Source organism: Helianthus annuus, chromosome 3, assembly GCF_002127325.2.
Source record: "Helianthus annuus cultivar XRQ/B chromosome 3, HanXRQr2.0-SUNRISE, whole genome shotgun sequence".
In the NCBI taxonomy this organism is placed as follows: Eukaryota; Viridiplantae; Streptophyta; class Magnoliopsida; order Asterales; family Asteraceae; genus Helianthus; species Helianthus annuus.
The window spans coordinates 108,250,409-108,322,497 of record NC_035435.2 but is presented as its reverse complement, the minus strand read 5'-3'; the positions used below and the strand labels follow the sequence as shown (position 1 = coordinate 108,322,497).

At 37.9% G+C, this 72,089-nt stretch overlaps 1 long non-coding RNA gene across 1 annotated transcript; it reads left to right on the top strand.

Moving 5' to 3' along the window:
• Positions 1 to 34,882: 34,882 nt before the first annotated feature.
• LOC118490348 lies at positions 34,883 to 35,301 on the top strand. The gene is made up of 2 exons (XR_004889347.1): positions 34,883 to 35,123; positions 35,212 to 35,301. It is a non-coding gene; the product is annotated as an uncharacterized LOC118490348 (long non-coding RNA).
• Positions 35,302 to 72,089: the final 36,788 nt, after the last annotated feature.

Sequence of the window (72,089 nt, the reverse complement as noted above, 5' to 3'; positions counted from 1 at the left end):
TGGTATCAGAGCCATAACTATAGGGAATTAGGAATGCCTTGCCTAGTCTATAGTTTAAGAGCTTATTCACTATGTGTTGCTTAAAACAACTTCCTTTCTATCTCTTTTTGCTTCCCTCTACTTTCTTTGGACTTTAAAAATACATGCCTTCCCTAAGGCTAACACAATACACTTGAAGGCTTTGAAGACACTCATGTAACACAATCGAAACGAATCATCAAGATAGGGGTGATTCCCACACTTGGTGATGACTTTCACTAAGCTATACTTTTATTTTTGCACGAAATCTACCCTCAAGTTAGGAGTGATATCCAAACCTTGAAGGGAGTTTTCCATTTCATACTCTAGTGGACCCTTATCTTAGGATAAGTACCAACCACATAATATTAGGGTACGATGTTATCAAGTTAGAGGTGAAACTCGCATCTTGTTTAACTAGTCCCACTCCTCGATTTCATTCTCGCCAAAGTTTCGATTTTCCCAATCGATTAAGGACGTGTAGTAACTGGAAGGACAAATATCGTTAATCGCTTCTCGATGAGAGTATTTGTCTATTAGGCCAAAGCACGTTTCCTTAATTCGAAAAGGACTTCGATTTACTTTGGAATAGTCACATGTTACGTTCCGTGACAATCCATGTTTTATGTTAAATCTCTTTTATGTTATCTCAATTTTTATGTGTTTTTACATTGAGCGTTGTCTTCATTTCAAGCTAGGAAGTCACAACTCACACTATTGTCGCAATCTAAAACAATTAATGTTACTCTTTCGTGAACAAATTAAATTTATTATGCTTTCATCATACATGTTACTCTATGTGAAAATTCATGTCACTTTATTCATGTTATCCTATGTGAAACACAATGTGAAACAATGTGCTACATGTTGCATGCATTAAACAATTTTTCTCAAATAATCATTATGATCAAAGTCTCATTCTCATTTTGAATTCGTAGATGTCTTCATCTCGCCAACTTTCCAGCACGTCCAAAAAGTCAAGGGTCAGCTCTCAAAAGAAGATGATGGCATTTATGGCCAAGCAGTTCGCTCGTCTTATCCCCAAAGTTGTGACTGAGATCCAAGCTTCCAACACCCCCAACTCTTCCATCGACTTCAAAGTTGCCCAACCTAAGCCCATTGCCTTCAACTACAAACATTTCGCCTCTTGCCACCCTAAGCCCTTCACTGGTAAAGAGGGTGTGACAGCTATGTTTGAATGGTTCGATAGCATAGAAGTCACATTCATCAACAGTGAATGTCCTGACGAGCTCAAGACACGAAGTGCTACTGGTGTCTTTCAAGATAGAGCTCTAGAGTGGTGGACGAATGAAAGGAACATTCGTTCAAACGAGATGGCCTATGCATTATCATGGGAAGAGCTGAAGCAGCTCATGATGGAGGAATTTTGCCCTCCTCATGAACAGCAGAAGCTCGAGGAAGAGTTTTGGTCACTCATACAGATTGGTGACGACAACCTTGCGTATACCACCCGTTTCAAGCAGTTGAGTTTTATTGTACCCCACCTTGTTCTCACAATTGACCGCATGATCAAGAAATACATTCATGGTTTACCTCCTGCCATGAGGGACACCATCGAGGCAGCCCGGCTCGACAACATCGAGGCAGCCCGGCTCGACAACATCGAGGCTGTCTATCGACTCGCTGCCAGCTTGAACAACAATCACATTCGCGACAAACAAGCTGCTGCAGCCGCCAACGCAAACCACCCTGCTAAGACAGCCAACCAAATCACCCAACAATCAAGTAGTGGCGAGGATAAGAAACGCAAGTTTCAACACTCTGGCTGCAACGCGATTGTACCTGCTACTAACCCAAACCCTGTTACACCAGAGAACACAAGAAAACCATACACTGTAATTCATCCCAAGTGTACCACTTGCAACTATCATCACCCTTTCGACGCAAACTGTCGTCGTTGCACTATATGCAAGCGTTTTGGTCATCGTGCCACTTATTGTCAGCAAGCTCCCCAAAACCCTGAACCAGCAAACAATGTTAGAGCCTGTTACAAGTATGGGGATACTACGCACCTTCGCCCACAATGTCCTCTATGGAATCAAGAACGACAGTAAGCCCCATGACGACGATAAAGTCATTGATGACACGCTTCTCGTTAACAACCTTATTACCTCTGTCCTCGCGTAAAGCTTTGTATTTGCTAATTTTGAACCTATGCCAAAATTCCTGACGGCAAGCCCATCACAGTTGATTTTATATTTTGTTACTGTTCCTCTCGATCGACTATCACATTTACCCTTCTTTCAGTCCTTCCTCTTAGATTTCGAGGACGAAATCTCCTAAAGTAGGGGAGACTGTAACGCTCCGCGTTTTTGATCTTTCTATTTATAGCTTTATGGGTTGTACTTTCTAATTTCAGTCAGTTGTACTCTCATTTTTACCCTATTCTGTATTTCGAAACTTGGATCATAATGAAAGATGCATTGTTTTGATCATATGCTGGTTTTAATACTATGTTATGTTATTACACTTGGAAACACATTAAACTATGTCAAACACGTGAAAACAGTGGAAAGATATCCTAATCTTGGCTCTCGAAACAAGTATTATCAAGAGATTACCCTAAACCAGACAAAATCGGGAATTCGTACGTTAATTCGGTAAAATACCCAAGATTTTGGGCTAAATCAAGTAATTATAATATATATTATGTGACAACCCGAACTTTCAAGGTTAGTAACGTTTGAATTTCATGATCTCGACTCCTCGTCATTTCTTTTCATCATGCCAAGTATTAGTGTTACTTGTTGATTGGATTTAAATTAGCCCATTAGAATTATGATTTGGATATATGTAAGTTCGATAGCCCACTTGCATGGGCTTGAGCCCAATGCGGATAGTAACAGGAAACCGCCCAAATGTGTTATTTACTAGCAAAACTTGTTTAATTGTTTCATTTAAACTTATCGGCCCACTCTTTTCTTTTCCTTCTCAAATACGGAAGCAAGGGTTGTGATTAGTGGCAGCCCTAAATAAACCCTCACCATTATTAATACGTACCTACTGTTTAAAGTTCTCAACTTCTTGCAAACCCTGGCACACCCTCTCTTGAATTCGGTAACCGGCGGCAGAACCCTTCCCCTTCGAAGTCTGTGTATTCAAGCATCACCCTTACCATTCGGTTAGTGTTATTATCGTCCATGTCGAGTCTAGTAGTTGTGTTGGCTATGTGCAGTATGTTCGTATATCGTATATGTGTGTTACACGAAGGCATGATTATACTTGATAGATAAGATATATTTAGATCAGACGTATAGGACTTTAATGGTCGAACTTGTGAACATGTAAATTGTATATTACAGTGATGTGTTTAACGTATAGGACTCTAAGTATTTCCACATGATAACCGGTTGTTTGAGATCTTGGTTAGTAACCCCTACTTGTTATGTGAACATATATATGAAAAAGAATGATCCAACAATTTATGTTAATGATATGAATGAATTGTTTGTGCTGGTAATTACTCGTCTAAGCGATCACTGTTGTTGAAATTATATCAATGTTGTGTGGCAAGTTGGTAAATTACGATTGTGAATTGTGACTTTAATCTCGAGTAAACCGGACTCAATATTATGTTTACTGATGTTGTAAAGAATAACTAATGAATTCAAGTAATTTAAGTTGAGCTAACCAACTCATTAATTATATGCTGAAATTAAGTGGGGTAGAGTAAATCTGATGTGGATGGTGAGGAATGGACCGAATTTCCCTTGCTGTTCCTCATTGGGCCGCCAATAATGTAGTGGGCTGGGAGTGGTGTGTTGACTTTCTTTGGGCGGCATGCATATCAGCCTAATGGATGATGAATGAAAAAAAAAATATATATATATGATCAGTGAATAAGGATGTTGAATGCATCGATGGTTACAAAAGAAAAGTATAATATTGTTCATGTATGTTAAATTAAGATTGTTTGGTTTTTTTTTTAATACCTTATGTAATGTAAGGTGGATAGGACCTATTATTCTGAAATAATAAGTTAAGTGAAATTTATTGTACATTGTGTGATACTGTGTGTTAACTTGTTCACTTGATCACATGAACACCAGGTTGTTTGGTCACTAGGGTATTGCAAAACTCTACTCGTATACTCATTTACATGACCTTATATTATAGGTCGCGTGTAACTGGTCTAACCATTAATTAACATTAGAAGTACATTATCTTACCGAGCAAACCAAAGGTGAGTTCACTGCACTTTTCTCAAGCATGCGTCCCGGTGGTTTGGGACAACTGGTAAACATTTGGAAGGGAAACATTGGGTAAACAACTTAATCGGTTTTGGTTATTGAACATGGGGTTGATCATCTGATTGCCTGGAGGGCAATGGAGGTATTTAGTTGATAGCGCTATTAGGTACTAATTATCTGGGTTTCACTATGGTTGTTTAGAGGCACACTCCTCGGTTACGTAAGGGCGGTTCCCCTAGGGTAACTAACTGAACAACATAGTGGGTTGCTAAGAGGCACACTCCTCGGTTACGTAAGGGCGTAGTCCCTAGGGTAACTAACTTGAGCAACATCGTAACACAACATTGAATCGCATTAACAAATATCTGGTAACACAACACGTTAACGAAACCTTGAACTCACCAGCGTAGTCTGACACACTTATTGCATGCTTGTAGGTAATTATTGAAGGAACTTGGGAGCTTGCTGTCTGATGCTGCTGGAGTGGTTGTGGTCATAATAAACAGTTATTTGATTTGCTTTTGATACATATACGCACTTATACATTTATGCTTCCGCTCAATACTTTGGTTTTGGTTTAACTTTTCAAATGATACATTTCTTTCAATTGGATATTTCAATACATTATAACTTGTGTTTGATATGGTTGGTGGCTCTTTGTTGGATCGTTGCACCTCCAATAGGGATATGCCCTAGGTGGTTATTTGGGGGTGTGACAGTTTGGTATCAGAGCCACTGGTTATAGAGAACTCGGTTTTAAAAATGTTTTCATAAAACCAGACTATAACCGAATTGATCCAAACGATGACCATGACACTCAGCTCCAGACTGCAAGGTTCGTTCCTCATCTACTAATGCATAGTATATCTAGTGTACACATATGTATAACATTACACGTGAATTCACACTTGGCACAGCAGCATGAGCCCTTATATTACCAACCCTTGTTATGTGATCTGTTAGTGTGACACTATCCATTGATTATTGTAATTCTTAACCCTGTGATACCTTACGTTTGCTGTTTGGATGAGGGGAACCTTTTAGCGCGAGTTAAAAGGCACTGAGATAAGCATGTAAATTGCCTTATTATTATGGGTGCACACATAATAATAATGTGGGGTGCATGTGAGTCCCAGTGAGGTTTAACGAGTGTGAGAGGGGTTCCGCCCTGTTAATTGACGTTATGTTAGAACACAACAGTCCATGGGAGTCATAGCAGTGATTGTCTCCTACTCGAACATGATCTTTTCACTCCTTTCTGAATCCTTACAAATCTCGATGCTATCAAGTATTATCTGAACACACATCTGAACGCCTAGCGAAACGTGTAGAATGTTAGGTGCTTGAACGAACGTCCTTGAGCTGGTCTATACCTTTCTCGCTTCTCTTCGTTTGCTGGGACTCTATGTATTGACGTCTTAGACTCCGAAGTGTGATCACTTCGGCAACACTCTCGCAGCATACCGTGTATTACTCAATCGACTTACTAGATCGATAGACAAAAGGGTGAGCGTAGTATTTTACCGACCTCAGTATTTGGACAACCCTGATTACCGGCAACGAACACCAGCGAATTGGCTTCAAACGGATCATTCACCCTAGTTAGCGACTTATGGGAGTCAACTCTTACAAACCAAACGGGACATACACGATGACAATGGACTGTAGAAAGGAATGGATAACTGCCAGTGCAACGAGCGGCGCCTTAGGACGCGGCACGGAATGTGTTATGATGGACCATGTTGGTGAAAGATCGTAGGGCTCTGTTTCGAGCAACAATAGTAGAGGCAACAGTCACGGCAACATCAAGGCACTCGTAATCATAGTCTATAGTAGGGAAATGAAGGTGCCTACGGCATGGATCGCCCATTGTTAAATCAAGAAGACAACAACCAAGGGAACGACAGAAGTACTAGAAATCCTCGTAACAATAGCAACAACATTGGAAATGATGCTCGTGGAGGGGCATTTAGGATTGGCGTGAGCGACGCCAGGAATACAACAGCATGGTGGCCTGCACGTTCTTGATAACGAATCGACTGACGGCAAGTCAATTGAAACCTTATATGTTCGTTGGGATGCAAACTTGATCTCGTGGGTCAACTGTTCGACATTGACCTACTTCCCAATACTCTTGTAAGTTTTGACATGGTCGTTGACATGGACTTGGTTATCTATGTATCAAGCAGCAAATTCTCTGCAAAAAGAAAATCGTGCGTTCCCTCTCCCAGTGGGGAATCCTTATCAGTTTGAGATCATCATAGTGGTGCCATTGTTGGCATCATCTCAATCGTGAAAGCCCGGAAGTGTCTACGGAAGGGCTACTCTGCTATACTAGCTCTTGTCACCGATTCGCCACTTTAAGAAAGGAAGATCGAGTATCTTCCAGTTATTCGTGAATTTCCTAACGTGTCTTCTGAAGAGTTACCTGGTTTACTTCCACATCGTTAGGTGGAATTTCAGAATAGACCTTATGCTAATCTTGATTTCCTTCTGGGATACAGCAATCCCTTAGGTTCGCTAGATACTATCACAGCTTCATCATAGGATTTTCGAAGGTTTCGCAACTTCAACCTCCTTAGCATAGCGGGGAGTTGTGAATTCCTGAGAAATAAAATCGGAGAACGTCTTTGCAGCTTTTGAAACCCAACCCTACAACACGCGGAGCATCGCTTCTATCCGAGGGTACCGATGATCCAGCGATATACCATGATGGTGTTACGGAGAGGAACTGCACGACCTACAACCTCCGGTGGAAACCGTGGTCATTGGATTTAAGTGGGAGGCATTACTTGGACGGTACCGAATGCACCAATTAGACCGATCACAAGGGCCTCCAGCGCACCCTTGTTTCAATAGAGCTAACCATGTGATGGCATCGCTAGATGGAACTTCCGAACGAACACGGGATTAGGAGAACTATACCCACGCATCCCTGTAGACGAACCTTATCACTTTCACTTGTCATCGCCGCTAGAAGTGAAGCAGTCACAGTTACACGCGTTTGTCGTTTTGCAACACTAACCTTTACCCACCAAACTCTGTTTTGGACAAATGATACACTCGCGCGACCGCAATGTGACGAACCTCCCTGTTGTGCCATGCCGCCATGCACCACTACTGGAAATTACTTCTTGACAACAAATTTGCTGGCCAAATCCTTCGGATGTTTAATGGACCCCTGTTTCGCTCGATTCTTTGTACGAACCTCATTAATTCCCTGTTTCTTTGATTGGCAACTGATATAGCAAAACGCTAACAACCATACCATGATTTCCACCGATCACAAGATTAGCCCCCCAGGCGTTGTAAGGTATCTATAGATCGAGTTCGTCGGAACTCACTTCAAGCCATTGTTTTAGATCAATTTTCGGGACGAAAATTCTTTCAAGTAGGGGATGATGTGACACCCCGCGAAAACGCTTAACAAAACTAGCTTCCTCAGTGACTGTTTGCTAAATTTCGGGACGAAATTTCTTTCAAGTTGGGGATGATGTGACAACCCGAACTTTCAAGGTTAGTAACGTTTGAATTTCATGATCTCGACTCCTCGTCATTTCTTTTCATCATGCCAAGTATTAGTGTTACTTGTTGATTGGATTTAAATTAGCCCATTAGAATTATGATTTGGATATATGTAAGTTCGATAGCCCACTTGCATGGGCTTGAGCCCAATGCGGATAGTAAACAGGAAACCGCCCAAATGTGTTATTTACTAGCAAAACTTGTTTAATTGTTTCATTTAAACTTATCGGCCCACTCTTTTCTTTTCCTTCTCAAATACGGAAGCAAGGGTTGTGATTAGTGGCAGCCCTAAATAAACCCTCACCATTATTAATACGTACCTACTGTTTAAAGTTCTCAACTTCTTGCAAACCCTGGCACACCCTCTCTTGAATTCGGTAACCGGCGGCAGAACCCTTCCCCTTCGAAGTCTGTGTATTCAAGCATCACCCTTACCATTCGGTTAGTGTTATTATCGTCCATGTCGAGTCTAGTAGTTGTGTTGGCTATGTGCAGTATGTTCGTATATCGTATATGTGTGTTACACGAAGGCATGATTATACTTGATAGATAAGATATATTTAGATCAGACGTATAGGACTTTAATGGTCGAACTTGTGAACATGTAAATTGTATATTACAGTGATGTGTTTAACGTATAGGACTCTAAGTATTTCCACATGATAACCGGTTGTTTGAGATCTTGGTTAGTAACCCCTACTTGTTATGTGAACATATATATGAAAAAGAATGATCCAACAATTTATGTTAATGATATGAATGAATTGTTTGTGCTGGTAATTACTCGTCTAAGCGATCACTGTTGTTGAAATTATATCAATGTTGTGTGGCAAGTTGGTAAATTACGATTGTGAATTGTGACTTTAATCTCGAGTAAACCGGACTCAATATTATGTTTACTGATGTTGTAAAGAATAACTAATGAATTCAAGTAATTTAAGTTGAGCTAACCAACTCATTAATTATATGCTGAAATTAAGTGGGGTAGAGTAAATCTGATGTGGATGGTGAGGAATGGACCGAATTTCCCTTGCTGTTCCTCATTGGGCCGCCAATAATGTAGTGGGCTGGGAGTGGTGTGTTGACTTTCTTTGGGCGGCATGCATATCAGCCTAATGGATGATGAATGAAAAAAAAATATATATATATATGATCAGTGAATAAGGATGTTGAATGCATCGATGGTTACAAAAGAAAAGTATAATATTGTTCATGTATGTTAAATTAAGATTGTTTGGTTTTTTTTTTTTAATACCTTATGTAATGTAAGGTGGATAGGACCTATTATTCTGAAATAATAAGTTAAGTGAAATTTATTGTACATTGTGTGATACTGTGTGTTAACTTGTTCACTTGATCACATGAACACCAGGTTGTTTGGTCACTAGGGTATTGCAAAACTCTACTCGTATACTCATTTACATGACCTTATATTATAGGTCGCGTGTAACTGGTCTAACCATTAATTAACATTAGAAGTACATTATCTTACCGAGCAAACCAAAGGTGAGTTCACTGCACTTTTCTCAAGCATGCGTCCCGGTGGTTTGGGACAACTGGTAAACATTTGGAAGGGAAACATTGGGTAAACAACTTAATCGGTTTTGGTTATTGAACATGGGGTTGATCATCTGATTGCCTGGAGGGCAATGGAGGTATTTAGTTGATAGCGCTATTAGGTACTAATTATCTGGGTTTCACTATGGTTGTTTAGAGGCACACTCCTCGGTTACGTAAGGGCGGTTCCCCTAGGGTAACTAACTGAACAACATAGTGGGTTGCTAAGAGGCACACTCCTCGGTTACGTAAGGGCGTAGTCCCTAGGGTAACTAACTTGAGCAACATCGTAACACAACATTGAATCGCATTAACAAATATCTGGTAACACAACACGTTAACGAAACCTTGAACTCACCAGCGTAGTCTGACACACTTGTTGCATGCTTGTAGGTAATTATTGAAGGAACTTGGGAGCTTGCTGTCTGATGCTGCTGGAGTGGTTGTGGTCATAATAAACAGTTATTTGATTTGCTTTTGATACATATACGCACTTATACATTTATGCTTCCGCTCAATACTTTGGTTTTGGTTTAACTTTTCAAATGATACATTTCTTTCAATTGGATATTTCAATACATTATAACTTGTGTTTGATATGGTTGGTGGCTCTTTGTTGAATCGTTGCACCTCCAATAGGGATATGCCCTAGGTGGTTATTTGGGGGTGTGACATATTATTAGTTAAAATAAATAAATATAGTAATTAAATAAAGTAATTAATTAAATAAATTAGTATTGGAAATAAATAAAAAGGAATTTTATTGAATTTTAGTTAGTTTAAACTAACTAGGTTAGCAAATCCTTTGTAACATTGGACTTAACCTGGTTAAGTCTAACCTGGTTAGAAACTTCCAAAGGAAACAACTAACTAACTCAGTTAGTTCAGTTAAGTCAAAAAGGAACAAAAAGGGGGGGGGGTATCCTGGGTGAGAACCGGCCCCCTTGGAATCGAACTCGCGACCTCGTGCATAACAAACGATCTCTCAACCATCCGGCCGGGCATGCCACATCCAATTATATATGGAAAATAATTATATTTAACCACTATTTCGAATTTGACCTGATTCCAATTGCCGCCCAAAACAGAGTTTCAGCAACCGCCTTTGACCTTTTCCTTTTCCATTTCGTGATTGATTCCCGATTCGTTTATCCTTTCCTTTGTTATCATTTTTTGATTGTCAATCAAATATTCAACATGATTGCCATTCCCTTCTTCAAATTAACCGAATTGATTAGGTTTCCAAACACGCGATCGTTTCCAAAGTTCGGGAACCGCCTTCGATTTCTATATATACCGAGACTCCGTTCCCTCACAACCTCACATCTCTCGTTCACAGCTCCTCAGAAAACTACACTGCAACCACCTCATCTCCCACCTCGCAAACGCCCACTTTTCTCTATCCTTCCTGTTTAAACCGCCGGAGACCACCGCCCACCGCCGAAGTTCCGCCGCTTCCTTGCCGGAGCCACCAGCGAAGCCGACGCCGCCGGTAACTTCTTCTCCGGTTACATTTCCTTTATTTCCGGCCATGAACTCGTTTACTCTTATTACTTTTATTTCTTTTTTGTTATTACAATTCTTATTATTATTATTACTAATATTATTATATCACTAATGCTTTTAACATATTATTACTAATATTTAATAAAATCAATTGTTATTAATGTATGAATTATTATAATTATTGAGATATCAGTAATTTTTTAATAATATTCTCAGATTTATTATTTCAGAATTTTAATCAATATTATCAAAATTAATGTTTTTGAAATAAATCAGAACCTTTATTAATATCTTATTAAAATCCGAATTTTTATTCCGAAAACTTTATCAGATTTATTATTATTAACCTATTTTATTATTATCAGAAATAACTATTAATATTTAATAATATTATTGTCAATATTATTTTCAGAATTATTATATTTAAAAATAAATCTTCACATTTCAAATATTAATAATCAGAAATAATATTATGTGATTATTACCATTTTAGAAATATTACTATTGCTAGTAATTCCCACTACTTTTCGTTATCATATTAATCATTAACGAATTCCCAAACACAATAGGGTGATCTCTTGCAAAACTTGGATCCAATTCACTCTCGTAATTCCTTACCAAGAAACGCAACGCAAACTAAGGTGAGTATACTCGATCCCATTTTCGTTTTAAACACTTTGGGTGCAACATGTATTCCATATTCAAATTACACAACACTTGAAACTTGTTATATTCACACTTTATCCACATTTAAACACGAAACATTTTGCTGCTTGTTAATCTCATATGCTATGCAAGTTGATCGTATTAAACAAGTTGATCGTATTAAACAAGTTGATCGTATTGAACAAGTTGATCGTATTGAACAAGTTGATCGTATCTAACAAGTTGATCGTATCTAACAAGTTGGACGTATCTAACAAGTTGATCGTATTAAACAAGTTGATCGTATTGAACAAGTTGAACGTGTTAACCTCCCGCTAGTCTATTGGGAAAGGCAAAGTAGTAACTTGGATCATGTTATTCATGTTGGATATGAGCATTTAAACTTTTTATTCTACTTTATGCTATGTATTAAACTTGTATACTCGCCAACTTTTTGTTGATGTTATTTTAATACATGTTGCAGGTTGATAGACGAAGTGATCAAGAAAACAAGCTAGGATGAACCTAGAAACCCATCTAGAATAACAATGTTTTCAACTATTTTGATACGATGTTTGAATCTTGTATGACATTTTAGCAATTATGAAATTTGATTAAATCTATATTGTCACATTTAGTGTTATGTTGTTTTGAGCAATTTGTTCGTCTCATCCCGATGTTTCCACCATCGGTTGGGGTGTGACAACCACCATAGCCGACCCACCACCACTACCCCAGTCGGCTCACCACCACCACCATAGCCGACCCACCACCACAACCACCCCAGCCGACCCACCACCACCACAACCACCCCATCCGACCCACCACCACCACCACAGCCGACCCACCACTACTACCCCAGTCGGCTCACCACCACCACCATAGCCGACCCACCACCACAACCACCTCAGCCGACCCACCACCACCACAACCACCCCATCCGACCCACCACCACCACCACCACCACAACCGACCCACCACCACCACCACTATAGCCGAACCACCACCACTACCCCAGTCGGCTCACCACCACCACCATAGCCGACCCACCACCACCACCACCCCAGCCGACCCACCACCACCACCACCCCAGCCGACCCACCACCACCACCACCATAGCCGACCCACCACCACCACAACCACCCCAGCCGACCCACCACCACCACCACAACCACCCCATCCGACCCACCACCACCACCACCACAACCGACCCACCACCACCACCACCATAGCCGACCCACCACCACTACCCCAGTCGGCTCACCACCACCATAGCCGACCCACCACCACCACCACCCCAGCCGACCCACCACCACCACCACCACCACCATAGCCGACCCACCACCACCACAACCACCCCAGCCGACCCACCACCACCACCACAACCACCCCATCCGACCCACCACCACCACCACCACCACAACCGACCCACCACCACCACCACCACCATAGCCAACCCACCACCACTACCCCAGTCGGCTCACCACTACCACCATAGCCGACCCACCACCACCACCACCCCAGCCGACCCACCACCCCAGCCGACCACCACCACCACCACCACCATTGCCGACCCACCACCACCACAACCACCCCAGCCGACCCACCACCACCACCACAACCACCCCATCCGACCCACCACCACCACCACAACCGACCCACCACCGCCACCACCATAGCCGACCCACCACCACTACCACAGTCGGCTCACCACTACCACCATAGCCGACCCACCACCACCACCACCCCAGCCGACCCACCACCACCACCACCACCATAGCCGACCCACCACCACCACAACCACCCCAGCCGACCCACCACCACCACCACAACCACCCCATCCGACCCACCACCACCACAACCGACCCACCACCACCACCACCATAGCCGACCCACCACCACTACCCCAGTCGGCTCACCACCACCACCATAGCCGACCTACCACCACAACCACCCCAGCCGACCCACCACCACCACCACAACCGACCCACCACCACCACAACCACCCCAGCCGGCCCACCACCACAACCACCCACCCCAGCCGACCCACCACCACCACCACCACCATAGCCGACCCACCACCACCACCACAACCACCCCAGCCGACCCACCACCACCACCATATGACATATGACATAGTGAAAAATTAATAAAATCTAAGAAAAGATACATTAATCTTATGTATTTCGGCCGTTCCTAACAAACTATTTAATAATACCATTATACCACACAACAAGACATCAATAAACTTTCATTTTCATTTGTAACATTAATTATTTTTTCTAGTAACCATCAAATTTAAAAAGAAAAAAAAACAAATAACCTGATATATCCCAACTTTCAAATCACAAGAAAGCACACCACACGGATCTCAATCCCAAACCCCTCATCCACCGTCCATTCTAATCACAATCAAACGGCCACCATTCTCTCAAACTTCAACAATTCAAATCACAATCTCAGTTTCATTTCATTTCTCTCTCATCCGATCTAATCATATCTCTCTCTTAAACCCTTTTCCAATTCCACCCATTTCACATTCTCACTTCCTTGATTTATTGATTCTGAGTTGCAGATAATGTGTTTGTTGAAATTCCTCAAACAACTTTGTTGGGTTTTCACTTATTTTGTTTACAAATTTGTAAGCAGATTTAAAATCTCGTTTTCATAGACCCCATTAGCAAAAATAGGTCATAGTGATAAGTTTTTTTTTTATATTATATTTGCTGATTTGGTTGAGTAAGCTAAGTTGCAGATAAGGTGTTTGTGTTGTGAATCCTCAAAGACTTTTATTTGGTATTTAAAAATCTCCGGCATGTGTTTGAAGTTCCGGCCACTGTTAAAAATCTCCGGCAACTGTATAAACTGTTTTAAATTTTATCTTGGGACTCACATATTTTAAACGGCTCGTATGGACTTGGAGCCACTGAGCCACACATTTCTGCCATTCACCTTTTTTATTAATTAATAATTAATTTTCATCATGACTAAGTATATATATTTTTATTTTTAATTGTTTCTTTGACAAAAATTTACAAACTGCTAGTAAGAATATATATGTAATTGACTTTATATAATAAATAAATAATTATAGATATAATATATTTGATGATGTATTTAGATAATTTCATCAATGGGTTGGTTGGTGGTTAATGGTGGGGGGAACACAGAGAAAGGCGAGGGTGGGTGGGGGTGGGATGAGGTTGTTTTGTTTTTATATAGTGGGGAAGATGAAGGGTAAATTTGTCATTTCACATTCACTTAACGGAGAAAACTAACCGTCATCCACTCCAGGGACGGGTCGGGCAGACGGGTGAAATGAAAAATAAATAATAATAATAATAATAATAATAATAATAATAATAATAATAATAATAATAATAATACTTAATAAAAAAACATATGCATATTTAAAAAACAATGTTATAACTAGTCCCGACAGACGGGTCAGGCCAGGGGTCGGGTAGGGTCTTTGACCCACTTACGTTATGGATTATAGAGAATTTGACGATTTATAATAACACTTGATAAAAAATGTAGAAGTTTTATAATACTAATTTAAAAAAAATGTTGACGTTTTATACTAACACTTGATAAAAAAATGTAGAAGTTTTATAATACTAATTTAAAAAACTGTTGACGTTTTATAATACTAATTTAAAAAAAGTTGACGTTTTATACTAACACTTGATAAAAAATGTAGAAGTTTTATAATATTAATTGTAAAAAATATTGACGTTTTATAATAATAATTAACTAATAAAAATGTTGCCATTTTTCTAAATATATTAAATAAAAAATGACATTTATATACCTTCCTTTTATAACAATAAATAATAATAAATATAAATGTTTATATTTTTTTTATTTTAACAACAATTTAAAAAAATATATATATAAAGTTTTTTTTAAATAATATTTCATCCCAATGAAAACCCACACATCCCCCCAATTTTATTCCACACAAAAGAGCCAATGATTGGGCAATCATTGGCTGACACCTAATCATTGACAATTAATATGATGTGTGAAAAAGTAACAAAAAAAGTAAACGTATAGGGCAATGAGGGGCTTATCAGGTGGGTCCATTTTCAGGCGTATAGGGCAATGAGGGGTGTATAGGGTTAGGGGATGTGTGGATAAATTGAGGGGATGTGTGGATAACCAGACCCTAAAAATGAGAGAACGATTTTGGTCATGTAGGTGTTTTTATTGTTGAAAATTTTGTTGTTTCTAGCCTTCCAAATATTTCATAATCTCCCACTATGATCGTATGCAGCACCTTCTTGATTGCTGAGAAAACTTGTTAAGTACTTTAATTAACATATTAAAAAAAGGGTCTTAGGATCCAGTAAAAAGGACACGAGAAGACATAAAAATTGACATGTAGACATCATGTTTTAGACTTGTGCATAATGTTTTGGTTTGTTTTGTTAAGAAAAACATTAAACATAACAATTTAAGACACAATGCAATGAATTCTAGACTTAAAAACTAAAACACCATGCCAATAACGTTAAGTAGTGTGTTTTAAGTATTAAGCAGTGTGTTTTTTATTTTTTTTAAATTTCATGTCCATAATAGATTGTATTGTGTTTTAAATTGTTATGTTTGGTGTTTTTCTTGTCAAAACAACCCAAAACATCATGTCTAAGTCCAAAACATGATGCCTATATGTCAATTTCTATGTTTTCTCACACTTCTCACGTAAAAAGTCTTTTTTATAGGAACCTTAAGGAATGGAAATAAACAAAAAATAGTTCAATTTCTCTATGGTAAAAATCTCAACTAAGTTTTGTTATAACCTAATTTTTTCTGAGGACAAACAAATAACCAAATATTTTTTTCTAGCGTAACATTTTTTTTTTTCTTGCACGTGAATATGAAACTGTTATATATAAAATATCAATAATTTGACAAAAAACACATTGAGATGCACATGTACATTTTGTGTAAAGCTCATTTCTTACATGTTATATCCATACGCAAAGCTCATTTTTTCATGTTATATACAAACATAACCTCTTTTTCAACTATATTCACCATACATGTATACAATTCAGTTCTTTTAATAGCCACTACTACAATATAAAGTATTAGACGGTGTTTAATATTTAGTTTAGACGATGTTATTTTAATAACCCTGTCTTAAAATCAATTCCTCACATGACCGTTGTGCCAATCCAATTAAAATATTCAACAAAATTCCATATAACACCGTCTTATGCTTAAACCCCGTCATATACGCACTCTTTAGATGGTGTTCCCTTTGAACACCGTCTTATATACTCATCCAATTCAAAATCTCAGCACTCCAACAACCCACCAAATCTTTCATCTTCTTCATCCAACTTTTTCACCTTCTTCATTCAATTCTCTCATCTTCTTCATCCAACTTTCTCACCTTCTTCATTTAATTTCACCATTAACAAGCTTTTAAAGCTTCAAGGTTAGTTTCTTTTTTCTTTACATATGTTACTTAATGTTTCGTAGTTTTGTAAATAGTTTTTAATTATACGTTTTTTTTGTTAGAAATTGAAGTTCTCTTTTGTTTTTCTAAGGCATTATGTATTGTATATGTGTTTAACATTGTTATAATTTATTTTCAGTGATATAGTGATATATGAAAATTTTCTATTTTAATTTACATATAGATGTTATATATTTACATTTACATATAGGTATATAAATATACATTTAGGTAACTCTTTAAAATTACCCATCCAAAATTTATCTAATAGACATAAATTTTGGATTGTCCCGTTCGGGACTGCTTTTTGAATATTCTATATCATTTAGGATATGTATACATTATAACGGTTGGTATTTCCTCTACTCTCACGGGTTTGCGGTTTTTCGCATACTTGGGGAGTTAAGGGGAAATGCTGCCGATTTTTTTCTTAAATGTCGTCTCGTTAAAATGTGTGCTTCTGAGATAGAATATTCAAAAAGTGGGTTAGGATTCACCGCCTTAGAGCATCGGTTTACATCATACGTATACGCTCATATCATTTTTTGTTTATTTGAATTTTCAGATGGATCGCGATTGGGTGTACTACCGAAATCGTACAGATGAAATATATATAATGGGTATTCAAAGTTTTCTTAAGGCCGCCGAAGCTCATCGCGTGAATATGGGAGATCGATTGATATTTTGTCCCTGTGCATCGTGTACAAATTTTCAAAAATTTGATATTAAAGAAATAAACTTTCATTTGTTTAGATATGGTTTTATGCCCGGATATACTTGTTGGTCAAAGCATGGGGAATCTCTTGCTAATCGAAGCACATCGTCTTTCAAAATAGACAATGATAAAAAGGATAATAACGAACAATATATTGATCATGAAAATTCCACTTTAAATGATGACAAAGACAACCCCAATGACATGTATAATGATTTAGAGACTAATATTGGTGATGATGAGCAAGAAAAATTAAGAAAATTACTTGAAGATGAGGAAAAACCGTTATATGCTGATTGTAAGAAATACTCGAAACTAAGTGTTGTTTTGAGATTGTCTACCTTAAAGTCAACACACGGATGGAGTGATAAGAGTTTCACAGATCTATTAGTGTTATTAAATGACATGCTTCCAGAAGGCAATGAGTTACTACTTTCATTATACGAAGCAAAAAAAATATGTGCCTGACGGAATTGGAAGTTGAAAGAATACATGCATGTCCAAATGATTGTATGTTGTATAGAAAGGAGTTCAAAAATGATCATACGTATTTTAAACCACTGTACTTTAAGACGGTGTTGAAAACACCGTCTTAAAACCCATACCACCCCGTCTAAAGCTCCGTTTTATAATAGTGAGAAAATTTGGATCACTGACGGACCACTGGAGTATCATTGTGCTACTAGCGGAACCACCGGATCATATCCATCTCCACTAGGCAATAATGCCTATACACGAATTCAGGAGGAAACCCAATAAATATTGAAAAACCCCCTTATGTGAATCAAATCCATGACCTAATGGTCATAAGCCTTATATGACTAGGGTAGAAGAGAGAGTGAGTAAGGCAATACTAGATCATCTTTTTTATGGTCTAAATGTACAATCATTGATGAAAACGTAACTTACTTAAGTTTCGTAGTTGAATGTGTTAGGCACTCCCATGTCCACTAGATAAGCTTCGTTATCTATGTGAACGCCTTCATGGTTGAATTTCACACACACTCAAGTTCCATATCAATTTCGCTATCATCTATGTGAACGCCTTCATGGTTGAATTTCGCACACTCAAGTTCCATATCAATTTCGCTATCATATATATAATAATAACAATAATCGAAAACTATAAATATCAAACTAATATATAAGTTACTAGAAACATAAAAAATAATAATAAAATAAAAATAATTTGAATACGTGACATACTGACATGACATGAATATATTGATGTATTGTCGTCACATCTATAAAAAATTTTAAAGAAATAACAAATGTTTTACCAAGTTCAAACGTGGTATTACATTAAAAAGTATTATCTTAAGTAAGTTAATAAGAAATTTCCTTATATACAAATGTTTAAAAATCCAATTTAAAGTTTAAATTGAAAGTATTATAAACTTCGTAACAAGTAACGTTACAAGGATTTTAGTATAAAATGACACTCTTAAATAATTTTGTATGGGTTGGAGAAGGCTCTCTATACCAAAACACAAATTCAGAAGAAAAAAATATATAAACAAAGCGAGTGAAGAGTTATGGACCCAGATCCTGAGCAGATTTGGGTCACCCTACACATCTTGGGCTACGAGTCGTCAAGAGACCACAATGCTAGATTAGGAATGTCTCTGCATAGGGAGACACCCCATGGAAGAACAGATCTCTGGACTCCTTAAAGTCATCACTAACGGTTGCCACCTGGGGTACTACAAGGATATTATGATAGCGACATCTCACCAATAACACCACATCACCCAAGAGGGTGATCACCGGAAAACATTTGTTATTTGTAATTTTCATTTTAGGAAAAAAGGTTATGTGTGTATATATATTATTATCATGAACAATCCTTTTCATATTTAAAAACCGAATACAAATTATGCTATAATCATGAAATCGCGAAAACAGGCCATTTTGAGTTGTCTTTTTCCAACACCATAGTAGTTCGGCCCAAATATTTCATCAAAACCAGCAGAACCTAACCGTAAACATCCCTAGATACAAACAACTAAGAGCAACCAGGAACCAACAAACATTTCAAACAAAATTCTTGTTCATGCAGCAGGACAACCCATCATGGGATGTCTAAAAACACCTAAACCATTTGCCATTTTGCTAATGTCATCTACCATCCAAATGCATACAAACATGTTCGGATCATACATGCACCCAATTCTAATTCTGATTTTCACATAAATAAAAAGAAAAAATAATAGTCTGAATCATTTAAAATCATCAAAAGAAAAAAAAAACAGATTATTGAGAATAAATGCATAATGGTAAAACTACTATAGTCAAGCAAGTGATCAACTACCTTGCTCAAGGAAGTGAACTTTTCTTTAATAGATTACTAAATTTCATTCCTTTTTAAAATCAAACTTCCATAAAACGTTACGATATTCTGATTTTTGATCTTCAAAACAATACCATTGTATCGAGCAATTAAACACACCCCCGAAACCAATCCTTCAAATACAACCATGGCGCGACCATAACACATGGTCTTAAAAGAAAACTATTTCATAAGTTTCCAAGCTAATCCATGTTACGGCGAACAAAGGCTAAATGGAGAAAAAACTAAAACCGAATAAAATCGAATTAACATACAACAAATTCTTAATCACAATCCAATACGATATTTTGTTATAAATGGGTTAAATTGGCGAGCATGGCCAGATTGGGATACGTTTGATCTCTAATGCAATCTATTTAATTAAAAAGGGCACATGTTGAAAGTCATCTAACAATATTAATTCGAGCTGAGGGTCTCATTGGAAGTAGTCTCTCTATTTCTACGCAGTAGAGGTAAGGCATCTCACCCTCCTCTGACCCTATCTTAGCTTTGCTATTGGTGGGATCAGTGGCGGAACTAGACCTTCAACTCAGGGGTATCCCAAAATTTTTTAGGGGTGTCCTCGTACTTGTTCAGGGGTGTCCTGTGTATAAAAATCGGAAAAAAATTTTTTTTACACTACTCGTAAAAACTTGAGCCGTAGCCCAGGCTACGCCCGTTTACACTACAAGTCCGCCCCTGGATGGGATATACTGAGTATGATGATGATGATAACCTATCAAATAGCTTTAAAATGCCAGATTACTTTTTGTGATCATATGCATTGTATGGAGCCAGATTACAAAAACGCTTTAGCAAAACTTGAAGCACTTTACAGTTGTTTATATAAATTTTACATATACTCATATACGAAGAAAATGCCTCTATACCAACGTAACAAACTTAGGAGCATGACTTACTTGAGTATTTGTTTGGAACATGACGAAAACAATGTTTGAAAAAGTGACAAATAAACTTTATTTATCTTTAACACATAATGAATTTGGTATTTATTGAGACCACAAATAAATCTAAAACAGTTCATTATAATAGAGTTAATTACTGTTTTCGTCCCTGTGGTTTGTCAAAAATCACTATTTCAGTCCGTTAGTTTAAAAATTGCGATTTCAGTCCCTGTGGTTTCACTTTCGTAACCATTTCAGTCCACCTCGTAACCATTTCAGTCCCTGTACTTAACAGAATAATGGATTGAAATGGTTACGAAAGTGAAACCACGGGGACTGAAATGGTTACGAAAGTAAAACCACAGGGACTGAAATCGTAATTTTTAAAAATAGTGATTTTTAACAAACCACAGGGACGAAAACAGTAACTAACTCATTATAATATTAAGTTGGAGACTAAGAATAGTTAGATAGCTTAGATAGTCTAAGGGGCTGTTTGTTTAGCTTTTAACGGGCTCTTAATAGTTCAAACCTCTTACTGGTTCAGACTGTTTGATTCCCGAGCAGATGTCTGAATGGTTCAGACATTTGTCTCTGAATGGTTAAGTATTACACTGAGTCTAAACGCTTAAGACCTCTAATCTGAATTGGTCAGACATTTACCTCTGAATTGTTAAGCATTATACTGGCTCTTAATGGTTCAGACATCTTACTGGTTTAGCACTTAATGGTTCAGCCCTCTTACTGGTTTAGCACTTATGTAACACCCTGCGTTTTCATACGTTCTATATTGGGAAACCCTTGCTTGTAATCATATTTTTGGAAACCTTGTGTTCTTGTAATCATCCTTTCATTAAAATCCAAGACTGGAAGCATAATGAAATTCGCGTTTGAACGATATATTATCCTAGACTTCGATTCGTTGTTACGCTCTAAGCTCGTTAAGCTAATTGAAACTATTAAAATAATGAGATTCGGATCCAAATTCTCGCAACACGAATAAACGTTTAAAGATTTTATCCTTATAAATATGGTTATTTATAAATTGTTTAGTTAATTAAATTAATTAATTTCACAAATTAAAAGGTTTATTTTTATAATAATCTAGTTAGACTCGTTAGATTTTAAAGTTAGTAAACTAACCTAGTTAGTTTGTTTCATAAAGTTAGTTTTCTTACTAAACAAAATAACACAACACTAGTTTTAATTAAAGCCTAGGGGTTATTTGAGTAATTAACCGAAACTTTAAACTACAGGGACTATTTAGGTATTTCCTGAAAGTTTCATGTATTGAAACAAAAAGAATTTAATCCAAAAAAAAAAAAATAAATGCAGACCCTAAGGATCGAACCCGGGTCGCTTATCTCACAAACACACGCGCAGACCACTCCACCGCTGCCCTCACATTGTTTACAATCAGCACCATTAATCCTTTAAACACTCGCCCAGACAAGCCCACCAGCGCGCAAAAAGGGATCAGCCCCTTTACCAGCTCGTTTTGGGCGCGATTTTGTGATCTTTTTGAGTTTTAAACTCACTTATAACATTAATTACACAACTACAACCTAACCCAAACCTTTTCCTATAAATACCAAGCTAATCCAAGCTCAAATCACTTTACAAACTCATCCAAATCACTCTCAAATCATCCAAAAACGCAGCTGCAAATTGATGTTCGAGCAGATTCACCCTACTTCGCAAAAATGAGCATATCTCACTCGTTTCTTGTCCGTTTTTGCTCATTCTTTTTCCTATGTGCTTGGTTTGACCTTAGCCTCGATTCCATTGGTTTTTCACAGTAAATAAGTCCCTGGAACTCCGGCAAAAAGGCTCCAAAGTCCACTGATTGTTTTTGTTTTCATGAAATCTTTGTTAAACTTAACCAAACTTGAGTTTTCTCATCTCAAACCTATGTCCTAATGCTCATAATTAAATGAATGGTTAGTTGGGCTTAAAAACAAGGTTGAGACACTTAAAATCAGAGGATTAAACCTCATAAACGTTCTGTTTTAGTTAGGGTTCTACCCACAAGAAGTGTTCAAGCTTGAAGCTTGGTAAAAGTGTGATGGTTAGACTAGCTTGGGCTATCTTTCATGAACATCCACTCATTTCTTGATGTTTTATCATAGAATAGTTGTTCATTTCATTTCTTATGTAAGTTCAAGACCCTCCTTGAATGTTTTTACATCAAGTGTAGTGGTGAACATTGGAGGTACCTAAATGGGAGCTTGTTCTTCCTACCTCATGTATGATTTCTATGACACTTTGAGGTGCCTAAATGAAGACCTTAGTCTTCTACCTCATACTTGATATATATGATGTAATATACACTATGTAATAGTTATGTAACAACCAAACAATCGAACTCTTGGTGATGAACTAATGGAGATTCGTCAAGCTAGTAGATTGTATTATCTTAGGCCTTGACAACTTGTTACGATTCTAATGGAACCTTGTTCCATGAAAACATTTAAACTCTTTTAGAGTTTCATAGTGTCAAGAACAAGTGTCATAGGTGTTAGATGATTATTTTCATATGTTTATTTTCATATTATTTAAACTCCAAATCCCTAGAACCATATGTAAACAACTCGTAAACTCCAAATCGAACACATTCAACTTTCTAGTCTCAACAACTTCGTTGCTTTGGATAATCGGAAAGCATATGCAGATTTGTGAGTATACTCGAACCCATTTTACTTTTAAACACTTTGGGTGCAACATGTATTCTATATTAAACGCACGTGACACTTGAAACTCATTTGAAACATGCTCTATCCTTTTAAACATGAAACATGAAACTTCTGATACTTGAGACTATTTTGTGCTATGTGAACGTTTAATCCTTGTGTGTAGTTCCGCCTTAACAATGGTAGCGCTATAGGGGTAATGCACCTCCCCGTTAGTCTTTGGGGTATTGTTAGGAGGAGACATATTAACCTCCCGTGAAACTTTGGGCTAGGTACTTTAACGCATTGGAAACTTGGGCTATCACTTGGACTGCGTAAACTAGCATGGCTGAAACTATTTTATTATGTTCATGTTGGATATGAGTTTTTATTCTATTATGCTATGTAAACAAACTTGTATACTCGCTCTTTGCTTTTGCATTGAAACTCTATTTTAATACATGTTGCAGGTTGATTATTGAAGTATGGATGATTGATGAAACAAGTTTAGGGTGGCTAGATACACACCTAAATTTATCTATCTTTTGTTGTTATGTTATTTGTTGAAACAGTGTTGTTATTTCCTTTTGAATATTGTGTAACATTTAGTTTTGAAATGAAATTTGAATTTAATTAAATATTGTCACATAGTGTTATGACGTCTCTAGCAATCTTTACACACTTCGTCTCATCCCGATGTTTCCGCCATCGGTTGGGGTGTGACAGATTGGTATCAGAGCCATAACTATAGGGAATTAGGAAAAGTAGGAATGCTTTTACCTAGTCTATAGTTTTAGAGCCTTATTTTTACATTTTTTGAAACTACTTGCATGCTACTTTAATTACTTCTTATTTATCCTCTTTTATCTTTTAAACGTATATGTCATTTATGTGTTAATACTTGATATGCAATTCTTATGTGTTAATACTTGCTTCATTATGCGTTAATATTTGTTTTAATATTCCATTCTTTATGTGCTATTGTTGACATGTTTATACTTGTTTGTTAATATTCAACATACGCTTTCCTCATACATTTTACTCGACTATTCTAAATCCGTAAACACTCGTATTATACAAATGAGACGAATTCACCAAAATAGGCATGAAACCAACAATTTGGTGAACGACTCTCAATCTACCTATTCCTTTTTACACGAAATATTGCCATCAAGCTAGGAGTGAAATCCACATCTTAATGGTAAATTTTAAATTTCAAATTCTAGTGGACCCTCGTCAACGTGTCGAAATTAATTTTGACCCGACGAGTAACAACCACACTTAGGATACGAAATCGTCAAGTTAGGGGTGAAACCCGCACCTTGTCGACTAGTTCCACTCCTTGATTATTTTTTTTTTTTAATAAATCCCACCAAGTCTCGAAATTCGATTGATTTGGGGCATGTAGTAACCGGAAGGGTAAATACCATTAACCGACTTGTCGGCGAGAGTATTCCACCTATTAGGCCAAAACATGCTTCTCAAATTCAAAAGACTTTTCGACCACTTTGGTTAGTCAAAGTTCCGTTTTTGGAACCATCCAAATTTTAATCAAACATGTGTTCTATTTTTTTCATCTTATACAATACAATCTTTCAAATTCAAATTTACTTTCGATATTTTCTTCTCACACACACACAACATATTAAATATTTTTCGTACATTTATACATATGCATGATTTCATATAATTTAATTCATATTTCTTGTAACTATAAATGGAAGCATATCATCAAGATAGGAGTGATTTCCTTACCTTGACCGACTAACTCCATTTCTTTTATCATCGTACAACGACCTCACCAACGAGTTAGGGGTGATTCCCTTACCTAGGTGATCGTACCAATGCTTTCTTTTAATAGATTATTTTATGAAAATACGAACATGTTTATATCCAAACCGTTTATCATTACAAACCTCTAATTATTTCAAAATGCATTACTTATATAAAGGAATTTCTTACCTTACCATCTATTTTCCTATGGCTCACATACACGAAATTCTTAACTTTTTCATAGACGCTTGTTCTTCAACATTCGAAATTTCACGAAATGCTACTCATCAACTTAGTCAGTCTAAAAAAAAAAATCCATGGCCCACGAAATTTCACATTCAACATAATTATTAAAACACGCTCACCTCACAACATTAAACTAGGGATTTTTATTTTCAATCGGGAATCAACCAACTTTCTTGCACACGTCTATAAAACATTAAAAAACTTTATTCAAACATTTACTAGAACTTCTTTCAAAATCAACAAAACATTTTATTAAAAGACGCTTTCAATAATCACTAAGTTCATGCACCAAATTTCTTTTCTAGGGATCAACTTTTTCTCAAGAATCTATAAACTTCAAAATTGTTTATATACAAAGTTATTTAAAACGATACAAACTTATTAAACCCTAGAACTTATCAAATCTCACTCGATACGTCAATTAAATTCAAAACACGTGGGTAAGGAAACTTCGTAGGAACCAATAATTTCGACTATATAAATTCTTCTAAAACCATAGTAGCATTCCCATTCGTCTACAAAGTAAAATTTACATAGTCAATGGATGATTTATACTCCCTTTTACATTTACAGACTAGATTTTACGCTCCATGACTACTCAATCTATTTTAACTTCACGTTTTGCTCAAACAACTATATATGCATATCATTTTACACGTTTTAGTCAATATCTCCCAACAATCTCACGCGCGTCGCTCGTCCCCTTTTTCTTTCATACTCAAAACTTTTAATCTTTTACGCGCATAAACTCGTGCATTTCGATTTATACTGTAAATAAAATCATTATTTCCTACATCCATACTTATACATTCTATGCCCTTACTTATGTTCACACGTACACATTTATGTTATACTTATGATTCAAAATTCATACGCTTTACGTTTATACACACACTCACAATTATACATTTACGTTGTCCTTACATTCATGTCTATACTACATTCGTATTCATATTCATACGAGTTATGTTTTCATTTGCACTTTTACAACTTTGTTACACTTATACTCATACACATGTATTTTATTCATACTTAAACATTCATGTTGTACACTTAATTTTCACATTTACATCCATACTCATGCATCTTGTGTTTATACTCATATTTATACTCGTATTCACACTCGTACTCGTGTTTATACTCTCATTTATACGATTTATGTTATACTCGTACTCGCATTTATACTCTCATTTATACGATTTCTGTTATACTCGTACTTATATTTATACTCTCATCTATACGAATTGTGTTTATACTCACGTCATTCGTTTGTGCACAAATTGCACTCACATTGGTACTCATTTTTCCATACGTGTCATATTTATACTTGTGATCATACTATTAACCATGCGTTTGTCGTTATGCTCGCACACGTCTTCATATTTAAAACTTATACTATGCTCATGCTTTTATTCATACATAAAATTTATACATTCGCACCAGTACGCGAGCGAAACCTGAGGGAATTCGTTTACGTTGGTCTATACTATTTGGAACGCAAACATACTTATATGCTACATTACTATACACACACAATCTTATTTTCAGAATTTATGTATACCTTAATTCATAAGCAACTAGTACAAGCTATGCGGATCATGCGACGATCAATATAATCGCGGGTGCACACGGGATTATAATGATAGGCGTATGAGAACCATAGAGTGTACTACTGCATATGGTAAAACACGGAATGTAACATTGCACCGAATAACGAAACAGATGTAACATGGTCGAAACATGGTGTATACGCTGCTGTTACATCCTATATATAAGTGTTTCCACCATATTACTGAACTTTCGTAGAACGTGCCATGAGTAATTCAGTGCTTTGCAAACCTTTGGACCTAATTCAACTTTAAGCAACTCACAAATGCATTATATCCGATTATCCATGACGAGACTTCATTCTTAAGCACGCTACTTTCGTTTATCCAGCGCTTATGCTATTTCTGATACTCGCATTCGTGTATTCAACATCAATCATTCACTTTTATACTCTCATTATTCTCCATTATTCCTTATCCTCTTATACGAACCTCGTTCATAATCACATCGGTTTAAACATTCGAATCCTAACTTATCTCTTTACCTTTAAAACCATATTTCTATTCTTTATTCTTGTGTAAACATACCTAGTAGGCCGCTATCATTTTTTTAGTACCAAACCTCCTCGCCCTCCTCAATAAACAATTTTTACAAATGCGTGATTTTATACTATCCTTAAAACTTCCTATGCAAACTACCTCACTTTTAATTGATTACAAACCGTTTTATATATAAAGATCCCTCTCGTAAATACAATGCAATTGTAAAACAACTACAAATTTAGTTATTCAAAACTTGTTTAACTCATTTTACCTATACACGCTTCACCCATGCTTATGCCTCAAAACCATTTTAACCAAACAAATTCCTTTACAAACCTATTTCACCGCTCTTCAAAATTTCACCCTTTCAAAATATTTCAAAATTTCCAAATCTCCATTTCCACCTTTTCCCCCAAAACACTTTCAAGTCTTCCTCTTGAATAAATTTCGGGACGAAATTTCCTAAAGGAGGGGAGACTGTAACGCCCTGCGTTTTCATACGTTCTATATTGGGAAACCCTTGCTTGTAATCATATTTTTGGAAACCTTGTGTTCTTGTAATCATCCTTTCATTAAAATCCGAGACTGGAAGCATAATGAAATTCGCGTTTGAACGATATATTATCCTATACTTCGATTCGTTGTTACGCTCTAAGCTCGTTAAGCTAATTGAAACTATTAAAATAATGAGATTCGGATCCAAATTCTCGCAACTCGAAAGCTTTGTAAAACGAATAAACGTTTAAAGATTTTATCCTTATAAATATGGTTATTTATAAATTGTTTAGTTAATTAAATTAATTAATTTCACAAATTAAAAGATTTATTTTTATAATAATCTAGTTAGACTCGTTAGATTTTAAAGTTAGTAAACTAACCTAGTTAGTTTGTTTCATAAAGTTAGTTTTCTTACTAAACAAAATAACACAACACTAGTTTTAATTAAAGCCTAGGGGTTATTTGAGTAATTAACCGAAACTTTAAACTACAGGGACTATTTAGGTATTTCCTGAAAGTTTCATGTACTGAAACAAAAAGAATTTAATCCAAAAAAAAAAAATAAATGCAGACCCTAAGGATCGAACCCGGGTCGCTTATCTCACAAACACACGCGCAGACCACTCCACCGCTGCCCTCACATTGTTTACAATCAGCACCATTAATCCTTTAAACACTCGCCCAGACAAGCCCACCAGCGCGCAAAAAGGGATCAGCCCCTTTACCAGCTAGTTTTGGGCGCGATTTTGTGATCTTTTTGAGTTTTAAACTCACTTATAACATTAATTACACAACTACAACCTAACCCAAACCTTCTCCTATAAATACCAAGCTAATCCAAGCTCAAATCACTTTACAAACTCATCCAAATCACTCTCAAATCATCCAAAAACGCAGCTGCAAATTGATGTTCGAGCAGATTCACCCTACTTCGCAAAAATGAGCATATCTCACTCGTTTCTTGTCCGTTTTTGCTCATTCTTTTTCCTATGTGCTTGGTTTGACCTTAGCCTCGATTCCATGGGTTTTTCACAGTAAATAAGTCCCTGGAACTCCAGCAAAAAGGCTCCAAAGTCCACTGATTGTTTTTGTTTTCATGAAATCTTTGTTAAACTTAACCAAACTTGAGTTTTCTCATCTCAAACCTATGTCCTAATGCTCATAATCAAATGAATGGTTAGTTGGGCTTAAAAACAAGGTTGAGACACTTAAAATCAGAGGATTAAACCTCATAAACGTTCTGTTTTAGTTAGGGTTCTACCCACAAGAAGTGTTCAAGCTTGAAGCTTGGTAAAAGTGTGATGGTTAGACTAGCTTGGGCTATCTTTCATGAACATCCACTCATTTCTTGATGTTTTCTCATAGAATAGTTGTTCATTTCATTTCTTATGTAAGTTCAAGACCCTCCTTGAATGTTTTTACATCAAGTGTAGTGGTGAACATTGGAGGTACCTAAATGGGAGCTTGTTCTTCCTACCTCATGTATGATTTCTATGACACTTTGAGGTGCCTAAATGAAGACCTTAGTCTTCTACCTCATACTTGATATATATGATGTAATATACACTATGTAATAGTTATGTAACAACCAAACAATCGAACTCTTGGTGATGAACTAATGGAGATTCGTCAAGCTAGTAGATTGTATCATCTTAGGCCTTGACAACTTGTTACGATTCTAATGGAACCTTGTTCCATGAAAACATTTAAACTCTTTTAGAGTTTCATAGTGTCAAGAACAAGTGTCATAGGTGTTAGATGATTATTTTCATATGTTTATTTTCATATTATTTAAACTCCAAATCCCTAGAACCATATGTAAACACCTCGTAAACTCCAAATCGAACACATTCAACTTTCTAGTCTCAACAACTTCGTTGCCTTGGATAATCGGAAAGCATATGCAATTTTGTGAGTATACTCGAACCCATTTTACTTTTAAACACTTTGGGTGCAACATGTATTCTATATTAAACGCACGTGACACTTGAAACTCATTTGAAACATGCTCTATCCTTTTAAACATGAAACATGAAACTTGTGATACTTGAGACTATTTTGTGCTATGTGAACGTTTAATCCTTGTGTGTAGTTCCGCCTTAACAATGGTAGCGCTATAGGGGTAATGCACCTCCCCGTTAGTCTTTGGGGTATTGTTAGGAGGAGACATATTAACCTCCCGTGAAACTTTGGGTTAGGTACTTTAACGCATTGGAAACTTGGGCTATCACTTGGACTGCGTAAACTAGCATGGCTGAAACTATTTTATTATGTTCATGTTGGATATGAGTTTTTATTCTATTATGCTATGTAAACAAACTTGTATACTCGCTCTTTGCTTTTGCATTGAAACTCTATTTTAATACATGTTGCAGGTTGATTATTGAAGTATGGATGATTGATGAAACAAGTTTAGGGTGGCTAGATACACACCTAAATTTATCTATCTTTTGTTGTTATGTTATTTGTTGAAACAATGTTGTTATTTCCTTTTGAATATTGTGTAACATTTAGTTTTGAAATGAAATTTGAATTTAATAAAATATTGTCATATAGTGTTATGACGTCTCTAGCAATCTTTACACACTTCGTCTCATCCCGATGTTTCCGCCATCGGTTGGGGTGTGACAACTTAATGGTTCAGACCTCTTACTGGTTCAACACATAACCATTCAGAAGTTGCCAAACAACCCCTATATATATATATATTAATAAATGAGATGATTTGGGCCATTTGTCTTTGAATGGTGAAGCCATTTTGCTTATGTGGCATCTTATGGTGGAGTACAGAGTGATTTTGGGAGGGAAACAATATTACACACACAAGTAATTTTGGGACGCGGGATCCGAAACAAAGTGGGTCGGAGTTTTGGGCTTCGGGTCGGTATAGGTAGATTCAGGTGACGCTTCTTCTCTTGCACCTTGGAAACCCTAATTTTGATATCCATTCTTTTGGCCGTTTCACTCTGTTCCGCAAAGAAGAGATCAATCATTCATCACCACAAACCCTATTCGCATCAACCATCACCACACTTCTTTTCTAAAAAACCCTAAATATTAAATTCATGTTCCTTCTGGTTGAACCACGCATCAAGTATCAGTAAGAAATTTTGCTATTGTTAATCATTTTCTTAAACTGTTGTATGTTATTCTTTCATTGCATTTTGTTACCGTATCTTTCCCCTTTTCACAGCAACCCTAAAATGAGAACCATACGTAATGACCAAACTCAGTTTTACGATTTGTAGGTTTAAGGTTTCTCCTTTGAAGTTTTTTTTGGCGTTGTTTGTCTTTTCAATTTGTCTGGTGAGAGGATAACATTTTACAAGTCTCTTGATTTTGTTTCTGAACTCATAGTTTTTTCTGTTATTTGTTGTTGGAATTCATTTATGTTGAAATTTTGTACAAACATAACCTGTGAAAGAGATGTCACATGGTGGAGGGGATGATGGTTATCAGGTACGGTGATGGTAATGGTGCTCGCCGCTTCAGAAATGCCCATCGCTGACCACCATCTGATTCATCCACAAAATCGCCACTCTCAGATGGCGGGATCGGGTGGTGATTGGGCAGTCTATTAATATGGCTTGACACGATTGCTTTTATAGGTTGACATGGAGGACACATTCAATCCACTATCTAAGATAACGGAGCCGAGTGAAGCATCATTGCAGATTGCAGCCTTGCGATAACCGGTTTAATCATCTATTCCTTTATTGTTATTCTTCATATTAAAGTTATATTGACTAATTTTTTGAATCTGTTTATTAGGATAAAGATGTATACGAGGAACCAATAGTGGACATTGATGATGTTGACAAGAATTACCACCTTGCAGTGGTGGAAGAGATGTTTCTCATCCTATAAACATTGATCAACCAACCTCCTTGCAGTCTGAATAATCTCACTAAACCAGTAGGTGTGGGCTATGAAATTTAACATGAATTGGTTATGACAGGTTGCGAACCCGTTCTCTTTTACACATTCTACTTTTGGTGCAGTGTTTTTTATGCTTAACACGTGCATTTGGTCTTTAGATCTCATGTGTTCAGTTTTTGTTGTTTATGTTTTCAGGTTTGTGGCATTGTTAACTTAATTTTTCACTGTTCTTTAGGTGATGTGTGTGATTTGTGGATTGTTAATATAGGCACACGTTGTCACGAGCTTAAGGTTAGTTGATTGCATTTTTAGATTTTTCTTTCGACCTGTCAAAGATTGCGAATGGCGATGGTTTTAATATTAATGTGCGTCAATCTGTTGAGGTTTCACTTGCTGGTATCAAAAGGTCTTTAATTCACCTGTTATAATACTTTCTAATACTCTTGAGCTTATGTGTTGGAGTTTGGTTTTGAATTTCCTTTTGTAACGATGTATATAGCCTAATTTGTTAGTTGTTTGTGAGTGATTAAATTTGGCGTTAATCTACGTTACTTTTTTCATATGTATTTGTGTGCTTCACGGTTAAGTTTTTACACTCTATGATTTTCGTAAGGTTAAATTTGATTTACATGATTAAATTCTTTTATGTTTTTTATTTGTGTATGCATTTGTTTGGAATTATTAGTTTTTTCATAGCCCTCGGAGAAAATTGTATGCAGGTTCGTATTGGTAAAAGAATAAATATAATAAATAAATATACAAGTCATGTTCGGATATAAGGTAAATACACAGTACAAAAGCTCCAATATTGTATATATATCTTTAAAAAAAGTGTAACTTTATATGTGTATGTATGGAATCGGATTGCAGAGGGGATGGATGATGGTCATGATGTGGTATTTAGGATTAGGGTGATGGATATATATCAACATTATTTATACAGTATCAAATTAAACTAGATTTAGATCTCACGTAAATACATGTATTGAATATGGTTATATGTGATTCTTTTAACAATTTCTAGAAAATCTAATCTTTTTTATGTACCAGGTTTAATAAGTTTGCCTTTAAAGTATTTAGATGACAAATAAATATGTAGATGGGTAAATAGAGATATTTAGATTTCAAGTAAACATTGTCATTTTGCTTTTGGTTATTGTTGACCGGTCAGTCTGTGACTATGTTTTTCATCCGCAGTAGTTGAAGTTGGATTATCCACATCAAACCACATCGTGTGGCGGTTCTTGCAAATGCAAGGTGGGTGACTTTTGGACTTGATGTTTGTCTTAGGAAGGAGGTTAGTTTTCAAGTTGGACTGGGTATTGATATCATGTTTATGTGTGCGTATTGAATAGGGCTAATAAAAAAAGCATTAGTGTCTAATAGCACTCACATTGGATCCTTCGTCTCCTTCTCCATACTTTAAATTATGTAGAAGCCATTGCTAGCCAGGTACTTCTTTGTGAATTAAGTCAATCCTCCTATTAAACTAACTTAATTCTGTTGGAACTACAACTAAATAGAATACTGGCACTAATTTATGGTGATGGTGGTTTGTGGTGGTTATTTGTAACACCTTAGGGTTACGGCTAGGATTCCGAAAAAGGGTCCGTTTCTCCGGCAATCGGCGTGAGCAACCACAACAAGGGATATAGAGAACTTGCGAATTGGTATGTTTCATTTTTTCTCCATTTATTTTTTTCTACTTCCACATAAAATTGGAACCGGTTAATGGTTGCTCTTCACTTTTTTGACACACATGTATCTCACATTGATAAAGTATGCACTTTTGGTACAGATAATTTCCTAATTTATGATTATCTGCTATATTTTCATTTTATATTTTTATCCATGATCATCTGATAACCTATACTATCCTATACTATCCAAGTTGTTCAAACAAAATTAGACCATCTTTCTTTCAAGTCTTCCTTGACCTGTCGGCTCTAATCTGGTAATTATCTTCTTCATAACAAGTCATTTTTGTACGGGACAAACGGGTCGAATAGAGTTGCGTTGAAACTACTACTTTTTTTTCAAATCTAACATTTTTTATATTCATTAGCTAAAATTGACTTATGTACAAAATTTTGAATCAACTGATTTCGAAATTCAGTAGGAAGTATTGATTAACAATACACACTAGGCAACTTTGAGCCATTTGACCAATTTTTCTTTTGAGCTAAATTCATAAATTGGTCTAAGGTTATCTCCAAAAAGGCAAAATAGAGAGGTTTGTGAGATTATTACTTGATATGGATATAAAGTTGCAAGATTTTGATTCATGTATACAATTTGGGTAACTGGATTTTGTCAGGAGCGTAAGACGAATGAAGCTTTAAGGTTATTTCTATTTTGAAGGAGTACATTATTAATTTGACACCTCCAAGTTGTGTGATGTTACGCTTTGTAGAGAAGGGAAATTGAGTTTATGATTTAAAATATATATTTAACAGGTTCTTTCATCCACTGTTCTATTGTTTTAAACATGTTTTCTGAATGCAGGGGTTCCCTTGAAACCAACCGTACTACTGGTTACACTACTTTTCATCCATGGCTTACTTAACACTTGAAGAAGTAGATATTGCACAAAGGGATTCTCTCACATCCATTGAATGTAAGACATGATAATCCAAAAATAAAGAAAAATAATAATGATTTCTCATTCATGGTTGCCCGTTGTCAACTGCAACATTCTAAATTTGCAAAATTTCAAGTTCAAAGTTCCCAAAGTCCCCCAGTAATTCCAACAAAATACATGTTTCACAGCCATTAATGAAATGACAACCAATTGTTACTTAATTCACAATATTCGTGTCATAATTTCATAATCTCAGGTTCATGAAATGGCAATGGTATCCGCCGTTCAGGAAGCTCGGAAAGATAATCTAAGAAATTTTAGTGACTACATGATGACAGTTTTGGTTTGGGCTGCTGTTGAAAGACGATAAAATACCCAACTTTATGCAATTTTTGATGCGTTAAAACGCCGTCCAGAAGTACTTGGTGACGAATCAAGGATTTATAGACCCAAAGAAACCGCCACACCATTATCTACTTACTTTTTTCATGAATATTGCCTTCCAGGTAAAATGGTTCATGTCATTATTTATGCAGTGCGTTATCATGTCGTGTACTTAATAAGCTTCGATATATCTTCTTAAATGTATGCAAGGTATCTGCTGTTTTCCATATGAAATTAAAGCTAACTGGACATATTTGCTTGGATGAAGATTGTATATGTTTATGAAAGTCGGCTTTTGTGCGAATATTGTAAAAATGAAAGTGGTCGTTGGTGGTGGTTGAATGTGACCCTATAAATATATTTTTCTCTTTTTTACACACTCACAATAACAATATAGAGCGTTGAATGTGACCCTATAAATATAGAGGCGTAGTTTACATTCTTTAATTTTTTTCTATTATAGAAATTCAAATGTGATGGTATTTTTGTTGTTTCCTCTATTATTTTCTCTATATAATGAAGGAATAGAAGCTCCAATGTAAATGCTTTAAATATAGATGTGTACTTTACATTCTTGCTTTTGTATGATTTTATGGCTCTTTATAACAAGAAAAAGTTTAAGAAACCGAATTAAAAATTTATGGTGGAGAAAAGGGAAAGAGGATGCTTTTGATGTTAAAAGTGTTATTTTTATACTTTTATTTGTTGTAAATTAAATGTTCCTACCCGGAAAATTTCCGGGTTATAACCTAGTATATATATAGAAACGGGATCTGGAGAAAACGGCAAAAAGTATGAGAACGGTGAGAACGCATCCTGGCCGAACACGTGGCGTGGGGCATGATCAAGGTCCGAGGGGTTTTTTGTCTTTTTAGTATTCTTCTCCTTTCACGATTTTCGCGTTTGACATGCTTCTTTATTTTTTGCGTGCAAGATAATTTTGGCGTTATGTAGATTTATTAATTATTTGACGTTTTATTATTTTTTCTCAGATTTCTTCTCGTTGAATTAATTCTTTTTGTGTCATATAGTTAATCTTTTAGCGTTATGGCTTTTTCCATGTCATTTTTGGCGTTTTTTATCTTTTTGTTAATAATTCATTACCATAGATCAATATTTTATAAAACTACAGTAACACGAAAATCAAAATAAACTAATAGTCTTCGTAGGTGGGATTACATCAGAGATGTACCCATCGCTTTCTTCATCACTTTCTTCAGATTCTTCATCATCAAATTTCATTTTTGCGTATAACGCCATTAGCTCGTCTCTTCTTTTCTGCAGCATATTCTTGAATATCACTGCTTTCTTTGATTGTGGATCGTTTAAAGGTGTTAAATCACAGAGTTGTTCAATGATAGATAGCAACCCTATCTTCAACATTTCTTCCATTGGTCTTGAATATTGCACCCCGTTTTTATAAGTAACTTCAAGTGTTCCTTCTTCCTCATGCAATACCCAACTGCTAAGTTTTGGTATATGAGTATCTTCAATATCATCATCATCTTCTGCCGGAAACTTTCTCTCCAGTCTTTTTTATTACAGTTCTTGTTCTTTCACAATCGTTGTCTCTTGGAACCCCAAGGGCCAGGATATCCTTCTGAACATTTTCATTCATTCCCATCATGGCTTTTATTGTTCTTACCTTTACCCTTCTCCTGTCAGAGAACTTTATGATGAATCGTTTGTCTTTCCTTTCAAACCTCCATGCAATAACCTTAGCCATTTTTTAATTTTTTGGCGTTTTTGGAGAATATGTGGCGTTTTAGTCTTTTTGGCGTGTTTTGAGCTTGGGTTCTGATTGTCTTCTTTTATATTGACTTTTTTTCTCGCGCATGTTAGGTAATTATTGCGTTTTGAAAAAGATAAAAATATTTAATATAATAGATGTTAGTAATTATGTTTTCCGTCGTTTCATTTTACTGTTTTTGCAGTTTACCGTGTTTTGTTTTCAGACTCCACTGTTTTAATGGTGTAACACGTCAAATCTTTTGACGGCTGTAATTATGCCGTTTTTGTTTTCCAACGGCGGTTAGATAACTATTGGACTTCTTTTGTTTTATATTCTTTGCACATTGTTTCACGCTTTTTTTATATAATATTAGTTGTTCAAATTAATTTTATTATAGTTTGGTAGTTTTTTGGGGCTTTTTTATGGCATTATGGCATTTTACACGTATTTGCTAAATTTGGCGTTTTATTATATTTTTCATTATAGCATTAATATTATTTTGTTGTTTATTAAGTGACATTACAAAACAAACAGTAGATAAAGAAAATTAAAAAAAAAAACAAAGTAGAAGCAATTTATGATTTTAAATCTTCAGTGTCATCAGTCTCTTTTTTCTTTTGAAACTACAAGAAATGTGACAAATAAATGGCGTTTGTTTATTTTCTTTGTTCATGTGTTGAAGTGTCTTTGTGGATGTTGGAGATATAGAGCGACCCCCTGTCGGTGGATGCTATCTGCCTGTGGTCTTCATTATATTCATTGAGGCCAAAGTAGCATTTACACTGGTATAGGTCTCTTCTTATCATCCAAACCTTCTTCAGGAACAAAGATGACAGTATGACATATGGGTGTCATCAGTCCCTCTTTTTTCAATTTTGTCCATCTCATGCAGCAAAATCTTTCTACACTCACGTAACAAATCATTAAATGAAGTTTCATGCAGAACATTACTGAGGATCAAAGAAAAGATGTTTGCTGTCGTTGTATGTTTTGGCGTTTTACATTGAGTTGTAAATTTTCTTAGCAACAACTGTGTGTTTTTTTGGTGTGATAAACGGAAGGTGGTGAGGCGTTTCTATTTATAGATTTTTTTTGGCGCGTAGTTTAGGCGGGATGTTATTTTTATAACAAAAAATGTAATTAACATTTATCCGGATGTAAACTTTGGCGTTATATATAATGGCGTTTCATATTTTATGGCGTTTTGTAGACAGAGAACTTAAACTAAAAACACAGAAAAAAGTACGCAGTGATAAAATTGACATTTTGTATTTATTTGGGGTTTTATTTTTCAATGGTGTTTTATCTGAGGAATGGTTTTTTTACTTTTTTTACCCTTAGGCAAACATGGCCTTGTTTGTCAAGAACTCTTACTATCAATCTTGGATCCCGAGACGACTCACACACTCTACGATGGACAATGGATGATGGTGGTGGATGATGGTGTTATGGTGGTGGTGGGTGGTGGATGAAGTGTGAGAGAGGTGGTGTGCCAAGGGATGAGATGGAATGAAGCCAAGCACTCCTATTTATAGGCTGAACAGAAGGCTGGGCACGGCCCCGTGTCCGCTGGACACGCCCCCGTGCCCGTCTGACACTCTCTCTCCTCATTAATTGTAATTCGCAATTACAATTAATGCGCCTGCTGTACTTTCACCACGCCCCCGTGCTCACTGGACACGACCCCGTGGTGGGCAATAGAAGCTTCTACAAGTTTGTCTTTTATGCTGCTTCTTGGGCACGGTGTGACAACTCGTAATTTCAAGAGCCTTTTTCCTTATTCATTTCCCCTGTCACGCTTTGTATTTTGTTATAACTTACGTGTACGTTTTCTGAGTGATAACTAGACTTGATGTTAAGTGAATGGCTGCAAATATTATTGGGGATGTATGTATAATAGAAACTTGTTAAATGTAATTGGGTGTATTATGATTGAATGATCATAAGTTTAGTAAAATAAAATACAAGTCAGTCACACATTTTAGCCGAGTCGCACACTCCTTACTCGGGCCAAACACCTTTCCCATTGCCATTGTGTATCCTCGGCCCAGCATTCATGAATTAAAAAGTTGGGTTCAGCCCATGTAGTTCGAATACATATGGACACATGGTTGTGAGGGGATCCCATTTATCTAAAACACACAAGTAGGGCAAACCCTAATTTCCTATGCCCCGGACGAAGACTCCCCCTCCAACAAACCTCTTTCCCTTCTCGGTTATACACAAATCCTTTTGCACTTCATCTTCTAGTAAGTTCACTATCACCAATCATCTCGGTACATGGCAGCACTTATAATTGTTTGGTGATCTACTTGACTGTTATATTATAATAATGAATCCATGATTGTTAGTAAATATCATGACTCGTTTTATTCCTGTTGACCAATAATGTATACTAGTGAAGTGTGATGTTTTGAAAGTGTAGTCATTTGAATATGGAACACTACCTGATTGTCGGTCATTATATTGATAGTGTGCATGTGATTGAATATCCAATGATGATGATGAACGATCAGTTAGACTGTTATGATAATCGATGTCTTGTCTTACATATCTAACTTTTTGCATGATAAAAAAAAGGTTCTTAATGAATATGTGGTGCATGAAGGTGTTAGCCGATTGGTTAGAGAAATTGGGGTTTCAATAGTGAATCATCATGGTATCTTTGAGTGCATCAATGTAAGTGGATCCATGTGAAACGTGTAATAAGGTTAGGCTTTGCATGTTAGGGTATGAAGGTCTATATATGATGATTTCATGGCTAGTATAAATCAGATTCAAGATACCAAGATACCATGTGCTCCATGATGATTATGATGATTTAATATTGTTTCCTTTATGTGAAGTATTGATAATGGATACATATTTTTATGAACAAATGTGATATACACTGTAATCTAAAGGAACGAATTATCTTGATGACTATTTGAGGATTGAGGGAAATAATGTTTATGTACTTCAAATATTGAATGATTATTTCATCTATTGGTCTCGATCAACAGTAGGTTAGACATACGCATGAAACATGTGGATTAGGGGAGTTGATTGGTGGGCCGAAGTGTTAATCTATATGGGCCGATATTAAACGGGTCGTGCATCAGGGGGGACGGGTTAGGTGCTTGGGCTGGACTTTATGTGGTTTTGATGCAAGATATTTGTAACCAAAATGATCATAAGATGTTATGGGTTATCGATATTACGAGCATATGCAATGTAAATGGTAATTGAGCTGTTAATGTGTGACATTATGGTATATGGATTTGTGATGTGAAGGTGTATATAACTTGAATACTTGTTATAACTCGTGTGATGATATGTGAGAAACTTGTTCATTACTTGCATAATAAAGATATGTGATTTATGTGTGTGAGTAACTGACTGGTACTGAAACCATACTAGGATTGGATTGATCAAACCGTGAACACATACTTTAATCTTACCGAGCAAACCAAAGGTGAGTTCACTGCACTTTTCTAAGCATGCGTCCCGGTGGTTTGGGACATCTGGTAAACGTTTCGGAAGGGAATACTGGGTAAACTGTTTAATTGGGATGTTGGTTATTGAACACAGTATAAATCATGTAAGACCCCATACATTTACCGTGTTGCTGAAGAAGCAACGAGGTATTTAGTTGATAGCGCTATTAGGTTTGGCACCCTCACACCGGGCCGAAAGGACGGGCGTGAACTAATTACCTGGACTTCATGACCAATGCCTAGTTAGAGGCATTGGGGTTGGGCATTCTCATCGTGTACATATAAGACCCCTTACATCTATTCAAGGTTGTTTGATACCTTGACCTCATGACCAATGCCTAAATGGAGGCATTGGGGTTGGGCATTCACATCTAGTCGCCACATACGGTAATCGAGTAATAACAACATCAACTCAAATTATTGAATTATTGAACTATCGAACTGTTGAACTGTTTTATACACATACCTGGTAACTAAATGCGTTAACAAAACTTTGAACTCACCAGCGTCGTCTGACACACTTGTCTGCATGCTTGCAGGTCGTTAGATATCTTAGATTTGGGAACTTGCTGTCTGGAGTAGCTGGAGTGGTCATGGGTCGACTGGAAGGATTCACGTGATTGATTATTGACTATATACATTGGTTTTGAACAATTTAACTTTGGTTTACTATTTGCTTCCGCTGAACATGTTGGTTTTCATTTAAACTCGTTGGTGGTATTTTTCATTAATAATTAAGGATTTTGTTTTGAACTTGTATGAGTTTAATGTAATTGGTGGCTCGAATCCTGGTACGTCACACGCCTGGCGGGGGTTTCCGCAGGTGGTAATTTGGGGGTGTGACAGTTTGGTATCAGAGCCACTGGTTATAGTGAACTTGGTTTAAAAACGTTTTTATAAAACCAGACTATAACCGAACAACTTCGAAAATCGACCATGACACTCAGCTCCAGACTGCAAGGTTCGTCTCTCGTACATTTACTGTATTGCATAACTAGTGAACACTTACCTATGATATTGCATGTGATTGCACATCTAGTACAACAGTATGAATTCATGTATTACCTGCATGTGTTATGTGACTGATAGGGTGGTAATTCCCTAAACATTTGTGACTCACGTTTTGTGATGCTCTTTGCTTGCTACTTGAGTTTGAGGAACCATTTGACATGAGTTAGGAGGAGCTGAGATGAACATGCAAATCACAATATTATTGTGGGTGCACACATAATAATAATGTGGGGTGCATGCGAGTCCCAGTGAGGCTTAACAAGTGGAAAAGGGGTTCCGTTCTGTTATTAAGTCGATGTGAAACACAACAGTCTATAAGAGTCATAGCAGTGATTGTCTCTTACTTGAACGTGATCTTTTCACTTCACTCTGAATCCTTACGAATCTCGATGCTATCGAGTATTACCTGAACACCCATCCGAACGCCTAGCGAGTTGTGTAGAATGCTAGGTGCTTGTAAGAATGTCCCTGATTGGATATTGCAGCGTCAATGATTGGTCTATACCCCCCACTCTTCTTTATTGTTGGAACTCAATGTACTGACGTTTTAGACCCCGAAGTGCGATCCCGACCTCAGTATTTGGACGACCCTGATTACCAACTACGAACATCAGCAATTTGACTTCAATCGAATTCTTAACCCTGGGCAGCGACTCATGGGAATCAACTCTTGCGAATCAATCAGGACATAAGCGACGACAACAGATTATAGTGTGGAATGTGTGACTATCAGCCCAGTGAGTAGCGCGTTAGGACGTGGCATAGAATGTGAAAGGATGGACTTGGTTGGTGAAAGATCGTAGGGCTCCGTTTTAGGCAAACGACATTAGAGGCAGCAGTCATGGCAACATCAAGGTACTCGTAATCGTAGCCTTCAACATGGAAATGAAGGTGCCCACGACATGGATTGGCTGTTGTTAGGATAAAGACGACAACAACCATGGGAACGACGACAATAACAACACTAGAAATGATGCTTATGGAAGGACATTTAGGACTGGCATAGGCGATGCAAGGCATAATAGCAACACGATAGCTTGGATGGGTAGTTACTCGCTTCGTCCCTGTTCTGTTTGACTCTGATGCTTCCTAAGAACGAACTTGTTATGGAATTGGCTGGGGCAAGCCAATTGAAGCCTCGTATTGTTCGTTGGGAGGCAAACTCGACCTTGTGGGACAAGAGTTCGGTATCGACCTTCCTTTTGCTATCCTTGGTGGTTTCGATGCAGTAGTTATGAAGATTGGTTATCTAGATATCGCGCAGATATACCTTGTGGGAAGGAAACTTTGCGTCACTTTATATACTTTGAAGTGTCGGAGTGGTGTAAAGGTTAGCATCAATTTAGCAATAAAGGTCAGAAGTGTCCACGGAAGGATTACCCCGCTATGATAGCACTCGTTACTGATGTTAAGGCTAAAGAAAAGAGGATCGAGGATCCACCCATTTGTTCGTAATTTCTCCCTAGGTGCTACCGGAAGAACTATCGGGTTTACCCTCACATCGTCAGGTGGAATATCGAATCGGTATCATGTCAGAAGCAGCCCTTATTACTAGTAATCCTTATTGTCTCACATCAGGAAGGTTGCAGGAACCGCCTAATCAACTTCAGGAACTGTTGGACATGAGTTTTATCGGACCTAGCTTTTCGCTTTGGGGAGCCCCGGCGGTATCCATGAAGATAAGCCTTTTTCGTATGTGTACTGATTATTGAGAATTCAACAAGGTGACAGTCAAGAACCGCTTGCCTCGACCATTGTATCGACAACCTGTTGACCAGTTGCGAGGGACAAGCTTCAATTCGAGGATTGATGAACGAACAAGCTATTATCAGATGGAAGTCCAAGGGGAGAGTGTTCCTGGAACGACATATCAAACGCAATACGGCCAGTGCGACCTTGTACACCATAACCATTGAGTTAATCAACACATCAACAGCTTTATGGACCACATGAACCGACCGTCTTTATCGATGACGTTTTGGATCATTTCCAGGAGAAAGGAACATTATGGACGATATTTACATCTTATTTTAGAGCTCCTGGGGAGGAGCCACTCCGCGCGAAGTCTTGTTAAAAGGTAACTTCTAGATTCGAGAGGTACATTTTTGGTCATATAAACAACGAAGTGGGAATACACATGGATCTCGCTAAGATCCATTTTGTTAGAAACTAATAGACACCAACGATCCCTCTGAGGATACAGCAATTTCTTGGCCTCAATAGATACTATCGCAGATTCATCACAGGATTTTTGAAGATCACGCAGCTTAAATCTCTTTAACACAGCAGGGTGTTGTGTTCATGGAAGATAAAACAGGAGGATGCCTTTTCGGCTTTCAATTCCCAACTCTGCAATGCACTAGGCATCGTCTTTACCTAAGGGTACAGGTGGTTTAGCGGTATACCATTATGCTCCGAATCAGAGTCCCAGTTACACACTAATGCAACACGTGAAGGTGATAGCTTACGTAGTAGACTTACAAGAAGAATTGCACGAGCCACAACCTGCTGTGGAAACCATGGTTTTTGGATTTAAGTTGGAGGCATTACTTGGACGGTACCAAATGTACTACTTAGACCGATCACAAGAGCCTCCCGTGTACCTTTGTTATGGAAGAGCTAAGCATGTGATAGCATCGCTGGATGGAACTTTTGAATGATTTCGACTGTGAAACCTAAATGGACACGAGCTTTGCAGTTCACCATCGACTCTAGTCTACTCGATCAGATTTTCCTTGTTCAAACTGAAGCACTGAAGGGAGAGGATTCTCAAGTTGAGCCCATACGGGGCATGGAGGAGCAACACTTGGCAAGTTGGACGATGTTCGCTGCTTCATGGAATGAATATGGATTCCACTATACGACAACCATAGGAAATTTGTATTGAGTGAAGCACACCGGCCTCAATGATTTAGTAGAATTGTAAGTCCTGTATTGATGACCGGGCAGGAAGGCCCACGTAGCACTATATGTGAACGATATTTGACTTGTGAATAAGACAAGGTGAAATATCAAGAACCCTCTGATTTGTGCCAACAACCAGAAACACCCGTATGGAAATGAGAACAGACTGCCGTAGATACTATCACTAGTTTACTTACAGCTCGAAACGGAAACAGTCTCACCTGGGTGATCGTTGATTATCTCACGTTATCAGCACATTTTCTTTCAATTAAGGAAACTGACGAGACTTCACAGCTGTGAATGTTCCTCTGAGAGAGGCGACTTTTAGGCACGAGGTGCCAGCTTCTGTTACCTTTTAATTTCGAGATATACCTGATTTATGAACGGCAATACGCAACACCCTTGGGTCACACCTGGACATGAGCATTACTCATCACTGTAGGGCAACCAGGCAGAGTAACGAACCATCGTGACACACGAAGACATGCTGCGAGCATGTGCATGATTGACTTTAGTAAACATTTGGGAAGGACACTTTTCTTTGGGTGAGCTCTACTGCAGCCGTTACCGTATTAGTATGCATACAACTCTATTTGAGGCATTGCATGGATGATAATGCCAATCTCCTCGTGGACTGAGGTGGATAACAACCTAATCAGGGGTCCAGAACTTGCACTTGGGGAAGATTATTTAGATTGGAAATCGTGTGGCGAAAACTTGTGATCGCCAGGAAACCTGATAACTTAGGAAACACCGGGAGTCGTTATAGGTGGTTGTATCATGTTGAAAATCTCACCCTCGGAGGGTGTGGTATGCTTGGGAAGGGTGGCAAGCTTAATTTACGTTACGTTGAGATATTCAGAATTCTGGAAAGAATCGGTCACGCCGCCTATAAACTCGAGTTACGCGACGAATTGGGTAACGTGCATGATATCATTTATGTCTCGAATCTAAGGAAGTGTTTGTCTGATGAAACGCTTGTGATATCCTTATTAGTGTCTGAGGTTAATGACAAATTGCGATTGTTGAGGAATCTACTGAAATCATGGACCGGGATGTCAAGATTCGTTAGCATAGTCAAATCCTGACCGCGAGAGTTCGTTGGAACTCAAGACGTGGATCGGAGTCCATGTGGGAACGCAAAGATCTGATAAAGCTCTGGTATCCTCAATTGTTCGGACGGTTGAATCATCTTTTGCTGTCACTAGTGAATTTCGGGACGAAATTCCCTTTCAAGTTGGGGATGATGTGGCACCCGAGGAAAATCCACAGTCATCCTGAGCTATCGCTCCTTTTCTCCGAGACTGCTAAGCAAATTTCGGGACGAAATTTGTTTCAAGTTGGGGATGATGTGACAACTCGTAATTTCAAGAGCCTTTTTCCTTATTCATTTCCCCTGTCACGCTTTGTATTTTGTTATAACTTACGTGTACGTTTTCTGAGTGATAACTAGACTTGATGTTAAGTGAATGGCTGCAAATATTATTGGGGGATGTATGTATAATAGAAACTTGTTAAATGTAATTGGGTGTATTATGATTGAATGATCATAAGTTTAGTAAAATAAAATACAAGTCAGTCACACATTTTAGCCGAGTCGCACACTCCTTACTCGGGCCAAACACCTTTCCCATTGCCATTGTGTATCCTCGGCCCAGCATTCATGAATTAAAAAGTTGGGTTCAGCCCATGTAGTTCGAATACATATGGACACATGGTTGTGAGGGGATCCCATTTATCTAAAACACACAAGTAGGGCAAACCCTAATTTCCTATGCCCCGGACGAAGACTCCCCCTCCAACAAACCTCTTTCCCTTCTCGGTTATACACAAATCCTTTTGCACTTCATCTTCTAGTAAGTTCACTATCACCAATCATCTCGGTACATGGTAGCACTTATAATTGTTTGGTGATCTACTTGACTGTTATATTATAATAATGAATCCATGATTGTTAGTAAATATCATGACTCGTTTTATTCCTGTTGACCAATAATGTATACTAGTGAAGTGTGATGTTTTGAAAGTGTAGTCATTTGAATATGGAACACTACCTGATTGTCGGTCATTATATTGATAGTGTGCATGTGATTGAATATCCAATGATGATGATGAACGATCAGTTAGACTGTTATGATAATCGATGTCTTGTCTTACATATCTAACTTTTTGCATGATAAAAAAAAAGGTTCTTAATGAATATGTGGTGCATGAAGGTGTTAGCCGATTGGTTAGAGAAATTGGGGTTTCAGTAGTGAATCATCATGGTATCTTTGAGTGCATCAATGTAAGTGGATCCATGTGAAACGTGTAATAAGGTTAGGCTTTGCATGTTAGGGTATGAAGGTCTATATATGATGATTTCATGGCTAGTATAAATCAGATTCAAGATACCAAGATACCATGTGCTCCATGATGATTATGATGATTTCATATTGTTTCCTTTATGTGAAGTATTGATAATGGATACATATTTTTATGAACAAATGTGATATACACTGTAATCTAAAGGAACGAATTATCTTGATGACTATTTGAGGATTGAGGGAAATAATGTTTATGTACTTCAAATATTGAATGATTATTTCATCTATTGGTCTCGATCAACAGTAGGTTAGACATACGCATGAAACATGTGGATTAGGGGAGTTGATTGGTGGGCCGAAGTGTTAATCTATATGGGCCGATATTAAACGCGTCGTGCATCAGGGGGGACGGGTTAGGTGCTTGGGCTGGACTTTATGTGGTTTTGATGCAAGATATTTGTAACCAAAATGATCATAAGATGTTATGGGTTATCGATATTACGAGCATATGCAATGTAAATGGTAATTGAGCTGTTAATGTGTGACATTATGGTATATGGATTTGTGATGTGAAGGTGTATATAACTTGAATACTCGTTATAACTCGTGTGATGATATGTGACAAACTTGTTCATTACTTGCATAATAAAGATATGTGATTTATGTGTGTGAGTAACTGACTGGTACTGAAACCATACTATGATTGGATTGATCAAACCGTGAACACATACTTTAATCTTACCGAGCAAACCAAAGGTGAGTTCACTGCACTTTTCTAAGCATGCGTCCCGGTGGTTTGGGACATCTGGTAAACGTTTCGGAAGGGAATACTGGGTAAACTGTTTAATTGGGATGTTGGTTATTGAACACAGTATAAATCATGTAAGACCCCATACATTTACCGTGTTGCTGAAGAAGCAACGAGGTATTTAGTTGATAGCGCTATTAGGTTTGGCACCCTCACACCGGGCCGAAAGGACGGGCGTGAACTAATTACCTGGACTTCATGACCAATTCCTAGTTAGAGGCATTGGGGTTGGGCATTCTCATCGTGTACATATAAGACCCCTTACATCTATTCAAGGTTGTTTGATACCTTGACCTCATGACCAATGCCTAAATGGAGGCATTGGGGTTGGGCATTCACATCTAGTCGCCACATACGGTAATCGAGTAATAACAACATCAACTCAAATTATTGAATTATTGAACTATCGAACTGTTGAACTGTTTTATACACATACCTGGTAACTAAACGCGTTAATAAAACTTTGAACTCACGAGCGTCGTCTGACACACTTGTCTGCATGCTTGCAGGTCGTTAGATATCTTAGATTTGTGAACTTGCTGTCTGGAGTAGCTGGAGTGGTCATGGGTCGACTGGAAGGATTCACGTGATTGATTATTGACTATATACATTGGTTTTGAACAATTTAACTTTGGTTTACTATTTGCTTCCGCTGAACATGTTGGTTTTCATTTAAACTCGTTGGTGGTATTTTTCATTAATAATTAAGGATTTTGTTTTGAACTTGTATGAGTTTAATGTAATTGGTGGCTCGAATCCTGGTACGACACACGCCTCGCGGGGGTTTCCGCAGGTGGTAATTTGGGGGTGTGACACACGGCCCCGTGCTGGCTGAGCACGGGGCGTGTTCAGGCTTCTGTTTTCTCTTCTTTGCTTTGGAAGATGCCGTTGAGGGTCCGGGCAGTCTACTTTTATTCCTTTCCTTGTATTTATGCTAGAATTAGTTGTCTTTTTGCTTCTTTTGTGAATTTGAGCTCATTTCATCCTGAAAATACAAAAGGAAGACAAAAACACTCTTTTTCCAACATTAGTACTTAAAAAGGGTTAGTTTTATGCCTTAATTGATGTGATTTATATGTTGCATTTTACACACATCAGTTACAAACCAACAAAAGTGGATGACATCTAAACTGGAAGTCTACTTCTAGAACAACACCCGCGCCTAAGATCCAACCTGTCACCTGAAATACATGTAATTTTGGAAAACATCAACAAAAAGTTGAGCGAGTTCATGGGTCTTGTTTGTGTACTGTAATTCTTGTAAATCTTTTGAGAGACTCCTTTGTAAACAGGTGTGAAAAGCGTGTATGAACATAATTGTTTTACAAGGACTTTAAGGCATGTGAGGACATAGGAAGCACTCGTAATGGCTTATACCCTTGTCGATTTTCCTTGACTGTGTCGATTAACCTCGACTGTGTCAATTTACCTTGACTGTGTCGATTACCCTCGACTGTGTCGATTACCCTCGACTGTGTCGATTAACCTCGACTGGGACTCCGAAGCACTACTAGGTACTAGTTGTGACCATGAGTGGGGTTCGGCCGTACCCGTTAGATCTAACCCTGGTCCCTAATTATGTATTAATGGCATTTCTGTATTTAGTCTATGCTCACATGATCTAGTATTTCATAGGCATTTCATACCGTTCAAGTATTCGTAACATGTATTTCACCCCCGAGAGTTATAAAACCAAAAACAGTTAAAGAAAAGGGGGAGCATGAACTCACTGTTTTACGTCTTCAGTACTCGTAACTCAAATCTCGTCAGCAAACACGACTACCTACAATGTGCTAGGGTCTATTAGACGAGCGAGCCGTGCCTTGCCTTAGTATTCATGTTTTGAGTTACGTTTCCTTTATGTATTATCCGAAGTTATAATACTTCTCAAGTATTTATTTTTGTATTTCCTTCCCAAGGATGGGAGTATTTCATACATGCGTATTTGTATTCTCGTATTTGTAGTTTCCAAAATAATATATTTTCTCTTTGTCGAAAACATGATATACCTTGTAATAATAACGAAAATCATATTTTCATTTCTTGTGTCCAAAATAATGTTTACCAAAAATATACTTACAAATGTAGTTTCTGGAATATCTTGTAAGTTACGTTCTTCCGTTTGATTTCGTAATATTAAGCGTGTAACTTATATATCTATTCCTTGTGAGTTTTGGTATTATTTTGGATTTGTAAGTTCTTGGTATTTGTAAGTTATATTATTTTCCCTAAAATAATATAACTACTCCACAAAGATTACAAGTATTTACACAAGTGTCTTTAATATGAAATATATATTCTAAATATATATTTATCCATTTTTATTTGCAAAAACCAACCTCCGACACTTGTATTTTGTAACAAAATGTATGGCAAAGTTTATATTTGAAAAACATAGTTTAAAATATACTAGTAAATACTTGTCAAGGAAATATTTTCTAAGTGTTTGAATTTTTAGAAAATTTCGCCATAGTTTTCCCTAAAAATGGAGGTGTCCATGCTATTTAGCATATCATTTTCTTTTCAAAAATCATTCAAGCAATCAACAACAATTCACTAAACAATATTACAATACAACGTGAACTTGATCTTTCACAAAAACGCGTAGTAACTTGGTAAAGTGTTTAGTAGCCTTAGTTACCCTCTAAAATATATTTACTTCTTGGTAAACTTCATTCTTGAAAAGATTTAGTGTTTAGAACTTGTAAACACGTTTACAAAAATGTTTATTTATAATATCTTCATGCCTCATAAGTATTCCTACACTTATTTTATCACCGAAAATAGTGTAAGTTCAAGTGAAAACCATGATCTTTTAAAAATCATATTTTAAAACTTGGTTCTTTTGGAAATCATTCACAAATCTTGGATTTACAAGATTATTAGCTTACTTTGTTTATTACTTTTTCAAGAAATCATCTTGTTTTCAAGTTCATGTTTAATCAAGAAGATGATCATTTTGTATAAACACATAATCATCTCCTAACTTGCTAAATCATGTTTTTAATCATGATCTAGCAAGTTCCATGTAATGATCAATATCAATATCTCTAGTAATCAACAAGCAAACATTATCCATATGCTAAACAACATCATTCTATTCATTTTTCAACAAGATTTCATTATATGAAGGCTTTATGTTCATGATTCCAACTTATGTCTTTTAGATGTTTTAGTGATTTACATCATGATACATCTTTTAACCAAGCAAAATAGAAGTAAACAAGGGTTAAGATGATCTTACTACTAGCTTCAAGCTAGGGAAGAACAATGGGGAAAATTGAGTGGATAAAAGCTTGTAAAGGAGGTCCTTCAACTTCCGAAAGCTCCAAGCTTCCTAACTTAGCTCCTAACACCTCTAAATCACCTTGGAATGCTTGTTAATGGAATGAAAATGGTGGAGTTGGGATGGAGGTATTGGGCCGTGGATATGGAGGGAGGAGAGAGGAGTTTTGTTGGTTGAAGATGGTGAATGAACCTAATCTCTTTTATCCAATGGTTAGTATGTTTCAAAAAGTACTAACAATATCTTACACCAAATCCATATAGATTATTAGAGATCTTATAGGATCTTAAAGGATTTGAGGAGATCAAGGTGGTGGGGACCACCTTGAGCCGTGAATGAGAGGGGGGGTGTCTTGTGTAACTTTGATGGTAATTGAAAGTAGTTAGTGGAGGTTAAGTGCAAAAGTCTAGTGTTTTATGTGTAGGATGTATTATGTAGTGTGTTTAAGTGTTCGGGAACCATAACTAGATCAGAAAAATAAAACAATGCTCCTAGCAATATTTTGGTGTTCCGGGTAATGTCCGGTTGTTCGGTTAGATACCGGTTTGTTAAAGTGTCAAACTATTCTGTTTAGTGTCCTTTATGTAACTTTTTGTGACACTTTTAATTCACGACACTTAGGAAAGCATACAGGACCATTTTGCCATATTTTTGCATTCAATAATCTTGTTAAATGCTGAATTTTTGCTGATTTGTGCAGAATTCTGCACTTTATGTGGGTTTTAGGCACTTTCCGGCACTTTGTCTATCACTTAGGCATGCAGTTTTGTGGTCCTTACTTCCCCACACACTATACTAGTGTAATACGTCATCTCTGGCTCATACAGGGCCTCAAAATATTGTCTGTCTATGTACTGAACGTCGTCAGCAGTTTTAGTTTGTCTGGTAATGGTGCCAATTTTGTTCTGTGTATCATTAGAACTATCTCGTGTTGCATGTACCAATGACAAAAGTCTTGCAACATGAAATGCCATTGTATGTATATAACTGTCACACCCCCAAAATCCACCTGCGGAGTATCACCGCTTGGGAGCGTGACTGACCAGGATCAAACCACCAATTATATCAAACATAGCATTTAATAACAATCAAAGACATAATTGATGTTCAAAACCAAATACTGTTTAAGTAGCGGAAGCAATATAAAGTAAACCCAAATAAGTTATAAGTTTAATAATGTTTCATGACCCATCTGTCCACAACGACCTGCTCCTTCCTTGTGCAAGCTCCATAAAGTACCTAAGGTCCTGCAAGGCATGCAGCAAATAATCAACAAACTAGTTGAGCGAGTTCACAGAAAGTAAGTTCATAATCATAGGGCGTGAGTTAACTAGTGGAGGCTTCCCATGTTTATCCTGGCTAATGAGGGTTTCTCATTAACGGTACTTACTAGACTAACATTCCGACCATGTGTTCTTCTTTACCGAGAACAGGAAAACGTACGGGGTCACGTAGGCTTTACGTGACGTGCCCTTCCCCGAGGACATGGTACGCGTGGGGGCTACGTAGGCTTTACGCAGCGTGGCCTTCCGAACTGGAAGCCAGTGAATGGTATTGGGTTACGTAGGTTTTACGTAACGTGTCCTCCCGACCCGGGAGACATATGGCAAATAATCTGGGTTGCGTAGGCTTTACGCAACGTGTCCTGACTAACCTGAGGACGAGGGTCTATAGTCTAGAATATGCGTAAGTACGAGTAATCATTCCATATCCAACATATCCAACCCAATTCCCAACCCGGGAATCCCATGCCTTGGCTGTGTGAACTCACCTTGGGTTGCTCGGTAGATACACAAGTGAACAGGTAACAAGTAATGGTCAATCTCGTCCTATTATGGTATTATACAAGTTAGGTTCGGTTCAAGCACCGCACGTATGTGTCATACAAGTTAACACGTTGCAAGCATGCAAGGATCATGGTACACACGTATGAACATAACAAAACACGTATAGCACGTTTATCAATCAAAGCATATCAAATCATACTTGTGCGATTCATTATATGTTTTCCAAACATCACCCGGCCCAAACAATAAACCCCTTTCAGATTCTCAATTGGCCCAAATAATCATAACATTTTAATAATGAGCCGGCCCAAATAATACACCCTAACTTTCGGCCCAACTAAAACAAATAACAACTTCTTGTGTTTGAGTGGTCTTTGGGCCTGCCCGGCCCAAACGGTAACATATGACTGCCCAATAAAATTACCGGCCCATTTATAAAACACAATAACTTGTGCAGCCCGGATCCGGTTGTGGGTTTAATCGGACTGGGCTGCCCGGCCCAACATACCCACCAATAACACGTGACAATTTGGAGCCTCATCCTACCCGAGCGGCCCAACAATTTACCCAGCCCAATCATCAACCGGCCCAAACAACCCTTGACCAGGATAACTCCCTAACAGCCCATTAATAGTTATGTCCGGCCGATTTACAATTCTGTTCGGCCAATTTACAATTCACGGATCATTCAACAACAAGGCATAACATCCCATACATCAATTCGGTTCTGACTTCTAATCATGTAACATTATTCAAAACCCCTAAACATACTCGATTAAAGGTTTCTGATACTTCTATCTTGTCCATATAACATTCTGATTTCATGCAGCCAATTATTAATTCAATTGTAATTTAACCTCATGCAATACTATGTACAAGAACAATACATGTTCGATTATAATAAGCATCTTACGAACAGATTCGAGCATATATCATGTTAACTGGTTTATCAATAATCCAATTATGAAACACACAATATTCGGCCGGTTAACATACCATTCAACATACAAACAATCAATCAATTAACAAGCAACATATACTAACCGGTTAAGAAAGGTGATCCGATTAAGGTGAATATCCGGCTGTCTTGGGCTTCACGAACGAGAGGGAGAGAGGGAGAGTTAGCTTAGGGTTTTGTGTGATTATGATGTTGTTGTAACTAACTAAGGATCATAATCCCCTAAAAGATGTTTATTTGCTTGCGGCACAAGAGTGGGCCGAGCCCCATAACAAGGGTGGGCCGTAGGATGCAAGTCCGAGTGGGCTTGTGTGATGTTGGGCTAGACTTGTGTCATGAGGAGGTGCACATGGGTTTCAAGTGTATGATCCGGCCCAAAGTGATTAATGAAGCCCACTATATGAGCCCATTACATTATGATATTCTAACATTTACATATATGCAAAGCACACAATAACAAAACGTTCATTAATTCGAAGTATCAGATAGGTACAAGTAGCACATAATAACATAAATCAATTAACCATTCGAATTTATAAAATCGCATATCGTGCACGAACGTTACATCAAAACAAGTCAAAAGTTCGAGTTGTCACATTATCCCCAACTAATTGGAAATTTCGTCCCGAAATTTGGTATGCACTCACTGAGGAAGCTAGGCGAACTGCACCGTTCACTGGTTTTCCTGGGGTGTCACATTCTCCCCCCGTTGATCTGGAATTTCGTCCCGAAATTCCGAAGTAGTAGCTTCAGCCTCAGTAGTGGTTGCCTGGTTCCCGAATAACTGGGGGTACTTTTCTGTCATCCTGTCTTCGCGTTCCCAGGTGTACTCTGGACCACGTTTGGAGTTCCAACGAACTCGGACAAGAGGGATTCTCTTGTGTTTAAGGACCTTCACATCCCGATCCGTGATTTCAACTGGTTCCTCAACGAACTGCAACTGCTCGTCGATAGTGAGTTCCTTGAAAGGAATGATGAGGTTTTCATCTGATAGGCACTTCTTTAAGTTCGATACATGAAAGACATTGTGAACTGCCCCGAGTTCAGCTGGTAAATTCAACTTGTAGGCTACCTTGCCAATCTTTTCTATAATTTCGAATGGTCCGACGTATCGCGGATTCAGTTTGCCCCGTTTGCCAAAACGTACCACACCCTTCCAGGGTGAGACTTTCAATAGCACCCGGTCCCCGACCTCAAATTCCAATGGCTTTCTACGCTTGTCCGCGTAGGCTTTCTGACGGTCGCGTGCTGCCGCCATGCGTTGTCGTATCTGTGCAATCTTTTCTGTGGCGTCCACTACAATCTCTGGACCCGTGATCTGACTATCCCCCACCTCTGCCCAACAGAGAGGTGACCGGCATTTACGTCCGTACAATGCCTCGAATGGAGCGGCTTGAATGCTGGTGTGATAACTATTATTATAAGAAAACTCCACCAAGGGGAGGTGCTTTTCCCAGCCGTTGCCGAAATCAATGACGCATGCCCTAAGCATGTCTTCGAGAGTTTGGATTGTTCGCTCAGACTGCCCGTCCGTCTGAGGGTGATAAGCTGTGCTCATGTCTAACTGTGAGCCGAATGATTTGTGCATCGCTCTCCATAATTCCGATGTGAATCGTGCATCGCGATCCGAAATGATAGAGATGGGCACCCCGTGCCTTGAAACAATCTCTTTGAGGTAGATGTCTGCGAGTGTGGAGAACTTGTCCGTTTCCTTAATCGGTAGGAAGTGTGCAGACTTGGTGAGTCGATCCACGATCACCCATATCGTATCGTTCCCACGCTGAGACCTTGGTAAGCCCGTAACGAAATCCATGGAAATTTCTTCCCATTTCCACTGTGGTATCCTGGGCTGCTGTAGTAGACCAGCTGGTTTCTGATATTCGACCTTGACCCTCGCACAGGTCAAACATTTGCCGACATAGGTGGCGATGTGAGCTTTCATACTTGGCCACCAGTATGTTGTCTTGATGTCGTGATACATTTTATCCGACCCCGGATGTACCGAATAACGAGACTTGTGAGCTTCGTCCATCACAAGTTCGCGTAGACCGCCATAAAATGGGACCCAAATACGCCCCGTTACATAGTAGGCGCCGTCTTCCTTTAGTTCCATTTGTTGTCGTGAGCCGCGTAAGGCTTCAGCCTTGACGTTTTCGGGCTTCAGTGCTTCTATCTGAGCAGTTCGTATCTGAGCAGGAAGACTAGACTGAATCGTAAGCTGGAGTGCTCGCACGCGCTTCGGTAAAGTGTCCTTTCGACTGAGGGCGTCAGCCACAACATTGGCTTTGCCTGGATGGTACTTGATTGCGCATTCATAATCATTAAGTAGCTCGACCCATCGTCGTTGACGCATATTCAATTCCTTCTGCTTAAAAATATGCTCGAGACTCCTGTGATCGGTGTATATCGTGCACTTGGTACCGTACAGGTAGTGTCGCCATATCTTAAGCGCAAAAACAACAGCTCCCAGCTCTAAATCATGCGTCGTGTAGTTCCGCTCATGAACCTTTAGCTGACGAGAGGCGTAGGCAATCACTTTATCCCGCTGCATCAATACACAACCCAGACCCTGTATTGACGCGTCGCAATATACCACGAAGTCATCCGTGCCCTCTGGCAGTGAGAGAATAGGCGCGCTGCAAAGCCTATCCTTTAGATACTGAAAAGCAGTCTCCTGGGGCTCTCCCCAGCGATAAACGACACCCTTCTGTGTCAGTAGCGTAAGCGGCTGAGCAATCTTGGAGAAGTCTTTAATGAATCGCCGATAATAACCCGCCAAACCCAAGAACTGGCGTATTTCTGTCGGTGTACGCGGTGCAGGCCAATTCCTGATCGAATCTACCTTGGATGGATCGACATGGATCCCATCCCTGTTCACCACATGGCCTAGGAAGTGGACTTCATGAAGCCAGAAGTCGCATTTAGAAAGCTTGGCGTACAGCTGTTCCTTCCGAAGGAGTTCCAAAATAAGGCGGAGATGCTGCTCGTGTTCCTCCTGACTCTTGGAGTAGATCAGAATGTCGTCGATGAATACTATGACGAACTTGTCGAGATAGGGTTTGCATACTCTGTTCATAAGATCCATAAATACAGCAGGCGCGTTCGTTAACCCAAATGGCATGACGAGAAACTCGTAGTGGCCATAACGAGTTCTGAATGCAGTCTTGGAGACGTCCTCATCCCGGACTCTCAGCTGATGGTACCCCGACCTCAAATCTATCTTCGAATAGTAACACGACCCTTGCAACTGGTCGAATAAGTCGTCGATGCGCGGAAGAGGATAACGGTTCTTCACCGTCACCTTGTTGAGTTCACGGTAGTCGATGCACATTCTGAACGTACCGTCTTTCTTTCTCACGAAAAGTACTGGAGCTCCCCAAGGCGAAGAGCTTGGACGTATGAAGCCCTTCTCCAAGAGCTCTTGCAGTTGCTTTGACAGTTCCTCCAATTCCGATGGAGCTAGACGATATGGTGCGCGAGCTATGGGTGCTGCTCCTGGAGTGAGCTCGATCTGAAATTCGACTTGACGATGAGGCGGCAAGCCAGGTAAGTCTTCAGGAAACACCTGAGGGTAATCACGTACAACTGGTATATCCTCCAGTTTCTTTTCTTTCGCCGATGTATCTGAAACGAGAGCCAAGATGGCTGTGTGACCCTTACGTAAGCATTTCTGAGCTTTCAAGAAAGAGATGATGCCCACTACTGCACCACTCTTGTCGCCTTGAACTTCGAGAGGTTCTTGACCCGAACGAGGAATGCGAATTACCTTCTCACTGCATAAGATTTCTGCCTGGTGTTGGGATAACCAGTCCATCCCAATCACGACGTCGAAGCTACCCAAGACTATGGGAATGAGGTCGATAGAGAAGGCTTGACCAGCTAGGATAAGATTACAACCCTGAACTACGTGCGTGGCTTCTAGACTTTTACCGTTAGCTAACTCTACTACATGCTTGGTGGGTAAAAGTGTTGGTGCACGTTTTAGCAGCTGACACATTTTCACAGACATATAGCTTGTATCCGCACCCGAATCAAATAAAGCAGTAACATAAATATTGTCGAGGAGAAACTTACCCATAACAACGTTGGGATCGTTCACCGCGTCTCCTCTTCCCAAGACGAAAGCTCGACCTCTTGCCTCGTTGCCATTATTGTTGTTGTTCCCGCCGTTGTTGTTGCCGTTGCCCTGATTGTTGTTGTTGTTGCGATTCTGGTTCTGGTTCAATTGAGGGCAATCCCGCTTGAAGTGACCTTCAGCCCCACACTGGAAACATCCCCGGTTTCCACGCTGTGGCTGCTGCTGCTGGTTCTGGTTCTGGTTCTGAGGAGCTGGTAACTGAGGTTGCTGGTTCTGGTTCGCAGGACGAGGGCTCCTACAATCCTTAGCCTCGTGCCCCATCTTGAGACACCTTTGACAACGACCCTTGTTGCATGGGCCATTGTGATGTCTGTGGCAATTGTAACACTTAGGCTGACTTCCCTGATATCTCTTCTGCCTGTGACCACCAGAGGACTGCTGACTGGGACTCTGATAGTGGTCGATCTTCTGCTGCTGAGCTTGTGGCTGAACGGTCGCTGAACCCCTGCTAGAATCTCCATCCCATTTTCTTTTGCCATCACTAGAAGTAGCAGGAGTAGCTGAAGTAGTGACTGTAGCAGTAGCGTTGACACGCTTAGGCAGTCTGTTCTGGTCCACTGCCTGGTCGGTGATGCGATGAGCGAGACGCTGGATTTCCTGAATGTTTTCAAGATTAGCCGAGGTCACGTGGCTCTGAATTTCTGGCGCCAATCCCTTGAGATACAACTCAATGCGCTTGTATGGAGGGTCCACCATAGTTGGACATAACACGGCCAGCTCATTCGACCGCTTAGTATACGCTTCGATTTCCGATCCCACCATCTTCAGATTATAGAGCTCATCCTCCAACTTATGAATATCCTCGCGAGTGCAATACTCACGCTTGATGAGTTCCTTGAAGTCGTTCCATGGGGTGGCGTTAGCAGCTGCCAACCCTAAGATCTGGACTTGGGCGTTCCACCAAGTCAGTGCTATTCCCTCCAAAGTACCAGTAGCAAACTTGACCTTGCGAGCCTCAGGACACTCGCACATTTCGAAAACTGATTCTAGCTTTTCAAACCAGTGGAGGAGTCCCACTGCCCCCTCTGTGCCGCTGAAAGAGTTTGGACGACAGTCCATGAAGTTCTTGAAGGTACACACAGGCTGTTGCTGAGCAGGTTGACCTATTGTGTACGAATAGGACAAGGTTAATTACGAGAATTAATGTAGGATCTAAGGATCCTAGTGTGAGTCTATACTGCAGGATAAACTACCTGCTTGAGCGGCTGCAACTGCCGTAGCAATGAGAGCCTCTAGCTGGGCTTGTGTCATGTTAACTCGTCCAGACATGATCTTCATTGTAAAAAGGGTAGCGTAAGTAAGAACGGTTTGCGAATAGGCGATGACAGAAAAGTATAGGCACATAGGTGTTCTCATATAACAAAGGCATGTGTATCTATGCGTAATGCGAGCAAAGTTCTAAGCAATTCTAGCAAACAGGCAATAAACATAAACTTTATTACCTAGGATGTCGAGTCTTGCACGTGGAGCGAAGCGTCGTTGTGGATCGTTGAGAGCACTTATCTGGTTATAGTCCGGTTTTAATAAAAACGTTTTCCCATATTAAAACCATGTTCTCTATAACCAATGGCTCTGATACCAATCTGTCACACCCCCAAAATCCACCTGCGGAGTATCACCGCTTGGGAGCGTGACTGACCAGGATCAAACCACCAATTATATCAAACATAGCATTTAATAACAATCAAAGACATAATTGATGTTCAAAACCAAATACTGTTTAAGTAGCGGAAGCAATATAAAGTAAACCCAAATAAGTTATAAGTTTAATAATGTTTCATGACCCATCTGTCCACAACGACCTGCTCCTTCCTTGTGCAAGCTCCATAAAGTACCTAAGGTCCTGCAAGGCATGCAGCAAATAATCAACAAACTAGTTGAGCGAGTTCACAGAAAGTAAGTTCATAATCATAGGGCGTGAGTTAACTAGTGGAGGCTTCCCATGTTTATCCTGGCTAATGAGGGTTTCTCATTAACGGTACTTACTAGACTAACATTCCGACCATGTGTTCTTCTTTACCGAGAACAGGAAAACGTACGGGGTCACGTAGGCTTTACGTGACGTGCCCTTCCCCGAGGACATGGTACGCGTGGGGGCTACGTAGGCTTTACGCAGCGTGGCCTTCCGAACTGGAAGCCAGTGAATGGTATTGGGTTACGTAGGTTTTACGTAACGTGTCCTCCCGACCCGGGAGACATATGGCAAATAATCTGGGTTGCGTAGGCTTTACGCAACGTGTCCTGACTAACCTGAGGACGAGGGTCTATAGTCTAGAATATGCGTAAGTACGAGTAATCATTCCATATCCAACATATCCAACCCAATTCCCAACCCGGGAATCCCATGCCTTGGCTGTGTGAACTCACCTTGGGTTGCTCGGTAGATACACAAGTGAACAGGTAACAAGTAATGGTCAATCTCGTCCTATTATGGTATTATACAAGTTAGGTTCGGTTCAAGCACCGCACGTATGTGTCATACAAGTTAACACGTTGCAAGCATGCAAGGATCATGGTACACACGTATGAACATAACAAAACACGTATAGCACGTTTATCAATCAAAGCATATCAAATCATACTTGTGCGATTCATTATATGTTTTCCAAACATCACCCGGCCCAAACAATAAACCCCTTTCAGATTCTCAATTGGCCCAAATAATCATAACATTTTAATAATGAGCCGGCCCAAATAATACACCCTAACTTTCGGCCCAACTAAAACAAATAACAACTTCTTGTGTTTGAGTGGTCTTTGGGCCTGCCCGGCCCAAACGGTAACATATGACTGCCCAATAAAATTACCGGCCCATTTATAAAACACAATAACTTGTGCAGCCCGGATCCGGTTGTGGGTTTAATCGGACTGGGCTGCCCGGCCCAACATACCCACCAATAACACGTGACAATTTGGAGCCTCATCCTACCCGAGCGGCCCAACAATTTACCCAGCCCAATCATCAACCGGCCCAAACAACCCTTGACCAGGATAACTCCCTAACAGCCCATTAATAGTTATGTCCGGCCGATTTACAATTCTGTTCGGCCAATTTACAATTCACGGATCATTCAACAACAAGGCATAACATCCCATACATCAATTCGGTTCTGACTTCTAATCATGTAACATTATTCAAAACCCCTAAACATACTCGATTAAAGGTTTCTGATACTTCTATCTTGTCCATATAACATTCTGATTTCATGCAGCCAATTATTAATTCAATTGTAATTTAACCTCATGCAATACTATGTACAAGAACAATACATGTTCGATTATAATAAGCATCTTACGAACAGATTCGAGCATATATCATGTTAACTGGTTTATCAATAATCCAATTATGAAACACACAATATTCGGCCGGTTAACATACCATTCAACATACAAACAATCAATCAATTAACAAGCAACATATACTAACCGGTTAAGAAAGGTGATCCGATTAAGGTGAATATCCGGCTGTCTTGGGCTTCACGAACGAGAGGGAGAGAGGGAGAGTTAGCTTAGGGTTTTGTGTGATTATGATGTTGTTGTAACTAACTAAGGATCATAATCCCCTAAAAGATGTTTATTTGCTTGCGGCACAAGAGTGGGCCGAGCCCCATAACAAGGGTGGGCCGTAGGATGCAAGTCCGAGTGGGCTTGTGTGATGTTGGGCTAGACTTGTGTCATGAGGAGGTGCACATGGGTTTCAAGTGTATGATCCGGCCCAAAGTGATTAATGAAGCCCACTATATGAGCCCATTACATTATGATATTCTAACATTTACATATATGCAAAGCACACAATAACAAAACGTTCATTAATTCGAAGTATCAGATAGGTACAAGTAGCACATAATAACATAAATCAATTAACCATTCGAATTTATAAAATCGCATATCGTGCACGAACGTTACATCAAAACAAGTCAAAAGTTCGAGTTGTCACAATAACAGTAATCAAAAATTCAATTGTCTTGTAAACTAAATCATGCACAGTTATTAAAATACAGATTACTGTTCATTTAGTGTACGGAATGTACGGAAAAGTGGCGGTTGTCACACGTGTATGGCTAGGATTTCATCATCAAATCTTAAAATACACTAGTGTATTTTATCATCAAATTCTGGCCATTGATTTACACACGCGTATGACTAGGATTCATCATCAAATCGTAAAATACAGTGTATTTCATCATCAAATCCTGGCCATTGATTTACACACATGTATAGTCAGGATTAGTTCGCTCAGTTCACAAATACATTACTGTTCACTCTGGAACCTAATCCTATATATATATACTAATGAGAATGCCCGCGCATTGCGGCGGGTGTTCCGACTCATATCAGATTTAAATATGATGTCTTTACGAAGGACAACCAATTACGGGTTTCTAATGTTTTATTTCATTCAACGAAAAATAGTCATAGAACCTATAAGGTCACAAACATGCAGAGAAAGTCTAGCAGACTGCTTTAGTATTACAAGTATATGTATGTTCTAGAGGTGAGCATATGACCAAATTAACCGACCTTAACCCGAACCGAACAATACGGTTCGGTTTTAGCTATGGTGTGTGGCATAACTGAATATACCGAATCAATTAAAAATTAAATATAACAAATTCACCAGTATAAATTATCAGAGATAAAACCCAACTGATACCAAAACCTTGACGCTAGATCCATGTCACTAAAAAAATAGAGTGGTGTGTAGGATTTCTTATGGTTATAGCACCTACAAAAAACAACTTTTACCTTTAAAATAATTCTCTTATTACAACAGTTGCGCACCGTTCTTTAAATCAAAGTTGAATGACACAAAGCATTATAAAATGTAAGGCCTTGACAATCTAAATATTTAAATGAAAAGCAAAGTATAACTAATAGCCAATATCCTACATCAAGGAAACAAGGGCGGTGGTGTACAGTGGTGATCAGAGATACAAGGTGTGGAGATGGTCTATGGCGGTGTGTGGACATTTCAGTTCGTCAATAATAACAGCCAACAACAATTTAAACACCAAATTCCAAACTTATAACTATATATTTACATGAACCTATTTTAAGTATAATTCATGAAAGTAATAAACTTATAACTTAAAATTTACATAAAAACATCCTACAAGAAATAAAGATTCAAACTACCACTTGGTAATCTAAGTCTTAAAGTAAGCAAGAAGTTGTATCGCTTCATCATCTCCTCCGATTTGTGCGAATGTGTGAAATTAGGTAAAGAAAACTATAAAGAACCATCTCTTCACCTGATCATGATTGGGTATCATTATGTTCTCAGATTAGATTTTCCGGTGTACTTGCTTCTAGTGACCGGCTACTTGATCGGAGAAAGAACCGGCAAGTACGAGGTGAAGCGCGACCTCACTAATGGCGGTGGAAGCGACCGGAGAATGAAATGAAGAAGCCCACAACACTCCAATACATCTAACGTTGGCATGGGTGTCGTAATCATCAAACTTTTTGCTTTGGCAATCAGATCCATTGCCATTTTTGGAATTGCGACATTGTTTTGGAATGAACGCGGTCACCGGATGTTTGCAACTTTCTAGGCGTAGGATCCTACTGGTAAACTTGCACACTCTCGGAATTGGATATTCAGTTTTAACTGTATTTCTGAGGATAGGACAGATAAGGGTTTGCTAAGACACACTAGATCTCCTCCCGATATCACCAATGGTTTTGGTTCACCTCCTAGTCTTACCTATTAATATGCTAAGGTACCCAAGAAAAGATCTCCTTTCGGTCTCACTAATCACAATTCACCCGAAGATGAAAAGGGTAATTTATTTATTTAGAGTAAATTACAAAAATCGTCCTTTACATTGACACTAATCACAATACACCTTGTTGGAACAAAGAAACTATTTAATAAACTAGATAAAAACGAATTATAGCAGGAAAAGCAACTCTAACAAGGATAGTCTATGTTGAAAACAATAATCACACACATTTTATTCATTATAACCACATTATTCAAATATTTCACTTATTTCTATATGTAAACATTTGATAACTATTATTAAATATATGACTTGCGTTGGATCATCTTCTTCCATGGATTAACAATTGAAGTAGCAAAAGCATGCCCTTCCCACTCCTTGACGATGGCAAGCTCCGTGAGCTGCCCCCTCCCATTCCCGACATTGTTGATCGCAATGCTTTGAGTCCCCACAGTATCCCGACCATGTCTTGCTTCTCCTCTCGCATACTTTATTTGTATCTTTTTTAGTCGTCACCACCATACCTGCAATTGTTTTTAACTTGATAGAAATCAAATCATATACTTTCATAACTAACATCATCACTAAGTATATTAATTTAAGCAACAAAAAAATGTATGACATATTTACGCAATTATCAAATTATATGTTTGGCGTAAAATGCATTCTTCTAACCTGGATGAACTAGTAGGATGAAAACAAAGATAATAACTAAACAATACGAGTAGGCTTTCATGCTTTTTGCCATCTTGAATTCAATGATAGAAAATATTCATGTATGAGTGATATTTATAGTGCCAATATTGATTAAACCTAGAACACTGGATGCTAAATACTTGGTAACAAAATCCAGCATTTTCATATTTACATGACAAATCATATATTAAACAAACATTGTTATTTTTGTATTAAGTTTAAAAATCAAAGAAATGATCTTACCATGAATTTTGAACATATATTTATTATTCTAATAATCCTACATTTTGGGTCTTATTGTTTATTGTTGAAATAATCAGTTTCCATGCAATTTCATTTATCGTCTTATCTATTCGTGTGTATCCTACATTTTGGATCTTGTCGTTTATTGTTGAAACAATTAGTTTTCATGCAATTTCATTCATCGTCTTATCTATAGGGTAGGGTTCTGGAGTGAACACTAGTGTATTCGTGACCCTGACCATTGATTTACACACGTATATGGCTAGGATTTTATCATCAATATTCTGACCATTGATTTACACACATGTATGGCTAGGATTCATCATCAAATCATAAAATACAGGGTGTTTCATCATCAAATCCTGGCCATTGATTTACACACATGTACAGTCAGGATTACTTCGCTCAGTTCACAAATACATTACTGTTCGCTGTGGAACCTAATCCAATATATATGTATATATATATGTACTAGTGGGAATGCCCGCGCATTGCAGCGGGTGTTCCAACTCATATCAGATTTAAATATGATGTCTATTACGAACCACAACCAATTCCGGGTTTCTAATGTTTTATTTCATTCAACGAAAAATAGTCATAGAAACTATAAGGTCACAAACATGCAGAGAAAGTCTAGCAGACTGCTTTAGTATTACAAGTATATGTATGTTCTAGAGGTGAGCATGTAACCAAATTAACCGACCTTAACCCGGACCGAACAATACGGTTCGGTTTTAGCTATGGTGTATGGCATAACTGAATATACCGAATCAATTAAAAATAAAATATAACAAATTCACCAGTATAAATTACCAGAGATAAAACCCAACTGATACCAAAACCTTGACGCTAGATCCATGTCACTAAAAAAATAGAGTGGTGTGTAAGATTTCTTATGGTCATAGTACCTACAAAAAATAACTTTTACCTTTAAAAGAATTCTCTTATTACAACAGTTGCGCACCGTTCTTTAAATCAAAGTTGAATGACACAAAGCATTATAAAATGTAAGGCCTTGACAATCTAAATATTTAAATGAAAAGCAAAGTATAACTAATAGCCAATATCCTACATCAAGGAAACAAGGGCGGTGGTGTAAAGTGGTGATCAGAGATACAAGGTGTGGAGATGGTCTATGGCGGTGTGTGGACATTTCAGTTCGTCAATAATAACAGCCAACAACAATTTAAACACCAAATTCCAAACTTATAACTATATATTTACATGAACCTATTTTAAGTATAATTCATGAAAGTAATAAACTTATAACTTAAAATTTACATATAAACATCCTACAAGAAATAAAGATTCAAACTACCACTTGCTAATCTAAGTCTTAAAGTGAGCAAGAAGTTGTATCGCTTCATCATCTCCTCCGATTTGTGCGAATGTGTGAAATTAGAAAACTATAAAGAAAACTATAAAGAACCATCTCTTCACCTGATCATGATTGGGTATCATTATGTTCTCAGATTAGATTTTCCGGTGTACTTGCCTCTGGTGACCGGCTACTTGATCGGAGAAAGAACCGACAAGTACGAGGTGAAGCGCGACCTCACTAATGGCGGTGGAAGCGACCGGAGAATGAAATGATGAACCCCACAACATTCCAATACAGCTAACATTGGCATGAGTGCCGTAATCATCAAACTTTTTGCTTTGGTAATCAGATCCATTGCCATTTTTGGAATTGCGGCATTGTTTTGGAATGAACGCGATCACCGGATGTTTGCAACTTTCAAGGCGTAGGATCCTACTGGGAAACTCGCACACTCTCGGAATTGGATATTCAGTTTTAACGGTGTTTCTAAGGATAGGACAGATAAGGGTTTGCTAAGACACACTAAATCTCCTCCCGATATCACTAATGGTTTTGGTTCACCTCCTAGTCTTACCTATTAATATGCTAAGGTACCCAAGAAAAGATCTCCTTTCGGTCTCACTAATCACAATTCACCCGAAGATGAAAAGGGGTAATTTATTTATTTAGAGTAAATTACAAAAATCGTCCTTTATATTGACACTAATCACAATACACCTTGTTGGAACAAAGAAACTATTTAATAAACTAGATAAAAACGAATTATAACAGATAAAGCAACTCTAACAAGGATAGTTTATATTGAAAACAATAATCACACACCTTTTATTCATTATAACCACATTATTCAAATATTTCACTTATTTCTATATGTAAACATTTGATAACTATTATTAAATATATGACTTGCGTTGGATCATCTTCTTCCATGGATTAACAATTGAAGTAGCAAAAGCATGCCCTTCCCACTCCTTGACGATGGCAAGCTCCGTGAGCTGCCCCCTCCCATTCCCGACATTGTTGATCGCAATGCTTTGAGTCCCCACAGTATCCCGACCATGTCTTGCTTCTCCTCTCGCATACTTTATTTGTATCTTTTTTAGCCGTCACCACCATACCTGCAATTGTTTTTAACTTGATAGAAATCAAATCATATACTTTCATAACTAACATCATCACTAAGTATATTAATTTAAGCAACAAAAAAATGTATGACATATTTGAGCAATTATCAAATTATATGTTTGGCGTAAAATGCATTCTTCTAACCTGGATGAACTAGTAGGATGAAAACAAAGATAATAACTAAACAATACATGTAGGTTTTCATGCTTTTTGCCATCTTGAATTCAATGATAGAAAATATTCATCTATGAGGGATATTTATAGTGCCAATATTGATTAAACCTAGAACACTAGATGCTAAATACTTGGTAACAAAATCCGGCATTTTCATATTTACATGACAAATCGTATAGTAAACAAACATTGTTATTTTTTATCAAGTATAAAAATCAAGGTAATGATCTTACCATGAATTTTGAACATATCTTTATTATTCTAATAATCCTACATTTTGGATCTTATTATTTATTGTTGAAACAATCAGTTTCCATGCAATTTCATTTATCGTCTTATCTATATGTGTGTATCCTACATTTTGGGTCTTGTCATTTATTGTTGAAACAATTAGTTTTCAAGCAATTTCATTAATCGTCTTATCTATAGGGTAGGGTTCTGGAGTGAACACTAGTATAAATTACCAGAGATAAAACCCAACTGATACCAAAACCTTGACGCTAGCTCCATGTCACTAAAAAATAGAGTGGTGTGTAGGATTTCTTATGGTCATAGTACCTATAAAAATAACTTTTACCTTTAAAAGAATTCTCTTATTACAATAGTTGCGCACCGTTCATTAAATCAAAGTTGAATGACACAAAGCATTATAAAATGTAAGGCCTTGACAATCTAAATATTTAAATGAAAAGCAAAGTATAACTAATAGCCAATATCCTACATCAAGGAAACAAGGGTAGTGATGTAAAGTGGTGATCAGAGATACAAGGTGTGGAGATGGTCTATGGCGGTGTGTGGACATTTCAGTTCGTCAATAATAACAGCCAACAACAATTTAAACACCAAATTCTAAACTTATAACTATATATTTACATGAACCTATTTTAAGTATAATTCATGAAAGTAATAAACTTATAACTTAAAATTTACATATAAACATCCTACAAGAAATAAAGATTCAAACTACCACTTGGTAATCTAAGTCTTAAAGTGAGCAAGAAGTTGTATCGCTTCATCATCTCCTCCGATTTGTGCGAATGTGTGAAAATAGAAAACTATAAAGAACCATCTCTTCACCTGATCATGATTGGGTATCATTATGTTCTCAGATTAGATTTTCCGGTGTACTTGCCTCTGGTGACCGGCTACTTGATCGGAGAAAGAACCGACAAGTACAAGTACGAGGTGAAGCGCGACCTCACTAATGGCGGTGGAAGCGACCGGAGAATGAAATGATGAAGTCCACAACACTCCAATACAGCTAACTTTGGCATGAGTGCCGTAATCATCAAACTTTTTGCTTTGGTAATCAGATCCATTGCCATTTTTGGAATTGCGGCATTGTTTTGGAATGAACGCGATCACCGGATGTTTGCAACTTTCTAGGCGTAGGATCCTACTGGGAAACTCGCACACTCTCGGAATTGGATATTCAGTTTTAACTGTGTTTCTAAGGATAGGACAGATAAGGGTTTGCTAAGACACACTAGATCTCCTCCCGATATCACTAATGGTTTTGGTTCACCTCCTAGTCTTACCTATTAATATGCTAAGGTACCCAAGAAAAGATCTCCTTTCGGTCTCACTAATCACAATTCACCCGAAGATGAAAAGGGGTAATTTATTTATTTAGAGTAAATTACTAAAATCGTCCTTTATATTGACACTAATCATAATACACCTTGTTGGAACAAAGAAACTATTTAATAAACTAGATAAAAACGAATTATAACAGGTAAAGCAACTCTAACAAGGATAGTTTATATTGAAAACAATAATCACACACATTTTATTCATTATAACCATATTATTCAAATATTTCACTTATTTCTATATGTAAACATTTGATAACTATTATTAAATATATGACTTGCGTTGGATCATCTTCTTCCATGGATTAACAATTGAAGTAGCAAAAGCATGCCCTTCCCACTCCTTGACGATGGCAAGCTCCGTGAGCTGCCCCCTCCCATTCCCGACATTGTTGATCGCAATGCTTTGAGTCCCCACAGTATCCCGACCATGTCTTGCTTCTCCTCTCGCATACTTTATTTGTATCTTTTTTAGCCGTCACCACCATACCTGCAATTGTTTTTAACTTGATAGAAATCAAATCATATACTTTCATAACTAACATCATCACTAAGTATATTAATTTAAGCAACAAAAAAATGTATGACATATTTGAGCAATTATCAAATTATATGTTTGGCGTAAAATGCATTCTTCTAACCTGGATGAACTAGTAGGATGAAAACAAAGATAATAACTAAACAATACGAGTAGGCTTTCATGCTTTTTGCCATCTTGAATTCAATGATAGAAAATATTCATGTATGAAGGATATTTATAGTGCCAATATTGATTAAACCTAGAATACTAGATGCTAAATACTTGGTAACAAAATCCGGCATTTTCATATTTACATGACAAATTGTATATTAAACAAACATTGTTACTTTTTATCAAGTATAAAAATCAAGGTAATGATCTTACCATGAATTTTGAACATATCTTTATTATTCTAATAATCCTACATTTTGGATCTTATTGTTTATTGTTGAAACAATCAGTTTCCATGCAATTTCATTTATCGTCTTATCTATACGTGTGTATCCTACATTTTGGGTCTTGTCGTTTATTGTTGAAACAATTAGTTTTCATGCAGAGCCGTCCCCGTGAACTATTAAAAAGTTTTAGGCCTCGGGCGACAAAAATAATTTGGCCCAAAATTGTGGTTAAAAGGAAATAAATTTAAAAAATAAAACATTGATGGTGAAGTCAAGACTTGAACTTGAGACCTTTGCATCATTTTGAGATGGTTTTTCCACTCCACTACCAACACTTTTTGCATAATAAATGGGTGCATATATTAAATATATAATTTACTATATATATAAAAGCTTATAAAAGTTTTTCGGGCCCTTTAAAAATTTGGGCCTTGGGCGTCGGCATGGGTTGTCCGGCCCAAGAGCCGGCCCTGTTTTCATGCAATTTCATTCATCGTCTTATCTATAGGGTAGGGTTCTGGAGTGAACACTAGTATAAATTACCAGAGATAAAACCCAACTGATACCAAAACCTTGACGCTAGATCCATGTCATTAAAAAAATAGAGTGGTGTGTAGGATTTCTTATGGTCATAGTACCTACAAAAAATAACTTTTACCTTTAAAAGAATTCTCTTATTACAACAGTTGCGCACCGTTCTTTAAATCAAAGTTAAATGACACAAAGCATTATAAAATGTAAGGCCTTGACAATCTAAATATTTAAATGAAAAGCAAAGTATAACTAATAGCCAATATCCTACATCAAGGAAACAAGGGCGGTGGTGTAAAGTGGTGATCAGAGATACAAGGTGTGGAGATGGTCTATGGGGGTGTGTGGACATTTCAGTTCGTCAATAATAACAGCCAACAACAATTTAAACACCAAATTCCAAACTTATAACTATATATTTACATGAACCTATTTTAAGTATAATTCTTGAAAGTAATAAACTTATAACTTAAAATTTACATATAAACATCCTACAAGAAATAAAGATTCAAACTACCACTTGGTAATCTAAGTCTTAAAGTGAGCAAGAAGTTGTATCGCTTCATCATCTCCTCCGATTTGTGCGAATGTGTGAAATTAGGTAAAGAAAACTATAAAGAACCATCTCTTCACCTGATCATGATTGGGTATCATTATGTTCTCAGATTACATTTTCCGGTGTACTTGCCTCTGGTGACCGGCTACTTGATCGGAGAAAGAACCGGCAAGTATGAGGTGAAGCGCGACCTCACTAATGGCGGTGGAAGCGACCGGAGAATGAAATGATGAAGCCCACAATACTCCAATACAGCTAACGTTGGCATGGGCGCCGTAATCATCAAACAATAAATCCCGTCGGCTAGTAGGAAGGAGCGTCGCCGACGCCGCCTGCATCTTCAACGTTTCTTCGACGCTCTATCTTGCTGTCTACGCACGTTTTGGCCGACGCGAATAACCAAGGGGCGTCGGCGATGCTATGCCCAATCTTGGTTTCCGTTTTCTTCATTTCGCGTTCCTGGTTGATCCCGTTCGCTCCCCGATGCTCCGTAAAGCTTCTGAATACCTCCTTAAACTCCGCTAGACCTGTGAAACATAATTCCAATCAAAAGTAGGCTATTCGAAACTAAAAGCTATGTAAAAACATAAACTTAAACATACTAAAACACCAGTTTTCGACCAAGCATCAACGTTCCGATGTTATGTTTTCATGATTTCAAATGGTCATTGTTTAATTACAATCGATTCAAACCTGCCATTATTATGTAATTTCTCGTAATTAATTAAAGGACATTCTTGTATAATTCAAACCCTAATCCAATTGATCACCACTCACCAGGGCTGACTCATGGTATACGAAAAAAAGTTGTGGCTTAGGACGTGCTTTTTCAGGGGACCCAAATTCTTTTTGGGTTTTGGTGATTTGCAATGAAGAGCCGATAAATCTACAATCTCAATGAAGATCAAAATAAAGAAGCGATATATCTATGATAATGGTTGTAAAAATCCCGACTAGTCTTTGATTAATCGTCGATTAATCAGTAATCAGAGGTTCAACGATTAATCACTAGGCAATCAATGATGGTCTTATTCTGGGCAAATTTTGGCTAGACGTCAGCCAAATTTTGACCAAACCAAATAAAAATTTTGACCAAACCAAACAAATTTCTTCCAGTTACTTAAAAAAAATGGGTTAATGAGGGGTTAAAGCATGTCTACTTTAAAAAACTACATATAAAAAATGTGTGTGTATATATAACTAAAAATTCCATATAAAAAACTCAATCCGATTAATCCCTATTAATCGCTAGTCGGTACCCCACCGCCCGACTAGCGCCTAGCGATTTACAATACTGTCTATGATTCTTGTCAAATTTGTTCAATTGGCATACATAAATATTGTTTAGAGCATCATTTTAATTGGTAAATTGTTCCCTTAGTAATGATTTCTGACTTGGGTTTGAATTGATACCCAAATTAGAAGCTTTAGTTAGTCATCACAGATGGACATCCTAAAAACTCTTTATATGATTGATGAATCTCATGCTTGTGATTCATTCTTCTTTGGGTGATCAAGTAATTTGAGTATATATTATCAGAACGTGTATTGTTGGAACTTTGGAGGATGAATTAAAGCAAGAGAGGAAAATGATCCAAAGCCCACAAGTTGGTTTAACTTGCTCACTAGAAATTGTTTTCTTTTTCTCACTTACTTCTATATATCCCAGGGTACCACCAAGGAATTCAAGCATGCAAAAATAAATAATGTTGCTACAACAAGAGAAGCCCAGAGAATGAGAGAAACATAAAAAGAATAATTGTTTTTAGTGGTTTAGTTAGGTGATTTTCTTGTAATTGT